The sequence below is a fragment of the Camellia sinensis genome, chromosome 12 (assembly GCF_055761805.1).
Source record: "Camellia sinensis isolate YWXY chromosome 12, ASM5576180v1, whole genome shotgun sequence".
Classification (NCBI taxonomy): domain Eukaryota; kingdom Viridiplantae; phylum Streptophyta; class Magnoliopsida; order Ericales; family Theaceae; genus Camellia; species Camellia sinensis.
In genome coordinates this window covers 119,237,126-119,309,214 of record NC_138972.1, presented here as the reverse complement: position 1 = coordinate 119,309,214, position 72,089 = coordinate 119,237,126, and the positions used below count along the sequence as shown (strand labels likewise).

The 72,089-nt window shown below is 33.0% G+C and overlaps 3 protein-coding genes across 3 annotated transcripts; 2 read left to right on the top strand and 1 right to left on the bottom strand.

The window, feature by feature from the left end:
* Positions 1–6,872: 6,872 nt before the first annotated feature.
* Positions 6,873–9,785, top strand: LOC114285927 (uncharacterized). Its single transcript, XM_028229018.2, has 3 exons — positions 6,873–7,306; positions 7,414–7,805; positions 8,365–9,785. Exons 1-3 carry the CDS (start codon positions 7,214–7,216, stop codon positions 9,572–9,574), a joined length of 1,695 nt encoding a protein of 564 aa, XP_028084819.2. The 5' UTR covers positions 6,873–7,213; the 3' UTR covers positions 9,575–9,785.
* Positions 9,786–37,642: 27,857 nt separating this feature from the next.
* Positions 37,643–46,282, bottom strand: LOC114285926 (transcription coactivator). Its single transcript, XM_028229017.2, has 10 exons — positions 45,822–46,282; positions 45,607–45,696; positions 45,392–45,496; positions 43,742–43,843; positions 43,489–43,573; positions 42,086–42,155; positions 41,890–41,934; positions 39,082–41,493; positions 38,728–38,944; positions 37,643–38,482 (listed from the first exon to the last, which is right to left on the bottom strand). Exons 1-10 carry the CDS (start codon positions 45,930–45,932, stop codon positions 37,913–37,915), a joined length of 3,807 nt encoding a protein of 1,268 aa, XP_028084818.2. The 5' UTR covers positions 45,933–46,282; the 3' UTR covers positions 37,643–37,912.
* A 15,222-nt stretch (positions 46,283–61,504) lies between these two features.
* Positions 61,505–63,319, top strand: LOC114285925 (Late embryogenesis abundant protein (LEA) family protein). Its single transcript, XM_028229016.2, has 3 exons — positions 61,505–61,851; positions 61,934–62,153; positions 62,971–63,319. The coding sequence occupies exons 1-3, from the start codon at positions 61,661–61,663 to the stop codon at positions 63,184–63,186; spliced, it is 627 nt and encodes a 208-aa protein (XP_028084817.1). The 5' UTR covers positions 61,505–61,660; the 3' UTR covers positions 63,187–63,319.
* The last annotated feature ends 8,770 nt before the right edge of the window (positions 63,320–72,089 follow it).

Below are 72,089 nucleotides of genomic sequence, written 5' to 3'. Positions count from 1 at the left end.
TTAAAAAGTTATCACTATTCACCAAAAGTCAAAAATTACGGTTGCACAACTCCCAATCTTAATTTTTCTCTACACACTAATTTATACAATTTTTTAATACGCATTTTTTCATAAAAAGTCAAAAAGTTAACCCAAACAACCATATTTTTTTCCTCAACTTTTTAGTCCAAAAAGACAAAAAATGTACTTATTTAGGACACCCCAAACAACCCTTTAAAAAGTTCAAACGTTATCACTATTCACCAAAAGTAAAAAATTATGGCTGCACAACTCTCAATCCTAATTTTCTCTTACACACTAATTTATATAATTTTTTAATACACATTTTTTCATAAAAAGTCAAAAAGTTAACCCAAACAGCTATATTTTTTCCTCAACTTTTTAATTAAAAAAGTCAAAAAGTACATTTATTTAAGACATTCTAAACAACCTTTTTTTTTTTTTTCCCCCAATAATACCTGATAGCATGACAAAATAAAAATGATTTAGATTCTAAACAACTAATCTTATTAACGAATGCTCTAAAAGCATTACTTAATAAAATTTTGAATGATTATATATTCTTTGTAATACATATGTTTATAGATATATGCATATATATATAATTATTAAAAATTAGTTAAGCATTCAACAATTAAGAAAAATGTTATACAAACTCATTATTGTGTTTGGTTTCAATTTTTTGAATTTAATTTTTTAGAAATTGAGTTTTTTTTTCCATTTTTTTTTTGTTTTTAATGAATATTTTTAGAATTTTAAGCATTTTTTTTTTTACTTTTTTAGATGACCTTACTTAGCTGTATCTGAAAAATAAAATATTTATAATAAAATATTGTTAAAAATCATTAAATACAGAAGAATACAAAAATGTATTGAATTTTCATTATTTTTTTTATATTTTTTGTGTTTAGTGAATTTTTTATTTATAGTATATCTAAAAATTAAAAAAAAAACTTAAAATATTAAAAAAATTAAGTTAAAACAAAAAACATGAAAAATAAAAATATTTATTTTTTTGAAAAAATGAATCCTGAAAAATGAAACCAACAAGTTTAATATGAATGCTAAAATTTTAAAAAAATTGAAACAAAATTCATTTTAATAACATGCTAGATGTTACATCAATAAATAAAATAATTTATTAAAATTTATTAATTTCATTACTCGTCTTAATGGCATCCACCTTCTTACAAAAAGTAGAGCAGCAAAGGAAATCCAGATTATGATAATGCCAATGAATGTCATTAATGGCTGTTAATTTATTTGATCATGTCATCTGGAGAGAATCTTTTTCGGATTTTATTTGGACTAGTTTTCATTTAGGTCACGTTTATTTTACGGATTAAGTTGAATGAGATTATTAGTGAGAAGATTATTAGTAAAGAGATTGTTAATATGTGGCTTGTTAGTGAGAGAATTAAGTAAAAATATGTTTGTTTTGATGATAGTGTGAGAGATGATTAATAATGAGATTGTTAAATTATTTTTATATAAAATAAATTAATTAATTATTTCTATATTAAAAAAACTAAAACAAATAGGTACACTTGGTAAAAAAAATAAATTTTTTATATAAAATAAACTCAATCTTCTCACTATTTTTCTAATCCCACCTAAAATTCACTCCAACTAATTCCTTTACGGAGGGTAATTACTAAACGCCATCCACTACTAATCTTATAATATTTTGTTACATCCACATAAGGATTTGGTGAATTCCCAACCCACCCACAACCCCCCCCCCCCCTCCAAATGCATGAGGAGGGCACCTGGAAAGTGAAAAATTATTTAATATTTCTGGAACAATATTTGATTTATTTATAGATTAATACTTAATATGTTTTTAAAAATTTCAACACAAAAGTGATGAATCTCATGATTTAAATCAATAATTAATAATTTTGAGTACCACTTAAACTTACTCCCCGAGTATTGAATTTTTTAATGATAAACACGCTTAGAAATATTGCAAATTTTTTATTATACCTTTTTTTTATACAAAATGTATAATATTTTTAACTTTTCTAAACATGTGCCTCAAAAACACATATTAACAAATTTTTATTTTTTTTGAAAGTTAACAGGTAAAACCAGTAATAGTATTAGGATTGAGATAAAATTATTTTAAAATAGGATTTATGAAAACGTATTTTAAAATTGATAAACAATATCATCCAATGTTTTTATTATTATTTTTAATATTTTTTCTTATGCCTCAACAGCACCTGTGAGCAAGACAAAAATATTAATTCAATATGCAAATGATTAATACATATAAATCTCTCACATGTTAGACTTGAGGACCATCACTTTCTCATAATTGTGTCTCATTCAATAAAATTATTTTGTGTTTATAGCCTCAATAAAATAAAATAAAATAAAAATGTAGCTTCAATTTGCATTGGATACCCTTAGCCATTTTCAAATACGTAAAAAAAAATAATAATAAAAAAAATCCATTCAAATTCGGTGTTAGTTAGGATTGAACATAGGGTTATCTAATCTGTAAAAATTATCCAACACGAATCACTTGCACTTGTTTGGGCGGTTTCTCAAAATTGTTAGGGTCAAATGCAGTTTAAGATTTTCCTATTTGTGGATCGCAAGCGGTTCGTGGGTTTTACCACACCTGCACTCACCCCGTCCGCATTTGTATATATTTTTTTAAAATTTGGACCATTAGATTTTCTTGTAAGTTTTGTAAATATGCAACTCTAATATTCTCTTCTCTCACTCAATTTAATCTGATTATCAAACGTGTAGGCTATAACATTATAACATTATAATAATATTACAAACTGCATTGTTTAAAATACTTATTATCCAATTGAATTTTTTTTTTTTTTTTTTACAAATCTAATTATGTGATTTTTTGTTCTATATCAGTTTTTATTTAATTTTCATTCTAATTTTTTGTAATCTAATTTTAATGGAGGATAGTGTTGAATCTTTCACAATCAAAATAAAAAAATTTAAATGAGAAAAAACAAGTCAAAAAATAAAATTTTAAAGAAAAAAGTTCAATACACAAATCATCCGCACATTCGTGGATCATATTCGCACAAATAGTAATTTGCATTGCGGGCGATCACGGATTTAATTTTTTTCAAATCATAAATATGCGAATAAATCTAAATCACAAATCAAATCATCAAAAACTGATCCGCAAGCTTCCATAATGTTAGTTATTTTTGGTCAAAACGAAATCCGGGGTTTGTTATTAGTCAATTTGTAATGTAATTAACCATCTTTTTCATTTGTGTTAAAAATATTTTAATTTTATAAGTTGGAGGGTAAATTGACTTTTAAGACAAGAAGGGCATATTTGTAAAACTGTACAGAGTAGTAGTAAGTTGTAATTACTTTCTTTTTGGGCAATTTGCTGGCGTCTTCTTTTTTTTAGGTAATAATAATAATCTTTTCCCTCCGGTAGTTGAACCAGAGCAACCCGTGACAGTTTCACCGGCTATAGCCGTTTCAAATGGGCCTATTGACTGCTAAAACCCGGTCATCTATAAAACTATTTTACCAAAGATAATTTACACAATTGGTCCCTGAATTATAACATTTATTTTATTTTAATCTATAATTTTTAGGTTTTTTTAGAGTGCATCTCTAAACTTCATACGTTCGCTTAATTAATTTTGAATAAATTACATTTACACTTGCTGAGAAGGTTTAATACATATTATCTCTTGACATTTAAAAAATTACACTAATCCTCCTGTCATTGTAATTATTTAAACAGAATAAAAATATTGAATTCATTCATTTTCTTTTTTCTTGTTTTGCTTTGTTTTAGTTTCTCTATTTTTTTTCTCCTTTTCTTTGCTTTACTTTTTTTTTTCAATATAACTTTCTCTATTTTTCTATTAAGAGTTATTGCTTTTTATATAATTAGGCGGATTTATGAAATGAGACTAATAACCACAACGATAAAAATGTAATTTCAAAAATGTCAAGAAATGAGATGTAATTAGATCAAATCAATGTAATTTACTCATTGTTTTTTTAAAAAACATATGAAAAGTATTATGTGATCAAATAATAAAAAGCATTACATTAAAAATATTTTAACAACATTATTTATACAAAATATTATCAGTCAAACCCGCTCTGTACACAAATGTTAATAATAAAGTGAAATATTTGAATATGCATTTTATTTGGCTCAGATTAATTTCTTTTAAAACTTTTAAATTTTAATATGACGTAGAAGTGAATATTTTTTTTGTATATTCTAAAGAATATGGACTACATTAATACGTTGTTCGGCAAGACAAATAATTTTTTTCTGAATTTTTAGAAGTTAAAAAAATTAATTTGTTCAAGCAGTTAAAAGAGTTTTTTTTTTTTTTTTTTTGGTACTAGTGAAAAAGTTGAATTTTTCAATTTTTTTAATTGATTACAAACATTTATTTTTAAATTGTTGACATTCCAAAAGAGTTTTAAGTTTGGCATGAGATGTTTTTGGTTAAATTTGTCAATAAAGACATAATAGACAAATTATTTAATAAAACAAAAAAATATCACATTAAAATTATAATTATTTTATTTTTTCTCTTATATCTATCAAATCAATTGTAAAAAAAAAAATCAAAACTTATTTTAAATATAATTTTTTTTAGCGAGGCTAAATTATTTCATCCCAAACAAAAATTGTGTGAAATTCAAATATGTAATTAAAATAAATTAAAATATTATAAGTTATTTTAGGAAGATGATTATAATTAATTTTTTTAGTGAAAAACTACTTATAAATAATTTATAAATAATTTTTTTAGGGGTATTTTTTTTAAGGTCCCTGATATTATGATTTTATAGTAGAAAGGACATCAAATATTTTCATGATGTCTAAGGTCCCTCAACATCAATCCAGAGAAAATTCAAGTCAGAGAAAATTGGTCCAGAGAAATTCTGGGAAGAATTTCTCTGGACTTTCCAGAGAAATTTTCTGAACTTTCCTAAACTTCCCACTGTAAATTTCTCTGCCCTTTTTTTTTTTTTTGAACATAAGGATTCCCCTACCTCAACTCACTTCCTTGCTTCTCAAAGGTGAAGAAGAAAGGCAACAGTACAATATTATATACATACTTTCCATTATCAGAAGAATTCCCATTGAAGATGGAACTTCATTACTGTGAACAGCTGAATCCAGACCAGGTATCTCACTCCCTAGATTCCCAACATCGGAGACTTCAGGTGGAAGAGCTGAAAAACCATCCTTCATTGAAGATGGAACTTCATCAGGAGAAGAAACTGGTAGAGATACCAATTCTTGCTCAAGCTGGTCCATGCATATGTATATATTTTTCAAATCCGACACTGCAGAGAGAGAGAGAATTGATCAGAAGCTTGCTGCCATGCTTGCGCGTGGTGTTGAGGTTGGTGTTGAACTGAATTTTCTCTGGGTTGAAACCAGAGAAATTCTCTGGATCAACCCAGAGAAATTCCTGGGAGGACTCTTTTCTTGAATCACTGACCAACAACATAACTAGACCAGTACCATGGAAATCCTTTAAAACTAATCCTTTAGAAGTTGAGAGCAAAGCCCTTGTTGCAGTGAAGGAAAATTCTAGAACTTAAATCTAGAGAAAATTCCCCCCAAAACCAGAGAAATTCACTCAAACTCAGAGAAAATCTCACTCTAACGCAGAGAAAATTGCCAAATCCAGAGAAAATTATCAAATTTATAGAAAATTCGATTCAGAGCAAATTGTCAAATCCAGAGAAAATTGCCAAATCCAGAGAAATTCAACACTGTTAGCACACAATTAATCTGGTTTGTAGGAAATATTATATTCAACACTGTTAGCACATTTATCTGGATTCAGAGAAATTTTGAACTTGAAAGTAATAAAAAAAGGTGCAAGTAATAAAAAAAATGTGCTAAATTCCACTTGAAAGCATTATACTGACAATGTTAGCAAGTTCCAGAAACAATGTGCCTTTGGACTTTCCTACATACTTTACCTGGGAACAATCAGATTTGGTTAATTTTATCCTTTCATTGATGTTAGCCGAAGACCAAATTGCAACCAATTCACCACGACTTCACAATGTGAAAATCCAGACTTACATATTGACAGTACAAGCTTCCTTAGAGTACAAACTTGATTAAACAAATGTATGATCCTGTTAAGTCACCTACTTCTCTCAAAACAAACATATGTTTTAAGGAATTCATTGGACAAAATCTGTTTTCAAGTGGAGTTTGTGTCAGTTTCCTCTATTGCTATTAGAGTTCGCATCTTCTCTATTCTTCACAACAAAATTCAAACACACCATCATCAGAAACAAAGACCGCCAAGCTCGAATGCCTCGCCGGAGTCTCAACGAATGTTTCTAGGGTTCCGGTGTACCTCCTGTTGGCAGCAGCGGCAGAGTTGATAATCAACTCCTTTGCTCGAAGCAAGCAATTGCATGGCTTCGAAAGAACGAGAATTGCGAACGAAACATATGGCTCGTAAGCCCTAGACGAAAGACAACAATGCAGGTGGATGGGTTTATAGATCCATGAAATCAGGTTGAGAGATCTAGAAAGTACAGAGAAAAAACAAAAAAAAAAAAAAAGGAAGAGAAAGAGATTGCAAGGTTCTGCTAGAGAGAGAAGAATCGGGGAATGAGGTTTTGAGGAAGAGGATCAAACCCAGTCAAATTTCTCTGATATATGTTTAGGGACCTTAGACATCAAAAAATCATTTTGTGGATCTCTTCCATTACGAAAAGTAGGAGAGGGACCTTAGACCAATTTTTTCATTTTTTTATGAGAAAAAATAAATAAATTATAATATAAGAAGTAGATTATAACTCACTTCTCAAAATAGGCCTATATATCAAAATAAAATATGAACTATATTTTAGGACCATTTGTGCAATCTACTATAATTTATCAGCTTCTCTTAAATGTGGCAGTGTGGAAAGTTTGGTTCATTGAAGGGTACAGCCGTAGACCATAGCCTCTCGACTCTAGAGAGAGAAAGTCTGTAGTGCCAGCGATGAAGCTGAAGGATCAATAGCGTTTCTCTCAGTTGAAAGCTGGCATTTGCTTTTGCGGTGGTTTGTTCTCTCCCACCACCACCGCACCACCACCACACTCCTCCTCTTCCCTTAAAACCATTCCCCTCTTCTCTCTCTCTCTCTCTCTCTCTTTCTCTCTCTATACTTACAAATACATATATAGAGAGAGAGAGAGAGTGTGTGTGTAAGGTTGATGTTAGATCCCTGTGCAACAACAATGGCAGCAACATCTCCATCTTTGGCGGGTGGAGAAAAGAAGCATTATTGGTGGCTTAGCAACAGAAAGGTATTTCAAACACCTTGATGATGATGATGATGAGGATGATGATCAAATCGTTACATTTCGTTTCGTGATTTGCATTCAATCCCTAACATTTATGTATTTTTGCACAGATCGTAGATAAATATATCAAAGATGCGAGAATCCTGATTGCGACTCAAGAACAGAGCGAGATCGCATCGGCTCTGAGCCTTCTCGACGCGGCTTTAGCGCTCTCCCCTCGCTTCGAGCTCGCTCTCGAACTCAAAGCTCGTTCGCTTCTTCATCTCCGGCGATTCAAGGACGTGGCTGATTTGCTACAGGACTACATTCCGAGCAGCAAAATCGCCTCCGATGACTCCTCGTCTTCTATCTCCTCCGATAACTCTTCTCAGCAGCTTTCGAAAGAGCAACTTCTCTCGCCGCAGAGTGATCGTCCTTCTTTCAAGTGCTTCTCTGTCTCCGATTTGAAGAAGAAAGTCATGGCCGGCCTCTGTAAAAAAGTCGACCAGGAAGGGCAATGGAGGTAATTCTCTTCTCTATTCTGTTATCTTTCAGTTTTTTTTTTTTTTTTTAAATAACAATAAATTAGAAATACATATATAGTAGCTTTTTAATTTTAAAAATTAGATTCTGCATTTTTAAGTTTGTAATAGCATAATAAATAATTTTTTCATTGTTAAATTGCTAATTTAATTAATAATTTTTAATAATATAAAAAATATTATATTTTAATTAATAATTTATAAATTTTGTTATTATAAAAAAGAGCACAACAGTTAAGAATTTTATTTTTTTTTAAATATAAAATTTTGATAAAAAAATATTTATAATTTTTAAAATATCATTTATATTTTAAATGATGGATTTGTAATTTATTTTAAATTTTATTTAGTCAATGGAATTAGCTTAGAGATTACGCAAAATAAACGCCTAGAATTTCCTAAAATTTTCGTAATTTCGAGAAGAACAGAAAAGTCAACAATTTCGTGGGTGGTGGTTGTTGTTAAATAGTCAACGATTTGATTGGGTTTTTGAAACAATCAATTTGAGTCGACTCGCTGAGTTTCTCACTCTGCGTATAGGTACTCGGTTCTGGGTCAAGCATGCTGCCACCTGGGTCTAATGGAGGATGCCATGCTCCTACTCCAGACCGGAAAACGCCTCGCCACTGCCGCATTCCGCCGCGAAAGCATCTGCTGGTCGGAGGACAGCTTCTCCGGCGAAATCATCACTCTCCCCAACCAACCCCAAACCCCTCCAAAGACCGAGTCCGAGAGCATAATCCAGTTGCTCGGCCACATCAAGCTCCTCCTCCGCCGCAAGACGGCCGCTATCGCCGCCCTCGACGCTGGACTCTACTCCGAAGCCATCAGACATTTCTCGAAGATCGTCGATGGCCGGCGAGGAGCCCCTCAGGGGTTCCTCGCCGAATGCTACATCCATAGGGCATCGGCATATAAATCCGCGGGTCGAATCGCTGAGTCAATTGCGGATTGTAATCGGACATTAGCTTTAGACCCAGCCTCCATTGAAGCCCTCAGTACCAGAGCTTCACTCTTTGAAACAATCCGGTGCTTACCAGACTCTCTTCACGATCTCGAACACTTGAAACTTCTGTACAACACGATCCTACGCGATCGAAAACTCCCCGGTCCGGCCTGGAAGCGACACAACGTGAGGTACCGAGAAATTCCTGGAAACCTCTGTACTTTAGCCACCAAGATTCAGCAACTGAAACAGAGAGTTGCGTCGGGCGAAACTGGGAATGTAGATTACTATCAATTGATTGGGCTGAGAAGAGGGTGTTCGCGATCGGAGTTGGAGAGAGCTCATTTGTTGCTCACATTGCGGCATAAGCCTGATAAAGCTACCAATTTCATTGATAGATGTGAATTTGCAAATGATCGTGATGCTGATTCGGTGAGAGACAGAGCGAAAATGTCAGCATTGTTGCTATATAGATTGATTCAGAAGGGATATACGAGTGTAATGACGACGATCATGGACGAAGAAGCTGCGGAGAAACAGAGAAAGAAGGCTGCAATTGCTTTGCAAGCAGCTGCTACTGCAATGCAAGTTCAACAAAGTCGCAATGAACAACAACAACAACAGATTAAATTGGAAGCTGAATTGAGTACAGTTTCTTCGAATAATCAGATCGAAAACAAAGCGACGACGACGACAGTGTTTCAAGGAGTGTTTTGTAGGGACATTGCAGCAGTTGGGGATTTGCTATCTCAAGTTGGGTTTAACCGTCCGATTCCAGTGAAGTTTGAGGCATTAAGCTGCTGATGTTTCAATGATCTTGATCAGTCTTTACCGGCGGGAGAATCTGATTTGTTAGTGTTTGTTTGTACAAAAAGAAAATTTTGTAATCCTTGCTCGGAAAATTTTGTAACCCATTTTCTCTCTCAATCCCCATCCAATGTACAGAGTTAATTCAGAACTGCCAATCTTTTTTTGCTTTATTGTTTTGGATTTTAAATTTGGAGTCATTTTCTCATTGGAGCTTCTTGCTTTACGGTTAATTACATTTTTAGTCTTTAAAATTTGTTTTTTGTGTCATTTTAATCCTCAATGTTTAAATTGAATCAATTTTATCTTTAATGTATATAAATATTTTAATTTAATTATCTCTCTAACTAGGTACGGTTAAAGTCAGAAATAAATACGAAAATTTACTTTAAATATCTAATTGTAAGCACGTTAAAATTGAAAATAAATGTGAAAACTCACTTAAAACAAGGCATTTTTAGTTGTGAAAATATGTAATCAATATTATTTTAGTTTTTAAAATTACACATTTATTCCTAATTTTATAATGTCTATTGATGGAATTTGATTAAGTGGTCAAATTGAAACACTATTTATAATTTTAAGCAAAATTAATACAATTTAAACATTAGAAATTAAAAGTATAGAGGATTCCTATTCAATATTTTTGTGTGGAGAAAGATAATGGAAGAGGGGGGACCCGGAGGGTGAATTCATTGTCACTTTTATGCAGAAAGATAATGGCGTGTATGTACATTTTGGTCAAGTTTAGCATATATAAAATAATTTATCTTTTTATTTTTTTTTTATCACAACTTCTCTCTAATTTTTTATATATTTTTTTATAAAAAGATAAATAATCTAATCATTTCAAATAATCCTTTTATTATGCAAAAAGATAGTAGTGTGTATATACATTTTGTGAGATGGTGTGTATTATTATGTAGAAAGAAAGACAAGCTGGTCTTTTTGGATTCTCTTTCTTGTCGTCTTATCATCACTGTGTTTTCTTTTGACAGGGGGCTTATCCCATCGAACACTGCCAAAGCCTGAAGTTCCACAAGATTTCATTATGAAGCTTTTCCCATTATTCACCCCAATTTCTTTTTCTTTTTTTTTAATTTTATAATTTGTTTTTTTGGCTTTCATCCAACTCTGGAGAAGGACAATGGGATATTTGACACATGCTCTCTCTTCTCCCCAGAAAGCAGGATAGGATAGGAACAGAGCTGTATGAGTTTTTTCTTTAACCAATGGACATCATTTTCAAATCTATTTCTCAAATGTAATTTGTTTTACTTGAATTTGATTTCTATGACTGTTCAAATGTGCTAAAAAATAGACTGTCATTTTTGTTTATTAAGGGAAGACGTGTAAAAAATAGAAAAATGATATAAGGAGAAGGAGAAGCTTAGTCAAGAGGTTTTTGTTATTGTCTGTTCTTCCCACAGACGGCGCCAATTGTACGGGGAGGAAATAATTCTCCTCGTATAATCCTGTTGACCAAGTCTACGCTCCTCCGTACGACGTCGCTTTATCACCTGAAAACACAAACGTGAGCTAGCCGGCGGGTGTGTGCCGGAAACCTCTCCGATGCCTAAGTCAGTAAGCTTGACAAATAGACAAAGTTTTATGCTCTCAGAAAGAATTGTGTTCAAAATTACCTCCTCCAAGGTGATGTTCATGGGCTTTTATAAGTTTCCCGTGGCACAATCCTGGTAGGACTTGTATTTCTCCATGCAGAGTCCTCCTAGGATTCATACTCCAAAGGATAATGCTTATCCTTTAACACCCTCCCCCACTGCTTAAACCAAGTGGGATGGTTTTCTCCATGGCCGAACCTCCATGTGACCGAAGTAAAATTGGCTATGCCGAGCCACAAAAGGCCGAACTGTCCTTAGCTCGGTCTTCTCCTTTAACTTCTTACCTCGGCTGCCCCTGTTCAACCTTGGTGTGTTTAGATCAAACTTCCAAGTAGCAAGTTCTGACCGACCTAACCATAGTATGTCACGACCGGACTAAATGCAAGGTCGGACTTACTTCAAACTGCCACCGGACTAATTCGGCCTACCTAGAACATACTGCGACCGGACTAACCCTGAGACCGGCCCAACTCTAAGTCGCCTCCGGACCGGAGTAGCTTTACTCTTCCTTGGGCCAAAGCAACTATCCCTTCTTAAGCCGGAGTAACTACACTTCTCAATTTTGGGCCTCAAAGCCCAACTCGCAGCTCGGCCCAATTTTTCCCAAAAATTACCCTCTCAGATTTTATTTTATTTTTATTTTTTTTTCCAGAAGAAGAAAATCAAAAAAGAAGAAGGAAGAAGAAAAATAAGAAGAAAAAGAAGAAGAGAAGGAAAAAGAAGAACTGGAGGGGCCAACATCAACCGAGAAGAAGAGAAGGAAGAAGAAGAACTGGAGGGGCCAACATCAACTGGGCTGGGCTATGACGACCTCGACCCTCGATCGGTGGAGGCGCGGCGATCGGCAATCGGCGACGGCCTCTTCGCCTCTCTTCTCTTTCTCTTTCTCTCCCTCTCCCTCTCCCTCTCCCTCTCTGCGTTTCCTCTCTGCGTTTTAGACTGGAGGGAAGAAAAAAAAGAATAAAAAGAAAAGAAAAAGGAAACTGTCCAAAACGATCATTTTGGGCAGTCAGGGGATTCGGAGGAAAAATCATTTTTGAATTTAAAAAAACTAAATTTATTAAATTGAAGCAACATATTATTATCTAACTCGGTAAGTTTTTGTACAATATATATATATATATATATATGTATAATTATTTGAGCTAGGTTTGTTTTTAAAACAATAAAAAACTTGTTTAAAATCAATTCAGAAGGTAAACAAATGAAAGCTAAACATACTTAAGATTTCGTTTAGTAATATCATTTTTTAATCTAAAAATCAAAAAATTACTTTAAAAAATTAAAAAACTAACAACCCATTTAGAAGTTAAAAAATTATTAAAATAATTTATTCTCAAACAAAACCTTAATGTTAGTTAAATATTTATCAAAAAGCCCTAGCATAGCATATAGTAATGGGCCGTGCTACATCTCCCTAATTTGGGGAGCTCTAATCCTCCGAAAATTGAGACCAAGGTAAAAATAAAAAAATAAAAAAAAATTTAAAACGACGTCGTTTTAAGAATTAAAAGAATTAAGGAGGATTTTTTTGAAGCTCCAAATCGTTTCCCTATAGTAATATATTTTTGGAGGGGATTATATTTGGCATGTACGAGTGTTGAGTATGATTCATGATTTGGGGTCAGATAACTAGTGCCTTGGTTTGGGAGCTCTGTTTTGACAATTCCAACTTTTTGGCCCTCTTCTTACACTTCTTTTTCAGGGCAAGTATTTCTCGTGCTGCAGCGGAAAAAGTTGCACAGGAGAATCCGTAATAATGGGCATGTAGTTTAATTTTTTAAATTTTATTTTAGATTTTTTTTAGGCAAATTACGAACATCCTCGAAATTTGATAAAAATATAATTTTTTTTTTGAAATTTGAGAAATTATAAATTATTCTTTGAGGGTCAAATTTTCATAACAAATTAGGAGAAATTAGGAGAGAATCTGTATGAAAATAAAAACCTCAAGGGATAATTTGTTATGAAAATATAAACCTCAGGAGGCGGGATGTAATTTCTCAAACCTCAGAGAGAAATATGTATTTTCACCAAACCTCGAGAGGGTGTTTGTAATTTGCCCATTTTTTTAAAAAAAAAATCAGAAGTATTTATTGTTTTTATATAATTTTATATTTTTTAGAGGCAGAAACAATTTTTCAAAATTATATTTTTAATATTTATTTTTATCGAATTAATTTTTATTTTTTTAAAATTTAAAAAGATTATTTTAAAAATGCAAACCAAACATAACCAATGTTTTTGTTTTTGAGTATATGAATGATGCAAACTACAAGACAAGTACGGTAATTTGTAATTTGTATCTGCTGCCCATCTTGAGTTTATGTACTTATTTATTTATTTTTTAGGTCGAAATCCTTCGGATTATATTTATCAAATATATGTTATTTTTGAACCAATTTTCTAAACACATGTTGTTTTGTAAAAACAGGACTTTAACTAATTGTTTATAAAACAAATTGTATTTTGAAATTTTTTGTTTAAAACAACTAGACCTTGATTACAAAAAGAAAAAGGAAATGAAAATCTCACTACGATATAATTAGTGAAAACTGAAAATGTAGTGAGCAACATCTCCAATTGAAAAAACATTTATGCTGTGTTTGGTTGGAGTTTTTGAGGTGGAATTTGGAAAAGGAATGAGAAATGTAATCCTATTTATGTTTGGTTATAATAAAAAATATATGGAAAAAGAAAGGGGGTGAGAAATAAATAAAGAAATAGGATACCTTTTAAGACATCAATTCTATTTTATAACCAACACAACCAAACATAGTTGGGATTTGGAATTCTATTAATTCTTTCTCCTTTTCCTTTCATTTCCATTTCCCTTCCCAAAACCCCCAACCAAACACAGTGTTAGAGTATTAAGGTATTTTTGCCTAATTTCATCATATAATGAAACTCTAACATGATAGGGTTAAAGTACACATTAGACAAAGTGATTAATTGAATGTACCTTTTTTTTATGTATTTTTGTTAGATAAAATGTCAATTAGTGTTTGGAGTTACTCGGATTATGGTGTTACCATTGGGCTAACCCGTGAAGCTCATATTATCAAGCTGTTGTCGTGTGAAATTTTATATTTGCAAAATTAATGACCATTTAAACACAAATTAATTAGATTCACGTTTTTAATTGACTTCTTGTGATGACCAAAGAGATTGCAAATCACTCATAGTGCAATACTTGAAAGACATTAGAAACTATAAACATTAGTTATTTAACTACGCATATTTTACCTAATACTTAATCAAGATTGATGAGATATGATAAACAATAAAAATAATAACAAGCACGAATTATAAATTACATGTAAATAGAAGAACATAAAATGTGCGTGATTCATTACTTCTAGAGGAATTACAATTTCACTATTATCAAAAAATATTACAAAAGAATCAAAATATTATTAGGAAAAATTACTCATAAATCCTATATAGAAGAAAGTTATACCAGTTAGTCGTAGAAGTTTTTTTGTAAACCATTTAGTCTTACTTTTTTGGCGAGAGTTTTGTGGGTGATTTCATCCTATTTCAATTTACATTTGTACCCTTGTTTGGTTTGATTCCCTAAATGGGACATTCTGTTTGGTAGTGGATAAGGAATGGTAACGTGTTGCCTGGGATTTTGATTAACATTCACCGTATTTTTTCCCGGCAAAGATTGTGGTAATTTTGACTGTTTTGTTGGCCATGTCCGGTGGTATCCATTTATGCATCATTACATAAATTTGTTGGTGCCATTTTGCTTCGGTTATTTGCTGTGGATTACCCAATCAGAACAACGATTTTTGGTGTCATTTTGCTAGGTTCGTTCTGGTGTGGATTGCTCAATCGCAGCAAGTGAATGGGTTTTATTCGTTTTGGTGTATTTTTTGCACCGTGGTTTCCATTCTGGTGTGTTTTTAATTGTCCGCTGTAATTTTTTTGTTTTTTGTTTTTTGTTATGGTTTGTGCATGATGGTCTGTCAATGTGTCACCGTAAATATGACACACACAATAAACGAAGGATTACAGTTACAGATTCACTGTGAATAACAAAAAAAACAGAGCTCCAATGTTCCAACACCCCACAAAAAAAAAAAAAACAAAACAAAACAAAGCTCCAATCTTCAAACACACCAAACCCACTACATACTTCAACAACCATCAGAGTTCAGCCCCACAAATTTCAAACACACATCACACGACCACATGGAACAAACATGCCCTTACCAAAACCCAACCTCCCATTCACTTGGGCTAATACCGCGACACAAATTTAACAATAACTTGATCGTAATAATATTTCATACAATTTACACTATTCGAATACATCAATGTAAAACAACACACACGACAGCAGTGTTAATACATCATAATGAAATACGCATCTGACGCCATTTGTAGTTTACACAATCACCGTTGACGAATAGATAATGTTCTGTCGGCCGATGTAGAATACACAACGGTGACACGGCCTCTTCAAACAACCGACGTAAACGTATCAACAGGGAATGGGATGTGTAATGTTTAGGGTTTAAAATTACGCCATTAACATTAGAAAATAGAGCCATTTCCATATATGACTCTTTCATTCCGATCTCTTTGGAGGGAAAACAAAAAAACCCTTCTTCTACAGCTGTGGGCATAGACGTAAATTCGCAATTGGGGAAATCCACATTTACCCTTACCATAAGTTCCCAAACGCAGCGTAACACAGATAATTTGGTCATTAACATTAGATTGGGACCTATTGGACTATAAGATATAAGATAGGACCAACTGGTTCAAAAGATACAAATTTAGGATTTATTGGTGCATTGCCCATATTATTACTCTTGAATTCTAATAATTAGTGTCTACGACAATCCCTACTATTCAACAGCTTTTACCTCATGGTTAAAGGATTTTGGTATAAATCATCCAACTTTCGGAAAAAGATATTGATTATCGAGTTCTAACGAACAGAGTTAGAGCATCTTCACTGGTAATTATCAAAATAGTATTGTCAAAGTCATAATTTGGCATGTTACAGTAGTAAATTGTCAAATTATAACAATGCTACAAAGCTATTTTGACAAATTGTAATAAACTTTTTCTCTAATTTTATAGGTGATGTTTACATATAAGTTTTTGAGTGAATTTTTTATTTATTTTTTCCTTTATGACCTTTTTAAAACTTGTTCTAAAAAAAATTTATATTTGCATTCTACCTCGACTGGATGAATATGAAAAATTAAAAAAATCAAAAATTTTGAAAAAATATACATAAATATAATTTACCTCACCAATTTCACGTATCACTACAAAATTTTTTGAAAAGGGAGCCGCTGGATAAATGTCCACATTCCAAGACTTTTTCTACTATTGTATGTTTTCATAATCCAACAGTTGAGGTTGATGCACTGGAATCTTCTGGTTATTTTTTGGAAAATGCCTGGTAGCTCGAAGCTACCAGGCTCGAAAATGGCTCGAGAGGAAGAGAGGGAGAGGGAGAGGGAGAGAAAGAGAGGGAGAGGAGAAAGAGAAGGGAGGGAGAGGAAGAAGGTCGGCGTCGCAGCTCCCCGCCCCGCCGTCGTCGCAGCTCCCGCCGTCGTCGTAGCTCCCGCCGCCGCCTCTGCTTCCTCCTCCGTCGCAGCCCCGCCGATGTCGTCTGCCCAGCCTCCCCTCCTCCTCAAACCGGTTTTTATGGCCCCCTTCCCTCCCTCCTCCTCCTCCTCCTCCTCCTCCTCCCTTCTCTTCTTCTCTCTTCTTCTTCTTCTTCTTCTTCTTCTTCTTCGTTCTGCAAAACCAGGGAAAAAAAACAAAAAAAACAAAAAAACAAAATCGACACCAAAACGACGTCGTTTTGGTGTCGAGCCGCGACATTCGAGCTACATAGCATGATCGTTATTTTTTATCACTTATACTCTCTCTCCATTTTCATTTTGATAACCTTTAGAGCCAAAAACCAGTCGTCCCTCTCTGTCTCTCTCCATCTTCATCCGTCTCTCAAACTCATCGATTCCACAACCAGGAGAACCACCACCACAACCACTGTCAATCTCCAACCCTCAAACCCAAAATTCCTTCTCTAACCCTCTGTTCCAACCCTTTTCTCCAACCCTCTGTTCTAACCATCTTCTCTCTCTCTCTCTCTCTTTCTCTCTCTCTCTCCGTTCTAAACCGTCTTCTCCAATGAACCAAACCCTAACGAAAACAATCCAAACACGAAGACGCAGAAGATCAAGCCGAAGCCCTAATAAAGACGATCCAAACACGAAGATGAAGAAGATGAAACCAAAGAATCTTCAAATTCTTAGTATAAATTTGCTATAAAAAAAAATAGGGGAGGGGAGGGAAGGAGGGGCTTGAGATTGCTTGAAATTTTGATTGATTCATATTGCTGAAATTTTCTAAATTTTTTTGCCTGATTATGAAATTTTTAGCTTAATAATTTATTTTTTACGAATAGTTATTTTTGGGTGAATTTAATTTCTATTTTGAAAGTTTTTGCTGGGAAGAATGATGAGAAATGGAGAGCATAAGGGAGGAAACAGTTGGTTTTGGTGACTTGGCACTTTTGGTAGCTGCTGAAGTTTATGTCAAATTTGACACAATATTTGGCATTTGCCAAAGGTAGCAGCTGTTAAAATTTACCGTTGAGGAACACTTTTGACCTACACCTGTTATAAAATGGCTTTGGCAGCCCAATGGCAAACCATTGAAGATACTTTTAGAAAGCTATGGGGGGATTGCAAGGAGATTTTGAAGCAGTCGACAGTAGCCTGGGTTATTTCCTGTTTAAGTTTGAAATGAACGAGGACTATGTAAAAGTTTTGATAGGTGGACCATGTATCTTAATGGATTATTATCTCAAGGTAAGAAAATGAAAAACTGATTTCAAACCTTTTAAGCAGAGGATATCACAACAGAATGACAATCTAGTGGTTACTGAGGTATCAGGATCCTCTAGAGTGGGATTCCCTGAAGTGAGTGATCCAACGATTCAAAATAAAACTAATCAAAACGATGCCGTTTTGGTTAGTAATTTCAAAAAAACAAACAAACAAATAGAAATCAACTTTCTGAGTTCTCTTTCACTAGTTCATGGGAGAGTTAAAGAGAGAGAGAAGGAACCAGAGCAAGAGAAGGGACAGAGCTTTGATTTTAAGTTGAAACTCTACTTCATTTTAGAAATCTTTTGATTCAAGTGAATAGTAAGTGGTTCTTGTTCTTGATCTATACACTAGTGCTTCACAAATCAGCCCTTGATGATGATGATGATGATGATAATGAACAGCCCTTGTTCAAGTCAGCCATGGAAGACCTTCTGTCACCGATCTCCTCCGCCGATCTCCATGTCCGTTGATCGGATCTACTGATTTTGTTGCTCATTTTGATTTTGATGATAATGACGATGATGATGATGATGATGATACAGATCTAAATCAATCTTTGGTGCTCGCATTATGGGGTCTATAAATATACATATATGCATATAAAAATACATATCTAAATCAATCTTTTGATGATGATAATGATAAAGATCTGAATCAATTTTATTATCGAATCGATTTAATCTTCTTTGCAGGGTCTGTAAATATATATATATATATTTTCATGCCCTCAAAATAAACTCATAAATCAACTAACAATAGCGTACTTAAACATAAGTGAATAAAGCATAAATATATTCCATCAGAGTAGTCTGTACAAAATGTATTACATGTTGACATCAAAAATAAATGCCCTATGGGCTTACAACTTTCCAAGTCAACACTTGGTTATAAAAAGAGAGTACTAACTCTATACACAGAAAGCCCTTGGCTTGATATACATGTAATACAATCAAAAACACAAAACAGCCCAACAGTCTCAGGCCTCCCAAGCTATGTCCTTGGAGGTGGCATGCTACCTGTACCTGAAAATTGTGTCCCATATAGGGTGAGCCACAGCCCAGTAGAAATATACTAAACCAACTATAAACAATGACTAAAATAACAGCATTCAATAGATGGTCCACACTTATATTTCCATTTATAAGACGTTACAGTTTCATGACATTTAAGTCTATGTTACATTTCATTTCTCATTTCTTTCTCAACTTTAAGTTTGAAAACAAGGTTTAGAACCTAGCCAAATAACTTAATGAGATTAAGACTCATCTTTAAAACACTTTCGAAATTCATGATGGATACACATTTTGGTGCTGTATCAATAACACATAGAAACACTTCTATACTTCACAATTGATAACGATATACGTTTTAGTGCTATATCAAATCAATTCAAACACTTCCATAATCCACACTTGATACACATTGTAGTGTTGTATCAATGTCACAAGAAATCCGGTTTAGAGGTCCATCCCCTATCTTCTCTTAAACCGTGGAGTACATCTCCTATCTCCTCTCACACACAATGTATATAAACATAGATCATATACATAATCAATCAATACATAAAGTTAATGTATTATTCCAACCACTATACTCGATAGCATACTCAATCGATTAGTTTTAGTTTGCTTAATCATCATGCATTGTCTACAACAATCAAGATTATTCTCCACCGATAGCCCAAAGCAGTTATTTCTAAACAGAAAATAAATATACCAAATGGATAAAATATCAACATTTCAACTAGGTGAGTGATAAATGATCCAACTACACCCTTTAATCCCATACGTTCCCAATTTCAACATTTTCAATTCAACTTCTCATTTCTCAAAATTAATTTCACAAACTAATTCATCAATGTAATTAGGGCATTTCCCATAATTAACAAAACAACCCTAAGGTTCCATTTCTATCAATAACCCAACATTTATCTCATTTCTCCATACTAAACATGCATATAGGCTTATATAAATAAAATCCCATTTTTTGTAAAATTACACAAAGACCCAAACTTTCTCAAAATTATCCAACAATTCCCAACATATCAAAATGTTAAAATTTAAAGACAAAGCTCATAAGGAAGAGTAGGATATCCCTACCTCGGAGTTAGAGCTCAAACGGAGAAGATGAAGAAATTCAAAGTGCTCCAAACTTCAATCTTTTCAGATCAAAATGTAGCCCTTGACGATCAACACACTTTTTGCAAAGACAACAACGTAGTGGGACACTCTAGCTAGATCAAACCCTAGAGAGAAGGGAGATTCTAGAGAGTGGAGCTCTCAAAATCAATTTTGGGAAAGTAAAAGAGAGAGAGAAAGTGTAAAAAGTGATTTCAAAATGCCCAGCTGCCCTCTGTTATACGCATGACCCACTCGAGCGGAGAATAGAACGCTCGAGTGTCAAGCACAAAAATCTGGACACGCTTGAGCGCAAGAAGGCCCGCTCGAGCTCCAAGACACAAGAATAAAAATACATCCGCTCGAGCGCGAAAACCAGTCCGCTCGAGCGTGGATTTCCTCCTCCCAAAACTTTCACAAACAAAGCACTACCCACTAGCGCCAAGATACCCGCTCGGGCGTAAGAAAACCCGCTCGAGCATGAAAAACACACCTGCAGAAGTTTTGCAGGGACACGAAATACTGGGAGTGTGTAAACCCCGCTTGAGCGCAAGAATCCCCACTCGAGCGTAACACCAAAAACCTAGACAACTACAATAGAGACCAAAACTCAACCTACCTGTTCGAAACATGCGCAACACATCCAAAAACTCAAACATACGGAATTAAAGGATGACAACAAGGTACACAACCACTAACTCCACGGGACCAAAGTCCGGAATACAACAAATACAGAAAGAAAAAACCGAAATCGCTATAACCTTCCCCCCTTAAAGAATTTCGTCCCCGAAATTAAATACAAGTTTTTCAAAAAAACAAGATTTTCTCAATTCCCAACATTATTACAATGTGAAATTTAACAACTCGACCCATTATCGGTCATCTTATCTCTTTTCAAGAGGCAATTTACAACATTTTCCACAACATGCATTATAGATATGCATTCCCTGAAATTTCACAAATTTCGATACCACACTCCACAATTCTATATCATATTCAATATTCATGATATATTCCGATTTCTACAATACATTCAACATATGCAATGTTTACATTAAACTTCCATTTTAAGGTAAGTTCCAAAACATAATTCCATAAACCAAAACATATACCATGTTTTACAACTTAAGCCATATATAATGCTCTTAAAGTTCAACAATATTAAAAAATCTCAATACATGATTATACATCAACAAACAAGTCCGGATAATTTTCACGGACATTCGCTCACGTTCCTAAGTGGCTTCCTCCACTCCGTGATGCTTCCACAAAACCTTTACCAAGGGAATGATCTTTCCTCGCAAGACTTGATCCCGCTTATCCAAGACCCGAACTGGTCTCTCCTCATACGAGGCATCTTCCTTTACCTCTAAGTCGGTCCAATCCAATACATGCGATGGATCGTGCTCATACTTCCGAAGCATACTCACATGAAACACATCATGCACTCCGGACAACTGCGGCGGCAAGGCCAAACGATAAGCAACCTCCCCAATCCCCTCAAAGATCTCAAAGGGACCGATAAACCGAGGGGATAACTTCTCACTCTTCCCAAACCTCATCAAACCTCGCCTAGGTGATATTTTCAGAAAGACATGATCACCCGTCTCAAAAACTAAACGCCTCCTCCTACGGTCGGCATAACTCTTTTGACGACTCTGGGTTGTAACAAGCCTCCTACGGATAAGCTCGACTTTCTCCGTCGTTTCTCTCACCAACTCCGGACCCAACAAAGGTGCATCACCCACCTCGGCCCAACAAACTGGAGACCTACACGGCCGGCTATACAAGGCCTCAAACGGTGCCATACCGATACTAGACTGGAAACTGTTGTTGTAGGCAAACTCCACCAAGGGCAAGTGCCTCTCTCAAGACCCACTAAAGTTAAGAACACAACCCCGAAGCATATCCTCAAGGATCTGAATAGTACGCTCGAACTGCCCGTTAGTCTGAGGATGATAAGCCGCGCTAAAGGTCAATCTAGTGCCCAAGGCACTCTGCAAGCTTTGCCACAACCTAGCAATAAAACGCGGGTCTCTATCTGAGACGGTCGTCACTGGGACCCCGTGCAACCTCACTATGTCCCGAATATACAAGTCGGCAAGATGATCTACCGAATCTCTCACGCACATAGGAATGAAGTGCGCCGACTTAGTCAACCGGTCTACAACCACCCAAATAGCATCACTACCCCCCTGAGTCCTCAGAAGACCTACAACGAAGTCCATAGTGACATGCTCCCACTTCCACTCGGCAATAGGCAAGGGTTGTAACAAACCCGCTGGCCTCTGATGTTCGGCCTTCACTTGCTGACAAGTAAGGCACTTAGACACGAAAACTGCTACATCTCTCTTCATACCCCACCACCAAAACTGGCGACCCAAATCCCGATACATCTTAGTGCCTCCTGGATGCACCGCAAGGCATGAATAGTGAAACTCTCGGAGTACCTCCTCTCGGAAAGACTCCGGCACAAACAAACGGTCTCGGTATCTCACACTCAGGTTGGGATACACCGTCAAACCCTTCTCAACTTTTCCACTGGAGATCTTCTCTCGGAAAGACTACCTCAAGGTCACCTCTCTGTGCCTCTAACACTCGAGTCACAAGTGTAGGCTGCGCAACAACAGAAAACAAGGCCGCAGCCTCAACGGATTCGCCCAAAAGCAAATCAAACTTGCCAAGTGCACCCAACATCCCCCACTCCCGGATGGCTATACAAGCTACATCACTAATGGATTTCCTGCTAAGGGCATCGGCCACTACATTGGCCTTTCTCGGATGATAGTGCAACTCGAAGTTGTAATCCTCAATAAATTCCATCCATCTCCTCTGCCTCAAGTTCAAGTCTCTCTGTATAAACAGATACTTCAAACTCTTATGATCCGAGAACACCTCGAACCTCTCCCCATAAAGGTAGTGCCTCCAGATTTTTAAGGCAAAGATCACAGCTGCTAGTTCTAAGTCATGTGTAGGGTAATTCTTCTCGTGTATTTTCAACTGACGTGAGCCATAGGCCACCACTTTCCCCTCCTGCATTAACACACAACCCAAACCCTCTTATGAGGTATCACAATAACCAGCATAACCCAACCCTCTCTCCGGAATAATCAAGACCGGAGCGATGGTCAATCTAACTTTCAGCTCTTGGAATGACTTTTCACAAGTCTCACTCCACACAAATTTGACTCCCTTCCGAGTCAATCTAGTCAATGGCGAAGCTAGCCTAGATAAATCCTTCACAAACCGGCGATAATACCCAGCTAACCCCAGAAAACTGCGGATCTCAAACACACTCTTAGGCTGTGCCCAATCTTGCACTGCCTCAATCTTGGATGTATCAACAGACACCCCTTTCTCAGAAACCACATGGCCTAAGAACTTGACTTTCCCCAGCCAGAACTCACACTTCTCAAACTTGGCATACAACCTATGGGCTCTAAGTAACTCAAGCACCACTCTCAAGTGTTCCTCGTGCTCCTCCTCAGAAGGTGAATATATCAGAATGTCATCCACAAAGACGACTACAAAACGATCTAAGAATTCCCGGAATATCCGATTCATCAAATCCATAAACACTGCCGGTGCATTGGTGAGCCCAAAGGGTATCACTAGAAACTCATAATGGCCATACCGCGTACGGAATGCCGTCTTGGGAATATCCTCCTCCCTGACCCTCAACTGGTGGTAACCCAATCTCAAGTCTATCTTAGAGAAACAACGGGAACCCTTCAACTGGTCAAACAGGTCATCTATACGGTGTATAGGGTACTTATTCTTGACCGTAGCCCGATTCAACCTCTGGTAGTCGATACAAAGTCTCAAGGCACCATCTTTCATTTTAGCGAAGAGGGCCGGTGCTCCCCACGGCGAAACACTAGGGCGGATGAAGCCCTTATCTAGTAATTCCTGGAGCTGAATCTTCAACTCACTCAACTCGGCTAGGGCAAAACGATAAAGTGCCATAGAAATCGGCGCCGTGCCGGGCACTAAATCAATAGAGAACTCGATCTCTCGGTGAGGTGGCAAACTAACGAGATCCTCGGGAAAAACATCTGAATACTCACAAACCACTCTCGGCAATACAATCTGGGTCTTATCACACTCACTACTCATAAAGTTAGCAAGAAGACCACTAAGTTCACTCCGCCCTCGCGGATCATACACCGGTGGCAACACACTACCAACCCGATCCCCCAAGAAATGGAAACACTCCCGGCTCAAGGTACATACTGTAACCCTCTGACGGTAGCAATCGATAACAGCCCGGTATGACGATAGCCAGTCCATACCCAAAATAACATCAAAACCCATCATGGGCATAACTAAAAAAGGAAACGAAAGCCGGCGATCGGCGACTTCTATATCACAACCCCTACATCCTTGTTTCAAAATCAACTCACCCCCAATAGGTGACACTACACAAATAGGAGATGCTAACTGTGCCAACTCCAATCCCAAAACAGATGCAAATGCAGCAGATACAAAAGAATGAGATGCACCCGTATCAATCAATACACTAGCAACCGAGTTGCAAAACAAGAAGGTACCTCTCACAACTGATGGAGCAGGTACAAGATCCTGCGCGGTGACAGCATACACGCGTCCAACAGGCCCCTAATCCACCTGCTCACCCCTCGGAGCATACGACTGCTGCACAAACTGGGACGACGAGGCTCCCGAATTGGCCCTCGAGGCCTGCACAGACTGAGCTGGCTGAAAACCCTGCGTCTGCCTAAAACTAGACGCGCCCGAAGTAGCACTCAACTGTGGGCAAAACCTCTTCAGGTACCCAGGCTGACCACACTGATAACAAGACAAGGGCTGGCCCCTGCCCTGACTCTGGCTCTGCGGTCTAGCTAAAGATAAAGCAGCTCTCTAGACTCCTCCCCTCTGTGGGCAAACCAAAGCCTTGTGGCCCAGCTGACCACACTTGTAACAGGTGAAATCTCCCTGATTGCCTCTCCCCGAGCCTTCACTCGGCACTGGAAAGGTCGATCTAGCAACACCACCCTGAGACTGCTGAGGGTTAGCACCCCTCTGTCTTCTGCCATCACCCTGACCATCCTGGCTCCTCTTGGAGCCTCTCTGTCCCTCATCCTCCTGCATCATGATCTCCATATGGGCTGCAGCATCAACCAAGCGCCCATAGTCTCGGATCATAGAACCCCCAACTCTCATCTTGAGGCCGCGCCTCAACCTCTTCTCAAGCTCGATACAGTGGCGTTCCTCGGACGCCACAAGTTCAGGTGCGAACCTGGACATGCTAGTGAAAGCAGCCTCATACTCGGCCACTGAAGAACTCAACTACAAAAGCTGGCAGAACTGGTCTCTCAGCTTCTCCTTGACTGTTGGAGATAAGTACTTCTCCTGAAAAGCCTCCACAAAAGCCTCCCACATGCCAGCAATACGGCCCCTCATGTATTTCCACCACTGACCCGTACCCCCTTTAAGCTGGAAGGATGCCAAGGTCAATTTCAATGCCCCGTCCTCGATGTCGAGCATCTCGAACGTCTTACTCAACTGCTCCAACCACTCGTCAGCCTTAAGTGGCTCCTTTGGATCTCCAATAAACTCGTCCAGATTAGACCGGAAGAACTCTCTTTTCAAGAAAGAAGGCCCTGCCTCAACAACCGGGGCCTGCACTTGAGCTTGGACTGGATTCTCAGCTCTGAGAATACCCATAGACTCCCTCAAAGCGTCGGCTATCTCACGAGCCAAGTAGCCCGTAGCCTGCTGACCTACTGGCTCGGCCACATTGGCCTGGCCAACCCCCTCCTACTGTGCCGGAATATCATCCGATAAAGGCATCTCCTGCCTACCGCGCCTGCCACGTCTACCACCTCTTCCTCGTCCTAACATCCTAATAAAGGTAACGAAGAACATTAGCACATTCATAAATGTGCCAAAACTAAACACTCGCGTCCTAATACATGGGCAACTGTAATTCACTCCACGTAAGCACATAAACACATAAGCACTTACGAATTTCATTTCCGGATAATGATAGTCCCGAGGCGTTACTAGAGTTCTGGTTAGAAACAGCATTGATCAAGTACTTTTCCAACAAGACTCACAGAAACCCAAGGATCCAATCAACATCCTAGAAACTAAATCTAATACCCACATAGTCACATAAACATATTATCAAATAAACACATAATGTCACACATAGGTCTCTAACAAGCGAGACAAACCTATTGTGATACTAATCACTTCCCACGTACCCAAAGTATTCGAACCCGGTACGCTCTGATACCAAGTTGTCATGCCCTCAAAATAAACTCATAAATCAACTAACAATAGCAAGCTTAAACATAAGTGAATAAAGCATAAATATATTCCATCAGAGTAGTCTTTACAAAATGTATTACATGTTGACATCAAAAGTAAATGCCCTATGGGCTTACAACTTTCCAAGTCGACACTTGGTTACAAAAAGAGATACTAACTCTATACACAGAAAGCCCTTAGCTTGATATACATGTAATACAATCAAAAACACAAAACAGTCCAACAGTTTCAAGCCTCCCAAGCTATGTCCTTGGAGGTGGCATGCTACCCTGTACCTAAAATGGTGTCCCATATAGGGTGAGCCACAGCCCAGTAGAAATATACTAAACCAACTATAAGCAATGACTAAAATAACAGTATTCAATAGATGGTCCACACTTATATTTCCACTTATAACACGTTACAGTTTCATGACATTTAAGGCTATGTTACATTTCATTTCCCATTTCTTTCTCAACTTTGAGTTTGAAAACAAGGCTTAAAACCTAGCCAAATAACCTAATGAGATTAAGACTCATCTTTAAAACACTTTCGAAATTCATGATGAATACACATTTTGGTGCTATATCAATAACACATAGAAACACTTCTATACTTCACAATTGATAACGATATACATTTTAGTACTATATCAAATCAATTCAAACACTTCCATAATCCACACTTGATACACATTGTAGTGTTGTATCAATGTCACACGAAATCCGGTTTAGAGGTCCATCCCCTATTTTCTCCTAAACCGTGGAGTACATCCCCTATCTCCTCCCACATACAATGTATATAAACATAGATCATATACATAATCAATCAATACATAAAGTTAATGTATTATTCCAACTGCTATACTCGATAGCATACTCAATCCATTAGTTTTAGTTTTCCTAATCATCATGCATTGTCTACAACAATCAAGACTATCCTCCACCGATAGCACAAAGCAATTATTTCTAAACAGAAAATAAATGCACCAAATGAATAAAATATTAACATTTCAACTAGGTGAGTGATAAATGATCCAACTACACCCTTTAATCCCATACGTTCCCAATTTCAACATTCTCAATTCAACTTCTCATTTCTCAAAATTAATTTCATAAATTAATTCATCAATGTAATTAGGGCATTTCCCATAATTAACAAAACAACCCTAAAGTTCCATTTCTATCAATAACCCAACATTTATCTCATTTCTCCATGCTAAACATGCATATAGGCTTATATAAATAAAACCCCATTTTTTGTAAAATTACACAAAGACCCAAACTTTCTCAAAATTATCCAACTACACCCTTTAATCCCATACGTTCCCAATTTCAACATTCTCAATTCAACTTCTCATTTCTCAAAATTAATTTCATAAATTAATTCATCAATGTAATTAGGGCATTTCCCATAATTAACAAAACAACCCTAAGGTTCCATTTCTATCAATAACCCAACATTTATCTCATTTCTCCATGCTAAACATGCATATAGGCTTATATAAATAAAACCCCATTTTTTGTAAAATTACACAAAGACCCAAACTTTCTCAAAATTATCCAACTACACCCTTTAATCCCATACGTTCCCAATTTCAACATTCTCAATTCAACTTCTCATTTCTCAAAATTAATTTTATAAATTAATTCATCAATGTAATTAGGGCATTTCCCATAATTAACAAAACAACCCTAAGGTTCCATTTCTATCAATAACCCAACATTTATCTCATTTCTCCATGCTAAACATGCATATAGGCTTATATAAATAAAATCCCATTTTTTGTAAAATTACACAAAGACCCAAACTTTCTCAAAATTATCCAACAATCCCCAACATATCAAAATGCTAAAATTTAAAGACAAAGCTCATAAGGAGGAGTAGGATATCCCTACCTCGGAGTTGGAGCTCAAACGGAGAATATGAAGGACTTCAAAGCGCTCCAAACTTCAATCTTTTTGGATCAAAATGTAGCCCTCGATGATCAACACACTTTTTGCAAAGACAACAACGTAGTGGGACACTCTAGCTAGATCAAACCCTAGAGAGAAGGGAGATTCTAGAGAGTGGAGCTCTCAAAATCGATTTTGGGAAAGTAAGAGAGAGAGAGAGGAAGTGTAAAAAGTGATTCAAAAATGCCCAGCTGCCCTCTGTTATACGCATGAGCCACTCGAGCGGAGAATAGAATGCTCGAGCGTCAAGAACAAAAATCTGGACACGCTCGAGCGCAAGAAGGCCCGCTCGAGCTCCAAGACACAAGAATAAAAATACATCCGCTCGAGTGCGAAAACCAGTCCGCTTGAGTGTGGATTTCCCCCTCCTAGAACTTTCACAGACAAAGCACTACCCGCTCGAGCGCCAAGATACCCGCTCGGGCGTAAGGAAACCCGCTCGAGCGTGAAAAACACACCTACAGAAGTTTTGTAGGGACACAAAGTACTGGGAGTGTGTAAACCCCACTCGAGCGCAAAAAAGCCCGCTCGAGCGTAACACCAAAAATCTGGGCAACTACAATAGAGACCAAAACTCAACCTACCTGTTCGAAACACGCCCAACACATCCAAAAACTCAAACATACGGAATTAAAGGATGACAACAAGGTACACAACCACCAACTCCACGGGACCAAAGTCCGGAATACAACAAATACAGAAAGGAAAAATCGGAATCGCTATATATATGCATATAGAAATACATATCTGGATCAATCTTTTGATGATGATGATGATAATGATACAAATCTGAATCGATCTTATTATCGACGAATCAATTTAATCTTTTGAAGCCTCTTTCTCATTTTTTTCACGGGCTTTCTTCAATCTTTTGATGATGATGATTAAGGGTGTGCGCAGTGCAGTTCGGGCGGTTTGAGAGTAAATTTACAAATCAAATGGCAGGTTGGCGGATTAGCAGATTGAAAAATTGCGGTTTGAGCGGTTTTTGGCGGATTGGCGGATTGAAGAATATTCTAACTAATTATCATACATTTGTATAATATATAACACTAATTTGTATAATATTTTTAGATATATAACACAAAGTAATTTTACATAATATGTTTCATATATATAGCCACTAATTTGTAATAAATTTTATATCTTAAATCTCTTTCACACTCATTTTTACATTTATATTTCATTGGTGGTTAAAAAATATATATGTATTAACCATAGCGGAGCAGAGCGATTCGGTTGGCAGATAATAAATTTTAAAGTTTAAACCGCGGTTAGCAGTTAGAGCGGTGCGGATAGATGCGGATCGGTTGCGATTTTAGCGGATTGGGCGGTATTTTGCACAGCCCTAATGATGATGATACATATCTGAATCAATTTTATTATTGAATTGATTTAATCTTCCTTTTTATTTATTTAGATTTCACATATCAAAATCCATGATAATGATACAGTTTGAACCATCTTTCTCATTCTGTTCATATTTTTTTTTCAATCTTTTGATGATGATGATGATGATACAGATCTGAATCAATCTTATTATTGAATCGATTTAATCTCTTTTTTATTTATTTAGATCTCACAGATCAAAATCCATGATGATGATACAATTTGAAACTTCTTTCTCATTCTGTTCACGTTTTTTCTTTTCTTTTTTTTGTTTTTTTTTTTTATAATTTTCTCCACCAAAACGGCGTCGTTTTGGTACGGATTAATCTCAACCTTTCATTCCATTAGTGGGACACGTGTCGGATCCATCTCATTCACTCTAAGAGATCACTCTAGGGGGATCACTCTAGAGAATCCTAACGCGTTACTGAGAGCCGTCCCGTCTAGATAAGACATTTGATCATAGCTGATATGCAAAGTGTTGTGTATGAGATGATTTAACCCTAACTAACTTTGTTTTTGTAACTTTCCGACGCCAAAAAAAAAAAGGGGGCTTTTGGTAGAAAATTGGGGCACTAGATAGTAGGGTTGGGTTTGATGAACAAAAAAAAGAAAAAAAAGAAAGGTTTGGAAATAGCATTTTTAAGTGAGACAAATACCTTTTTTTTTTAAAAGAAATAAAACAAAATATTCTTCTCCACTGTTTCTTTTTTGGACTTCCATATCACTCAAGCAATCAAAGAGATGTATATTTATTATTATCTTCTTGAAGCTTTCCTTGAAAGTGAATTAATATTTTATTTTTATATATTCAATTTTGCTTCTTTTAAAAACTTCCACACTGATCAACAAATAGATGATTCAAACATCAAATTGACAACTTTTTTTTTTGTTTTAGCATATTTTCTTCACTTTTAACAAGTGAATTAGGGAATAAAGTGGCTTGGATGCAATCCTAACATGTATAGCCTTTTTATCTTTTTATTTTTTCTTTCTTTTCTTTTGTGTTAGTACAAAACACAAATATTAGCAATCAATGAAGAAAGTGTCAAGCAAAAATGATAATTTAATTTTATGATTGCCAATAGTACCACTCCAAAAATTTTCAATGGCACAACAAGAACACAAAAAAGAGAAGAATAATTTCAACCTTTCATTAAGTCTTGCTAACAAATGTTTGCAGAAAAACTTTTCTATAGAGACCAGTATTGCTTGGGATTAAAAATTGAGATATAAAAATATTTAGAAAAACAATATGTAAGTCAAATTTATTTTAAACTTTATCCCTATTATATATAAGAATTAAATTTAAACCACAGCATTTTAAACATGATCCCATTATATAATCATTAAATTTAAACAGCACAATGTTTTTCAAAATATTTTTCTGTGTATATGTTTTTAATCCTAGCATTACTGTTATACATCCATGTGAATGCCGATGGCATAATGCAATTGTCCATCTAGAAATACAGAGTAAAATACCATTGTGAAAGTCCAGTTGGAAGTGATGAGGACAGTTAGTGGGGGGAGAAAAGTGGAAAACACGCCTTCACATCTCAGACTCTCTTAATTAATTAACTTTTTTTATTTTATTAGGATAAATTATAAATACATCCTCTAAGATTTAATTAAAATACAAATCATCTTCTGTAATTTTAATTTAAAAATTACATTCTACCTCTAAAATTTTCACTTTTATTAATAAATCATCAAGCTAATTAATAATTTTTAGTGATATTAAAAATATGTTTTAATTAATAATTTAAGTAAATTTATTATTGTATACGAAAATAATTATGAATTTTATTTTTTTAATTAATTTTGTTAAATTATAAAAAATAATGCCAAAGAGCATGAACGATCAAATACAAATGTCAATTAATATAATTTCTTTTATGCTGTGTTTGGTTAAGGGATTTGATGAGGGATTTGGAAAGGGAAATGGAAAAGGTAGGTGAAATGTGAAAAAAATATACCTACATTTCACATAGTTTCACACACCTTTTCTCTTTCCCTTTCCAAATCCCTCCTCAAATCCCCTAACCAAACACAACATTAGTAACTCTCAAATGTCATTCTGACAATGTTCCCGTTTGACAGAGGGGGTTGGGTTTGGATTTAGATTGAAATTAAAAAATATATAAAAAGATTAAATAAATTAATAAGATCAAATATTATATTTAAATTATAATCAGTTTTTTTTTTATTTCAGAAAAAAATAAAAAATAAAAAAATTCTTAAATAAAATTAATCTAGTAAGATTAAATTATCTAAAATAAACTAAAAAATAAACTAAAAATGTACTTCACAAACGAAACCAATGATAAGTTTCAATTGGCTGTTAATACTCATTTATTTTCCATTTGAAAGCATATTTTATTTTCTTGTGGCGAAAGAAAAGGGGTATTGCACAGTTTCTCAGGAGCCAAACATGCATTATCTATATTTTAATAGCAAGACTTTTAAGTGCATCTCTCTCTCTCTCTCTCTCTCTATATATATATATATATATATCTAAACATAAAACATTGCTCTCTTTTTGAGATTTAAGCATATATCCATCGAACCAACGAATTGGAAGTCGAGTCTCTGTTTTCACACTCTACGAGTATTCTTGTGGCACGTGGGAGGAACACTAAAACCCTTTGATATTTGGGGCAAGTTTGGGAAGATTCAAAAAAGTCAAAAAGTCAAAAAATTACTCAAAAAGTTAAAAAGTTAACACTATTCATCAAAAGTCAATAATTACGGCTGCACAACTCCCAATTCAAATTTTTCCCTACAAATCAATTTTTACAATTTTTTATTACACATTTTTCAATAAAAAGTCAAAAAGTTAACCCAAACATCCATATTTTCAACCTCAATTTTTTAGTCCAAAAAGACAAAAAGTGACTTTTTTAGTCTTCCCAAACTTGGCCTTGGTATTAAGGTCAAGTTTGGCATGATTGAAAAAAGATAAAAAGTCAAAAAATCACTATCCTATTTAAGTCATATCATCTTATTTAAGTCACATCACCTCTCTAACACATCACTTCAAACTCAACCCAAACTCAACCCATATTTCATAAAAAATCAAAAAATATACTTATTTAGGCCAAGTTTGGGAAGACTAAATAAGTGCACTTTTTGTCTTTTGGGACTAAAAAATTGAGGTTGAAAATATGGATGTTTGGGTTAACTTTTTGACTTTTTATTAGAAAATGTGTAATAAAAAATTGTAAAAATTGATTTGTAGGGAAAAATTTGAATTGGGAGTTGTGCAGCCGTAATTTTTGACTTTTGGTGAATAGTGTTAACTTTTTAACTTTTTGAGTAACTTTTTGACTTTTTGACTTTTTTTGAACATCCCAAACTTGGCCTTAGTCTTCTCAAACTAGGCCTAAGCTTTTGTTTGTATAAACGGTTTGGTTCCCGTCAATGAAATTGAGAGAAATTAATTATCGAATTGAATAGGTTTTTTTTTTTTTTCTTTTGTTATTTTTGAGAAAATGGGAAAACAACAACAATAATTTTGTGCAAAAAAATTATTTTCATTAAGAATCATAGATTGACATTGGAAATAATGAGTAGATAGGGTTGGAGTTGCTTTATAAATATCTCCCTCTTCACCAAAAATATGTAATATTATTCACTTATTTTTTATTAATATTTAAAACAATATAACACAAAATTATTATCAATTGGTATTGGTGCAAATTATTTTTTAAATCAAGATAGATTAGTCTGGATTATCTACTTTCTTATCAAAGAAGAGAATTGAATAAAGTAAACTCTTTTTTAAACGAGTATTGATTTAGATAAACAAAATTAAATACGACATGAATTGTTAAAATATTGACCCCTATTTCTTTGGTATGGTAGGAGTGGGATTAAATTTTCTACCACATATTCAATTGTATCCGTACGCTATGAAAATCAACCAAAGTTTAGTTTGATTCTATTGATTTTTCTTAATCCAAGTGAATGAACTACGAGGGTAAGAAAGCAATTTTGAAAAGTAGTTTATAGGAGTGAGTGGTAATTAGAGAAAGAATAAGGGGAGTGATGAGAAATAACACGTGATGTTTGGGATGTTGGGAACATTGGAAAGAGGAGAAGTCGTGGCCAGATATGATGATGTCAGTGACACCATGTGATGGAATCATCAATCATGTGCTCTCTCTCTCTCGAAATTATTGGTTGATTTTGAAGTAAGATTTATTAATTTGTATTGAATAATTAAAAATATATAATAAATTATGGTAGTGTTTGGTAAGTTGGATATTTTAGTCACAATAAATAAAATATCACATTCAATCCATAATCATTACATTCTTCTTTCACAACAAAAATCAAAATTAAAATGTCAAAAAAGTCCTTATTAAACCAAACTTTTTAATCCAATTTAAAATAATTTAAAAAAATCAAAAAGTAAACTCACTTCCATATAATTGGTAATTGATATATAGTCAAATAACCAATTAATAATTTTTTCGCTTTCATCTGACACCCTAATGTACAGTGTAATTTTTCATTTGATAGACAGATCATATGTATGACTATTGATTAGTCAAACTCTCCCTCAAAAAACCTATGCGAAAAATTAGAAGGATGTCTGACATAAGCAATTTATTTGACAAATGGTGTTCACATTTTGAGAATGTGGAAGAACAAACCAAAACAAAGTACAAATGGATATGAGTTGTTGAGATCTACAATTTGTTTATTACTTGTATATTTTTATAAAATAAATATTAAAAAAAAAAATGTGGAAGCTGTTTTGAGATCCGACTTTCTCATGAGTTATGACAACATTTGCAAATTACAATAATCTCCTTTTAAAATTTGAAAAAAAAATGCATATTGATTTCTGCAAATTTAGCATCATTTCATTAAACTCGTCAATTTTAATTAATTGAACACATAATTCTCTTTTTATTAATAATTTATTAGTCATATGAGTAAAAATAATAATTATTATATTTACAGTGAAATATATTTTACCTTATTAATCCATGTGTTTACAAACATTTTTCACGCACCGTTTGGGAAGCAAAATTTGAGGTTTTTTTGGCTATTTTAGTCACAAAAGACAAAAATAGGTTATTTTAGCCATAACAAACAAAACATCACATTTAACCCATAATCATTACACTCTTCTCTTACAAAAAAAGTCAAAAAAAGCTAAAAAGTCAAAAAATCCTTCCCAAACCAAGCTTTTTAGCCCAGGCAAAAATAGTCAAAAAAATCAAAAAGCCAAAAAACCAACTCACTTCCTAAACCAAACGTCAATTATTTTAACTTTATTAGAAGTTGTATTTATACCAAACTTGTGAGTTGTGCTATATTTTTTTTAAGCCTAAGAGGTGATAAGTGTGATTTATTTATTTATTTAAGCATTCTTGTTTTTAATGTTGGCCAAATGCCTACTTAAGTTAAGATTGTAAGTAAAATTATTTTTAAAATAAATGAAAATATTAAAAACGTGTTATAAAATAGTAAAAAAAATATTTTAACATTGATAAATATAAATAAAAAAGCCTTTTTAAATTTTGCTTCTTTTTATGGTCGTTTGGAATTTAATATTTTAGTCAAAAAGTCAAAAAAATTAAACATTTCTTTTTCATTCTCCCTACTTTTTGTACATTTTTTTATAAAAAGTTTAAAAAAAATTATTTTCAAAGACTTCATATTTTAATCAAATAACCACACACAAGAATATATATATATATATATATATATATATTCATTTCCCAAACCAAGCCTTAAAAATACATGTTAGCAACTCTCATAGTATTGCTTGAAAAGCATTGCAAAAATTACCAAGTTCATGTGCCATGGGAATAGTATATTTTCTTTTTCTAGTTGTAAGTTTGGTGGTGGAGGAAGAAAGTTGGCCTAGTAAATAGAGAGGGCCTGATGTTCTAGTCCCGTGCGACTACATTCTATCCTTAGCATCCTTAATTTCCCTTTTTCTTACATTAGGTTAGAGTATTAATTTTTTATTTTTCCCTTTTATAAGTATTATTGGAGATATTTTAAGGCACAGGTCTACAAAAATTATATATTATGCATAAAAGTACGTTTAAATGAAATGTATAAGTTTTTAAATATTGTTAACATTGTTTGAAAATAAACGTTTATAAGACTGTTATTTATTTGTAAAATGAATATATTATCAATTCTCAAATATAAAAAGGTAAACGAATGTTTAGGAGCTCTAATTGAACACCTCCACACATCAAAATAAGAAGAATGTTAAAAATAACTTTTAAGACTCTTACTAGCGTTTTTCGAATGCATTAATAAGTGGTCTAAAAATATTGTTAATTTTTTTTTTTTTTTGACAAATAGATAAATAAATAAAGACAAATTAATTTGGGAGGTAATCATTTTGTGCCTGAATATGCACCAATAATGACACCAAAATTACCTTTTCCCCTTTTTTACATTTTTACTAGCAGTCTAGCATGATGGGAACAACATGATGATCAACCCACACAAATCATAATTGTCTGTTAAATAAAAGTTCAAACCGAAAAATTATTAGAACTACGTTGTTTGTTCTCAATCAATAAAAAAATCGTACCATAATATTTGAGATTGACGTTTTTTTTAGTGATTTTTTTTATTTATATTTTTCTTGATTTATAGTGAATTTTTAATTTTAAACTTTTTACTTTTTAAATTCTTCTATACTACACAGTTCAAAATATATATATATATATATACAAATCTATAAATAAAAAAAATACTAAAATCAAAAGAAAAATTTGAAAAAAATATGACTTTTTAACTGGATGCCAAACTCGCATCATCCTTTATATCTTAACTACTTAACAAAAGTGAGTTAAATATTTTACTCATACAATTTTCTGTTATGTAATTAATGTGGATAATCCTGTAAACAATATCATATGATCCTCTAAAACTATTGCATAATTACCCGTTAAAACCATGAAAAAAACACACAAACAAAAAATAATAATAATAATAATTTATGGATAAAAAAGAGATTTTATTACAGGCTCTGTTTCTGAAAATTAAACCGATCGCTCTTGATAAACTTCAATAGTTGGGCCCTGGCCTGATTTGGATGGGCTTTACAGATACTATCTATGGACCATTCTCACATGCGACCATCAACCAAATCAAACCACATAAAATAAAATAAAATAAAATAGAATGGAAAAAATAAATAAGAGGTGGATTTTAAACCATAGCCCAAACTTTTTTTTTTTTTTTTATTTATAATTGGTCAGACACAAAATATGTATGAATGAAGATATATTTTTTTCTTTATATATATGTATAATATTATGTGTTTGTAAGAAAAATTGTTAAAATGTTAAAATGATAAAGAAAAATGCCTTGTAATTCTGGGGCCCATTTAGAAATATTGTATGGGTTTGGGCTTGTTTTGCCTATCTGCAATTGCGTATATTTTCTTAAATATATATAATATTTAAAGTAAATTAGAATACTCCCTCCCTTGCCTTTGTAGTTTATTACGACTCCAATGGACATGGGTGGTTATTGCCAGGAGAAAGTAATTCTTCTATTATTTGATGTGCAAATTTAAAAACAATAATTTACAATGATCCTATTTAATGTCATTGCTATATAAGTAACAGACATAAAATGAATATTAATTCTATCAATGCAATTACAACAAATAAAATGATAAACTAAATATGATATATAAATGTGATCATTGTAATATTCTCGATACAAATATGAAATATCAAGTAAATTGCAAATATATTTATTGAATGTCAGCTTTGAAACAGTAATTGCTCAATTCAAGGTCATAATTATTTTTTTGGGGACCATTGAAGGTGCTTCAGGCAAAAAATTGTCCAATATTAAGCAATTTTTACCCATTTAATAAAAGATAAGGGGAAAAAAAACATCTGGTCCAGCAAACAACATACGGCGCAACTTCAAATTCCTCCTAGTTTGAATAGGAACCAAACCATATTGACAAGAAACAGAAGCAGAATAAACTTTACTGGTACTAGATCTAACTAAAGGTACATATTTTAGAGGAAGACAATTGAGACAAAAGACAAAAGGTTACCCTAAAAAAATATATATATATGTTACAAAAAAAGCATGAGAAATATCATTTGCCTTTTAATGAAGAGGTCTGTTTCTTGGTACTCTTCTTGGGACGATTCTTACTATTTTTGCTCTTACTACACTTTGGACAAAACCAGTCTTCATCTGGAACATGTTCAAGTGGAGGATTGCAACAATCAATATGGGTACCAACACCACAACCGGTTGAACCACTTTCATCACCACAGATCAGCATTACCTCTCCTCTGTCACAAGACCCGCAAACTTGACACTTTAGATCATTGTTAACATGATCTTCAAGCGGTGTCTGCGCCTCAACAACCTCTTCTGACTGTTTGAACAAGTTAGCAAATGACTTCTCTGCCCAAGTGTGAGTATTGTATTGCACATGCCTCTCGAGGGGATAACCAGGCTTGCATACATACTCCACCAGGTAATCAGCTATAACACATGGTATCTCATGTCTTAAGAATTCTTGTACCCATATATCAACACGTGGCATGCCAGGACTGACAATAGCAAAATCAACTCCAGATTCAAGGAAGCGGGTGTAAGGGGGAGAGGTCGCTAAAATGGTCCCATCTCCAGCTTTGATGACACGCTTTAGTGTGTCCTGACATATAACAATGGAATAGTCTAAGTTCACAGAAAGTTTACCAGGAAAATTACCCAGAATAAAAAAGGATGGTTGAGACTCAAATGGTTTATTGAGGGGTGCATGTAGATGTTTCTGGATAAAATCATGGGTATGTAGTATTACTGAATAACAATTAGCAGGAGACAACTTATCCCACCCACTACTAGGAAAATCAGAGCATAAGAATTAAAATGTGTTACAGGGAAAATTGTAGATTATACCAGTGGTGGCGCAATGCATTCCCCATAGATGACGACACGCATTCCATAGAAGGCCCCATGACCAGTTCTCTCCCTCAAAAGGCGCCACTTCCTCGGAGCCTCCAAGTTGATCGCACCATCTTCACTTAGACCGTTCTTGTGCCACTCATAAGGCTCCTCTGCTAATAATCTTCCTGCCTGATTGCTGGCAGTTAAATAATCAGTCTTCAGAATCCACCTGCATTTGAGGCATAAAAAAGAGCAAAATACTTTTTACACAAGGGCAGGTGGATAATCAGTTCACCAACAGCGTTTTGAGTTTTTAATTAGTCATTCATATGCAAAGTTAAAATAAGTTTTGTTGTAAGGTCATACCTTCCGGATGCTGCAGCAGCAAAAAACTTTTCTGTTCTGCGTATTGGATCTGGAACAATGAAGTGTGTAGCTTGATATGACCACTGATGAGAATCTCTGCATACCCTTCCTTTCAAACGCCTAATAAACTGCTGAAACTCCTTCCTTTGTAGCTTATGCCCACTTAGTATAAACCACACAGGTTCAACTTTCACTTTCGGAGTCCTTTCCACTAATACCGAATCCTGATCAGTCACACCAGCCTTCGGATCGATCTTCACGGGTGTTCTATTAGATTTTGAAGCTATTTTTCCAACCCTTTGTTTTCCATGACTCACATTTTGATCTCCAATATCAACAGGCTTATTTTCCTTCTCCACTTCCACAGAGTTCTGTGACTTATTTGAACGTACAGTCCTGTTGGTTTTGCCTGCGGGAGATGGAATACTTTTTTCCTTTTCCTTTCCTGTCTTCTCATTGTTCTTTTTACTTTTGATCTCTTCCCTACTTACACCATCCTTCAATTTTCTTCTCTCCATTACAGAAGGAACAGACTTTCTCAATGTTTTACCCATTCGACATTTTTTCCGTTTAGTTGATTTTTCTTTCCCACAGTCCTCGTTAGCAGTTGATTCATCATGCTCATTTTTCCTGCCACAAACTGCCTTTTTATGTTCAGCTCCATTTTCATCTTCATCTGATGTTTTTGTAGGGTTGTGTGTACTCAAACTGCTAGCATCGGTTTTGGGTGTTATTGGCTGCACATCCAATTTGTCTTTCATCACTACATTCATCTTGTGTGTTGCATCTTCAGGCTTCTCTTCACAATCTCCCACCTCAAATTCATGTTCCTCTCTGTCCTCTGGAGCCTCAGTCTCCTCTGGAGTCTCAGTCTCATCGTCCATGGATCCAATCTTATTCTCAACTTCGTTCCCTAATTTTTCAACATCATGTGTCTCCATCACCATGGCCTTGTCAACATTAACAGTGGGAGGAGTCGTTTCAACCTTCTCCGAATTAACAAACAATTCCCTATCTTCTGTCTCTTTCCCACCAATCGAACTTGTCACAGCAGCAGGTTGCAAGGCAGTTTCATGTAGATGAATAGAACCTTTATGATTTTTGGTATTAGCAAGACCTAATTTTGGTCTAGAGCCCAAAGTCTTCTTGGCAGTTACCTTCCTCCTAAGTGGTTTTGAGAGTGAGTGAGTATTTTTTCCTTTGAACAAGTCCGAGCTAGGACTACTGGATTTCTTAATCTCTAAGCTTGTAGTTTTTGGAGATGGGACCCGGACATCTTGCCATTCTTTCTGTGGCGTCCCAACTTCACTAGCAGCATTTTCTGCTCTGTTCATAACATCTTTGATGCCAGAATCAGTGTCCAAGCTTGTGTTTTTTAATCTGTTAGATCTTTGAGGTGTCTCCAAGTTGTCCTCTTGCCTATTCTCTGAGGTGACAGCACTGATGACAGGCTTTGGCAATGATTTTCTGTCGAAGCTTGAGAAATTTGTGGTTGCAATGTTGACAGGAGAGTTACGTGCAGGACTTGGAGTAGCATTCTCATCCAACGCACCATCTATCAAAACTGCAGATTCTGAAGGTCCAGTTCTATTAATCACCAACGGACTTTCTAAGATGCATGGTTTCGAATCATGACTCGTCTTTTTTGATTTTGAGCTACCATAAGAAACATTCATCTTCCTCTTTTCAGGCAACATACCATTTTTTCCCCCTTCATGATGTAACCCAGTTTCCTTCGAAGGAGTTTTAACACATCCAGAGTCAGTTCCATCATTAGCTTGTTCTGCTCTGGTTGAAGAGATGTTAAAACCGACACTGACATTGAATTCATCAATATCGACTGTAGGAAAGCTGCTTACATTGTTTGCCATTTCTCCCGAGAACATTGAGAATGAGTTTCTCCTAGGGGTCTTCCTCGAGTAACTTATAGTATTCGAATTTGCTGCATCATCAGGAGGAGACCTCTTTGCACTACCAGAAGAAGGCAAGTCATTTCCAACCTTGGCACAAGTTGGCAATCTGTCATATAATTTTAATGGCTGATCAGATGGATCGCCACAAGTAACATCCCCAAGAGTTTTGGTGTCCTGAGAACAAAGCACCTCAGATTGCTTCTTTTGGATATCTTGCAAATTCAAAGCCCGAGCAGATGGAGTCTTTTCTGCAGAGGCAAATACTGTGTCATTCTTATTGCCAGCGCTTGATAAAGCTTTAGATGCACTTGTAGCCAGCAGGTTTCTCGAGACGTCCTCTTTTGTTTGGGGGGATGGATGGGCCCTTACTATTATCCCAATATGCAAGTTACTAGGACTAACATCGATTTTTCTGTCCCCATATTGTTGTTTGGCAAGCTCTTGTGCTTCTTCCTCAGAATCTTTAGCTTCAGCTTCCATCATCTCCAACTCATAGCCACTGGCGGGAAGGAGAATATATTGATTAAAAGAATGAGCAAAACTTTTATGCCATTCATTAAAAGTTAAATATTTGAGAATAAAACTTCCCCTACTATCCACGGATCACAAGGAATTAACCAAACAGGAATAGCATTGACATTAACAAAATGCACAAGTAAATCAGTATACTCATGCCATGACAATGACACAACCCCAATGATGACCCTCTCTCTCTCTATAAGATGATTAAAGCTGCACATCTATAGGGAGTCAGTCACCAATCACCATATATGTCTTAACCCTCTTAATTTAACATGAACACCTGCATCAATTTGCATCCCAATGCAAACTTGTTTATACAAACATGTAAATGCACACCATAGTAACATTACAACAAAGAATATTCAAGTCTCACCTCTTATCGTAATTAGCTTCTGGAAGAATTTCCCAAGACACCAAACTGCAATGGAAAATAAAAGTAGTTCCTATTTTAAATATAACTCGAATAGAAAATAAGTATCCAATTGTATGATATCCAACTAGTCCTAAAATAGATGTCAAGTAAAGAGGCTGTAATTCTTCAAAAGTAAGAGAACAAAATGATAACATACCAGTCTTCCAACCATCGATGGTTAACAATCTTTATCTTTTTCATTTTCCTGGCAAGCTCATACTTCTCTCCTAAAAAAGGCCAAGAAGAAAAGTTTGATACTATCCAAGTATAGAAAAAAATAACACATCATATAAAGATTGATCTTATCCAAGAATTGACAAAATAACACAATATAAACTTATATAGTTCTTCAATTTTAAATAATAAATGCCAACAGAACCATTTACTGAATCATGATACAACCTCCAAAGTCAAAATCATGGGATGCTATGCTCCTGGTAATTCCTCGAAATACCCTATGGGAATGAGGCATGAAGGGTTATGATCGAGCAATAGCTCATTTGGGCAAGCCAAGGGGTGCCAAGCTACACCACTATCGAGTGGACTATGGTCGAGCAAGCGAGTTTGGTTCAGCCAACTAATGGTGTGGGCCATGCCTCATGCTCTTCATATTTTGACTCATTCATTTGGTGTTTTGGCTCACAATTAGGGCGCCAAGCACACTAATGGGCCGAACAGCCATGTTGGGTGGTTCATAATCTCTCATTGAGGTTAGGCATATGGCCCCAATTAGTCCCCTCAAGGACATCATGGTGCATTAGGAGGACTGATACGTAGAGAGGACATTGCTGAGATGGCAATGACCTATTTTAGATGGACTTTCATTTCCCCCATAGTACCCATGTCCACCAGATATGACAAGGATAAGGGTGTAGAATGTGTCTAACAATACCAAATTTAGACACTTGGATCTTCCAATGGTACCTATTACATCCAAAACATCAATCCATAAAATAACAAACTACTGGTTCAGAGTGTATTCTGACACAGAAAGCCATCAATAGTTTGTCTTGCAAGCTAAGTGAATATGTGAGAAACTAATAATACAATGCAATAGATATCTAACTTGCCACAAACCAAAAAAGAATAATCCTAAACTTGGTGCTTTGCAGAATATTAATCTTCACATTTTGAAGCAAATTATAATGGCATACTCATGAAACAACATACATACAGTAAACTAATTTGTGCAGCTAAGTAAGCAAAAATCATTCAGCCAATATAGTTCTTATTACATGACCAGGTGATCCATTAGTAAAATTTTGCTTCTCAACAGAACAGGCAATCTGGAGCTGCTTAACTTAATAGAAACTTTAGTCAGATTAAATATTTTATTTGATAGGGAAAGATTATAGTACTTTTCTTTCCCATAGAACTGATAGGATGAAATTTAAATTTCATGTGTAGAAAAAAAAAAATAATTGCACTTCAATGTCAAAATTATAGATGAAATCACTAAATAATAAAGAACATCACAACTGTGGGAAAATGTCATGCGTCAAGATATACCATGATAGTCCAAACGTATGTAAATCCATTAGAATCAAGATAACAACCTACCTTCAAATTTGTAGCATATAAGATGAGTAACTTTATTTGCAACCAAAGGCTTTGAAAATTTTGCCCCCATTAGGCCAACCATTGTCTGAGAGAAAATGGGAGATAATAAGACAAAATATTCATATAAACAACTTTCTTATTACTTTTTCTTGTTTTTTTTTTTTTTTAATGGCCTCAGTAATCATAAAAGAAGATATGATGAAGTGTACGTAATGAACAGGAAGAAAGATATACAAGAAAGCCTGCTACGAACCATAATATCATCTCGATCTTGCCTTTGGTATCCAGTCAAGCAAGCAATTATAGATTTAGCACCTCGAATTCCATCCAAATCTCTTAAAGGTCTGTACATAACCTGTGAGAAGACGAATAAACATCCTATGAGCATGCGGACAACAACAGAGGTTACAAAAATAAATAAACATGACAAATACGAGTCACATGATCACAATCACTTTATATAATTAAAAATATGCATTGATGTGTACAGTAAAAATTCAAGATTGACGTGCCCCAAAGAGAGGAAAAAAGTTCAATTAGATAGAATGGGGACCAAACAAGTGGCTCAGAGCCATGGATTATTACTTCACAAGAAGTAAAATATTAGAAAGCAGCATCAAATGCAAATTAAAATTTTAAACTCATTATTATTCATAAAGGTTATGGAAATGTAAATATGATTTGTGTTAAAATGAAAGAGTGAAGTCAACATGCAAGTCTTCTGAATTCTAATATTTATTTACTACATTAGTGCTAAAACAATTGAAATATGCAAAAGATTTAGTGTGACATAGCAAAGTTGAAATTAATCAAGACATAGCAAACTTGCAAACTTTACACGTACCACAATAAGAAAAACATTGAATAAAAACAAAATCTACGCTATATAATTTGAAATATTTCAAACTAAAACACAACTGGGATGAAGATGCTGAGGTGGATGTGTGACAATACTAGACAAGACAAAATTAAAAATGAGTGAATTTAGGAATGGGTAAGATTAGTACCGATAGAAGATAAGTTGAGAGAGAATCAATTGAGATGGTTTGGTCACATTCAATGGAAACCAACAGAGGCAGTAGTGAAGAGAAGCGATGTTGTAACGGCAGATGAGAGTGTTAGGGGATGGGGTAGGCTTAGATTAATGTTGACTAGCGTTGTAAATAGAGATATGGATCTACTTAATTTGACTAACGAAATGGTTTTTGATAGGGCCGCGTAGAGAAGAAATATTCATGTAGTCGATCCCATTTAATGGGACTTAAGATTTGATTTGATTTGGTTTGGTTTGGTTTGGTTTGGTTTGAAACACAACTGGGAAAGAAATCCTGAAAGAAAATACAACATGAGAAAAAGCCAAAGGACATTCCGAGGATAAGCTCTACCATTGAATTTGGGAGTACATAGTACAAACTTGGTTTGGGTAGTTTTTTGTTTTTTTTTTTTAATCTCTCAATATCTAGTCCACTATACCGACTAATCATGGAGACCAACCCCACCATCCACTAACGGGGGGGCCCAATTAAGGCAAGGCAAGGCAAACCCTTGTATGGAATGGCCCCAAGAAATTGTTTGCACCTAGTTGGTTTCAAACTTGAGACCTCAACATATGATCTAAAAATATTTTATTTTTGGTACATTGACATTATGGGCAGGTATGAAGAATGATTTTTCTGGACTTGTATTTGAGTTGCCACATTGTTGGTTGGTGTTGTGATCTTGATAACTGCCAATCTACTTCAAATTATGTGTTCTTGCAAACGGGAGGTGTCAATTCCTGTTAATTGTTGTGCATCCTACTACTAATGTTAGGAGCCTAAAGTTTGTTCTATCTTCAAACATACGACACAAATGAATACTTCAAGATACAGAATCAAGTAAATAATTGGATAGAGAAGCTCACGGAAATGGGATCAACGGGCATGCCAATATCAAAACTATGATCAACCCATAACCCCGTGACCAAAATCTTTCCATCCGTTCGAGCAGCGACACATACAGGATCATCCTGCACCAGACAATTGCTCAATTCAGTGCTAATATTTAAAAATAATAATAATTTTCAAAAATACGACATTAATCAAAATTAAATAAATAAATAAAACGAAAGATACTTACATGAATAAGATTGTCAACAATGACGTGAGTGCAATTCGGACCATATTGACAAGCATCAATCCCTCCTCCATTCACAAGCTTCAATCGGACCTATATAACAATTTATTTGGAAAAAATAAATAAATAAATAACAATAATAAAATAAAATAGAAAGAGTGAGACAAAGCGAAATCAAATTGAAGTGTAGAGAGAGAGAGAGAGAGAGAGAGAGAGACCTTTTGGGAGGAGATGGGATCGAATCCAAAGAGGACGAAACGAACGCCGAAGAAGGTTTTGGAAGGGTGGTCGCACACTAGTGATGAGTCTTGCTTGGTTGTTCCCGACATTTGAAACAAACTCTCTCTCTCTCTCTCTCTCTCAGACCCCCTAGATTGAAAATCTGAGCATGTTATCGACACACTGTGAGTGTGAGAGATATTTGATAAAACTTCTCGAGGAAGGAGGAAGGAGAGGGTTAAAATAATAAATAAATAAAATAAGAACTGTTTGAAACTTATTATTTTAATAATTTTTTAATTTTTTTATGAAAAATGTGTAAAAAGTATTTAATATGGATGATTGATTTTTAAAACTTTTTAATAATTTTTAAATTTTTTTAAAAAAAACATAAATTGCCAAACGAGGCTATATCTATAATTTCCAGAGGGGAGGGAAATTACAGATTCATTTGTTGTTTGATTTGATTTCGCTTCACTGGCGGGAGATAAAAATATCTGCACGCGTGGCATTTTCGACACGTGTGTGTTCCCAGTTGTCTACGCAAGTCGCACGTATTTGTATTTGTTCAATTCGTGTTTGTTCCTGGGAGCATTTTCAATGGTTGTTGTTATATTGGGGTTGTTATTACTTTTAATTTGATAATAAATAATATTATTTTGTCAAATTATAATAATGGTGTTCTAATGGTTATTTGCTATTTTTGACAAATCTTAACTAACTTTTCCTCTAACTTTGTAGGTGTTGTTTGGATATAGGTTTTTGTGATTTTATTTCTGTTTATTTTTTGTCTTTTGTGACTTTTTTTAAACAGTTTGTAAAAAAATTTATATATTTGTATTATTCCCGACTAGACAAATATAAAAAATGAAAAAAAAAATGAAAATTTGGAAAAATAAATAAATTTTATCTTTTTATTGCCTTCATTGGAAAAAATATATTTATTTTCTCATTATACTTTATTGAAAAAATTAAATTATACTAAACTATTTTGCTACATTATACATTGCAAAAATAATATTACGTTCTTTTGTAGAAAATACTCAAAAATAAAAACAAATATGAAATTTCATTACAAAATAAAAATATGAGGACTACTTGGCGAAAATTTCATTACATTATCCCGTAATTATTCATCAGAAGGCAGGGGGAAATAGTAATTTGGGCTGCTAACATTTGAAGACCACTTGGCGAAAATCTCATTTTTTCGCATTATGTCATACGCTTTCGTCTGAGGGTCCAAATGAGAAATGTTCGTAGTCATTATCATATGTTCTTCCTTTTTCATCTCATGTTCTTGTCTTCTGATCTTAAAGTCATGTTTTTTCATCTCAAGTTATTTTATCTCATGCATTGCTTGAATCCTTTTTTCTTCTCTTTCATCTTTTTTATTTTCCTTCTCAGTAAGGTATTGGTTAAATGTGTCCAATTGTGTGCTCATTTTTTGAACTTCAGCTTGAACGACTTGATTTTTCCGAAATAATTCTTTTGCAAATTTCCTACCCATCGGCCTTTTACCCCTTGCAGAGACACTGCCCTCACCAACAGTTGGATTGTTACCAACACTTGGACTGTTGTCGTCTTCAAGAGAAATGCAGTTTTCCATAGGGAAATCGGGGGCTGAATTAGGAGTAAGCACTGTATGCATCCTTGCCTTTACCGTATCCGTGGGAGCTACATCTTGCCACCTGATATTGTCTTGCAATATTGGCCAACAATGTTCAAAAGCGAAATGTTTGTTTTCATCTTGATGGTATAATAGTTTTGCTTAAAGCATCTGTTTTAAAAAAAATTTAAACATTATTTAATTACGTAATTTTTATACGATACCAGAATAAGAAACTAAACATAATAACTGAAAGTAAAAACTTACCATATCAACTTGAGAAATCCCATTTGGGTGAAGATTTTCGACTTGAGCTAAACATCCCTGAAATTTGTTAGAACATTTCATGATTATACCCCATCGAGATTGAATAGACACTTGTGTTCTAGACTGGCAATAATTTTCGTAAATTCTCCCCTAAAAGTGAGCATGCGATTGCGAATTGCCAACAATTGGGTCTTCCGAAATGTGACACCAAGATTTACAAATTGCCATATCTTCTTCAATGGTGAATGATTTTCCTATATTTGTTTTTGATGAACCTTCCATAATGATTGGATGAAAAAACTAAAAAGAAAATAATTTAAGAGGTTTGTTGTGAAATCAGATTCAAATAAGAGAGGAGAAAAAAAAAATTAAATGTAAATGTTTGTGTGAAATAAAAGTGGCATGGAGGGTTTCAATTTATGGAAATTAAAAGAGCTGTTGTAAAAAATAGTCATTTGTCAAACAGCCGTTTAAAAGAGCTGTTGTAAAAAAAAAAAAATTAATTAATTATTTTTTTTTGTTAAACAAACCAAACAAAGCCCAAGGCATCACCTTTTATTTTGCCATACAAACCAAACAGAGCCCAACGACTCTTTATTTTGCCATACATCTAGAATGATCTACTCTCTTTTCACTATCATTCTCCTCCACGCCTCTTCATCTCCCTCTCATTCTCACCCTGTCTTCTCCTCTATGGCCGAAATCAAACAGAGCACAAGCCACTCTCCCTTCTCCTCCATGGTTGAAACCCCTCTCTCACTCTCTCTCCATTTCAGTCTCTCACTCAGTCTCCCTCTTCTTAAACCACTCCCTGTTTTCCTCCGTGCTCAAAACCCCTTCTCCTCCACGATCTCCTCCATGATTGGAACCCGATCTCCCTCTTCTCCTCCAAGATCGGAACCCCGTCTCTCTGGTTTCACTCTGTCTCCCTCTCAATCCTCACCTTCGATCTGTGTACTCTCCGTCTCTGGTAAGATCTCCATTTATATACATACTCATATATATATATATATATGAAAACTATATATATATGTATGTTTTGATTTGTCTTGATCTCCATCTATACGATCTGTCTTCATCAATTTTTTTTGATATATATGTGTTTGAAATTTTTTGATATATATGTCTTCATCAATTTTTTTATTTTATATATATATATATATATATATCTGTCTTCAATTTTTTATATCTGTCATGAACAATTTTTTGATTATCCGGTATACAGAAATTTGCATTGATATATATGTTTTGATATCTGAAACAGAAATTTGCTTGATTATGAAAATTGGGTCTCCAACGGTCTGACTTTTGCTGATCTGGCAAGCTTGGCACCTGCCATTTCACTCGCCAAATTTGAGAACACATATGGCATCTACCATATTTGGCAAGTGAAATAGCAGACTATTGGAGACTCATTTTTGCCATTCCTGTCATTTTTTAGCTTTGGCAACTGATATAGCAGAACCATTGGAGATGCTCTAATTGGCTACCTGACAGTGTCGATTTAAACTACTAGTTTTAATTAATTTTTTTTATTTTTTTTTTGTGCTTTTTATTTTTAATATTTTTTTCTTTTAAATTTTATTTTATTTAAAAACACTTAAAAAGTATAAAATTTTAGTTCTTTTTTTTATTGATTTTTTTTTTTACTTAATCACAAATATTTTACTTCAAAAATGATCCATTTGAATTTTTCATTAATTAAAAAAATAATAATTTAAACATCTACCAACATAACTTTTTTATCAATGAATTTGTCATAAAAAAAATACAAAGAAAAAATAAATAAGCAAATTGCTAAAAGAGTCATTGCCAACCAATACAACTTTTTAGTTTAATTATAGAGAAAATTGGATTAAGATCCTTATCTAACTTTTAATAGGAGGAGAGGTCCATAATAATATTTTTTTTATGTCTAAGGTCCTTCAATGTTATTTTAGATTGTAATGAGATTTTTTGCAGAACGTGATGATGTGTAAATCAATTGTGCATTTTACTCCTCTCTCTCTCTCTTTTCTATACTGTGTGTCACTACTGAACTTCAACAATGACGGATGAAGAAGAAGAACAGCAAACTCTATGTACAAATCCCCTCTCCCATCATCGTTTCCTAGACCGCCTTCATCTCTACCCTCTCCAACTTCTTATTTTCTCTTCACTACTTCGTCTCTATACTCCACCACCCCACCCTCCCTAACCACCACACCCTTGCCATCCTCTTTAAGTCATGCTCTTCCCTGTATTCTCTCTCATTCGGCCTCTAACTTCACACACACTCTCTCTCAAGCTCTTTTTATATTCCTGACCCTTCGTCGCCTCTATGCTTATCAATTTCTATTCCAAAACCTAACTTTTAGATGATGCTAGTAAAGTGTTCGACGAAATTCCTCACAAAGACCAAGTTTGTCACAGGTCTATAATTGTTGGGTTGGCGCAAAATTCTCGGTCGTTTGAGGCTTTTGTCTTGCTTTGCTAACATGAAAAGTTATGGGATTGGGTCTACTATGCATAGTGTATCGAGAGCACTACGTGCAGCAGCAAAGCTTGCTGCTTTGGAGCAATGCAGGATAATTCACGGTCATGTGGTTGTTACTGGGCTCAATTTGGGTATGGTTGTGGGAACTGCATTGGTTGATGGGTATGGGAAGTGTGGTTTAGTATCGGGCGCTCATGGGGTGTTTGATGAACTTATGTCAAAGATGAGTATTATCGGGTGGAATGCAATGATGGCGAGTTATACGTAGCAAGGGGATTGGAATTAAGTGATGGAGTTTTTTGTTTTGATGGAGGCTAAAGGGCTTGTCCCGGATGAATATAGCTTTCTTGTAATTCTTTTAGCTTTTTACAATGCGAGTTTGGTTGGGGAGATTGAACAATGGTTGAGCATGATGAGATTTGATTATGGGTTAGAGTCATTGCTCAGGCATTATACATGTTTAGTGGGAGCAATGAGTCGAGTAGTATAATTGAAGGAAGCTGAAAAGATTTCAATGACAATGTCATTTGCTCCGAATGCAGCAGCCTAGCGTGCATTGTTATCAAGTTGTGCACAATATGGTAATGTGAAGAATTTTCCACAATCACTCTTCAATTTCCTCTGGATTTGGCCACTGTGTGAATTTTCTCTGGATTTGGCCATTGTGTGTATTTTCTCTAGATTTGGCCATTGTGTGAATTTTCTTTGGATTTTGGCCAGTGGGTAGATTTTGTCACTGTGTGAAATTTCTCTGGATTTTGGCCAGTGTGTGTGTTTTCTCTATATTTGGCCACTTTGTTCTCTAAATTTGGCCACTGTGTGAATTTTCTTTAGATTTGGCCACTGTGTGAATTTTATATGGATTTTGGCCATTGTGTAGATTTTTGTTACACTACGATATTCAGTGATGATTGGATATGAAGGTTTTGTTGTTCCATATTTTGTAGATCAATTGCATTTAATTTATATTGTCTAGATTTTTTGGTTGATAATTATTCATCTTTTAGACAAATGCAAATCACAATGACGCCAGATGGTTTGGTCTTTAAACTCTTCATTATTGTTTCTTGAAGCCAGAGAAATTCTCTAAAAATCTAGAGAAATTCCCCTTTCAGTGAGTCTCTCTCTCTCTCTATACATATATACATGTGTATATTGGTTGTTGTTGTTGTTGCTTATATAGTGATTGATTTGTGTATTGCACATCGAGATTGGGAAAACAAAGAAATTTTTTAGAAATCCAGAGAAAATCTTTAGACTGGAATCCAGATAATTTCTTTGGAGAGAAATTCTCTAGGAACAAATTCTCTAGGAAGTCCAAAGAACTCCATGCCCATGGATTTTCTCTATCACTTTCTCTCTTTTTTTCTTGGTAAAGTGAAGAGAAAGAGCATTTTTGTCTTTTGATGTTAATGTGCTTTTGTTTTTGCGATCTTAAGAGTGAATTTCTCTATACTTTTATTTAAGTCAAGAGAAAATTAAAAGCTTGTAATTACAATAAAAAATATATAATTATTACAAATTTATCTGAACTTTTATGTTGTGCTTTTTATGTGTTTTTATATCGAATAAGTTATTTTTCACTTATTTTTCTTGGCAACCAAACAAACTTTATGCTTTATGGTTCACTTGAAATCCATAAAAAAATTCAGAGAAAATCCAGAGAAATTCCCTGAAAATCCAAAGAAAATCTCTAAACTGAAATCAAAAGAATTTCTTTAGTCTTCCCATAATTTATTTGGAGATAAATTATCTGGGGAGTCTAGAGAGTTCTCTGAATATATGCATATTGGTTGTTGTTGTTGCTTATTTGAGTAATCGATTTGTGTATTGCACATCGTGATTGGAAAGACAAAGAAATTTTATGATTTGAACCCAGAGAAATTCTTGCTAAATTAGAGAAATTATTTGAAAATCCAGAGAAAATCTATAGGCTAGAATCCAAAGAATTTCTCTTGATCGAATTTTCTCTGAATTGATGTTGAGGGACCTTAGACATTATAAAAATATTTGATATCTTTTATGCTATAAAATTTTAATATCAGAGACCTTAAAAAAAAAAATCTCCTTAATTCTATATGAAAATTAAAGTTTATTCATTCATTTATTTTCACACTCAATTGGTAAAAATATGTCTTCGATGCTTACACAAAATTTTAATTAATAATTTAAAAAATTCATAAATATGTTAGTTAATCTAAAATAAAATAATTAAAATTGCATAATCAAACAAACTACTTTTTTGTAGGGGTGGGTACGGGTCAGTTGTGGTCATGGAACCTTTCAATCTGTCATCCATCCGCAAGATTGACGAATTGGAGAAAATCAATTCACATTCGTCTGCCAATCCGACGGATGTGAATTGAGTGGATTGGCGGATTGACAGATGGATGCGAATCGGTTTGACGGTTTAAAGTTTTATAAATTTTCAACATAATTCAACTTGTGCACTTCCTCACTACATGTCTCATTCAAAGAAATAAAGTTTGAAATTATAAGACTGTATGCCTCATCCACATAAAGTATTACATAAAGTATTACAATATGTGATTTTTAAAATATAAAAACAATTTAAACAACCAAAACCATGAACATAGCAGTAGTAGAGATTATATGTCTTTGTATTGTTACATCTATATCTGTTTTTGAAAACAAAAATCAATCAGCATATATCATCTTTTTTATTTATTATTTTTAGAGTTAGATTTAAAAACCAAAAAATATAGATAAATAATACATTTATTTTTTTCAATTTAAAAACTATATTCAAGTTGAAAACTCCTTTTCAATTGAAAATACAAATAAAATATCTAAACAAATTAAAAATACAAAGTCTTAAAAATTACTAGGGGTGTTCGAGGTTTGGCGGTTCAATTGCGGCTGAATGAACCTCAAATCCGCCATCTGTTCAAAATTAGGCGGATTGAAAAAAATCAATTTGCAACCATCCGCTCGTCATCACGCATCCGTACAAAATGTGGCAGATCGATTCGATTCAGTCAATTTGGATGAATCGGTATATCCACTTCTCACCCCTACTTTTCGATATTTTTTGTGCTGAGCAAAATGAATAAGATAACAAGGTGCAGTGGCCATATTTGACCCTGGTATTAGCCAACAAAATTCAAAAAACACAAACTCAAACTCAAACTCAAATATTAACTTAGGCCAAGTTTGGTATGAGACAAAAAAGACAAAAAGTCAAAAAGTCACTATCCTATTTAAGTCACATCATTTTATTTAAGTCACATCACCTCTCTAACACATCACTTCAAACCTAACTCAAACCCAACCCATATTTCATAAAAAGTTAAAAAGTACACTTATTTAGTCTTTCCAAACTAGGTCTTATTGGAAGTTTAAAAAATGTAAAATTTAAGGTCAAGTTTGTTTTTGTCTAACTTCGCTTATCCTATTGTAATCATATTGTTTTTACTTTCTCAATATAATGGTCAAAAGTGCATTAGATTCAGAGTTGGCATGCTTGAGAAATTTCCCCCTTGGTAAATTATGATGCTAATATTGGTAATTAAAAAGAAAAAAAGAAAAAATTGCATTTAAGTTAAATAACCAAAAAACAATATAATTTTTATGGTGATACAAGTTTCTTGTGTGTATAATACAAATTTTTATATATTTGGTACATGTCTTTCGCATGTGTTGTGCTAAATTTATTTTTTTTCTCATTTAGTGCAATTATTTTAAGATGGTTTCATTCATTTATAATTTTTCTATTGAAAAAAAGGGGATAAAAATAAAATATATATATATATATATATATATAAAAACTCTTCTTTACTCTGTTCAGCTGTTAAGAAAGAAAGTCAAGTCAAAGAAAAGTTTTTTTTTTATAACTTTTTCATGTTCAGATATCAAGAAAGTTATGCGCCTCAAATTTTTTTATTTTTTATTTTTTATTTTTCCACTATGATGAGATTTTCCTCAAAATATTTATTGCACAACAAGATTTTGCAAGAAAATTACTTTCATTTTCCTGACAAATAAACAAACATAGAAAATAATTTTAATTATTATTTGCTTTATTTAGGTCTTATTTGGCAATATCATTTTTAATTTAAAAGTCAAAAAATCACAAAAAAAAAAGTCAGTAATTTATACCAAAAATTTAAAGATTCTTTTTTTCCACATATTTACGATAAAAACCAAAAAGTTATCCCAAAATACTAATTTTTTTTCATCATATTTTAGCTAAAAAGTCAAAAAATTATTAAAAAAACATGTTCTCAAACAAGGCATTAGGCTCCATTTGGGAAGCAAGTTTGGGCTAAAATAGCCACATAGGACAAAATTTGATATGTTAGCTAAATAGGACAAAATGTCACATCTAACGCATAATCATTTCATTTTTTCTCTCACAAAAAACTAAAAAAATAAAAAAATTTATCCTAAACGAGACTTTTTAACCTCAAACTAAAATAGTCAAAAAATCAAATAAAACAACCTACATCCCAAACGAATTCTTACTACACTCTTTGGTCATGTTTGTTTAGCCGCATGAGAGGGGACTAGATTAAGATGGTTGTTGGATCTATGATCCCGTGATTAGTTCACTTTTGGAGCTATTGGACTAGCACTCTAAGGCCCCGTTTGTTTTGGGATATGAGAGGGGGATTGTGATTAGGATAGTTGTGGACCCCATTTAATGTGCTGTTTGTTTACAGAGTTGATGAAGAAATTGCTAAGTCGAAGGGCTTAGAATAGGCCTTACAGATGGGCCTCCAGGACTTGCTATTAGAAAAATAGTCCGGCGGACTAGAAATTTTTTATTTTTATTTATTTTTTATTTTATTTTTTACATGTCGGGCATTTTTTTTTTAACATTCATGTTTAATTTTTTGTATTTTTTGTTAAGTAAAAATCATTATTTTATTTATTTTATTTTTTCCTGAAAATTTTTTATTTTATTTTATTTTCTTAAATTTTTTTTACATGCTGGGCATTTTTTTAAAAACATTAATGTTTAATGTTTTTGTATTTTTTTTATTTGTTTTATTATTTTATATTTATTTTATATAAAAATAATTTAACAATCCTTACACTAACAACTATCATCAAAACAAACATAATTTTACTTAATGCCCTCACTATCAATCCCTTCACTATCAATCCCCTCTATTCTACTATTCTACCTCTGAAAATAAACGGGGCCTAATGTTATTGACAATCTATCTTAGTGACAGGATTAGTATAGTTATGGAAGAGGTGGGATTGAAAAACTAATTCGGGGGTTAGAGTGTATTTGATCATCTGGCTAGTTGATCGGGACATTGTTTTTTTTTTTTTTTTGTAACACCCAAGTGCAACCTATTATTTGTTAAAAAAATAAAAAATATTTATTTAATATATAAATATATAAAAATTAACTATTTTCAACATTATTATTAAAACAAACACACTTTTATATAATTCTTTCACAAATAATTTCCACATTAACAATCTCTTCACTAATTATCCTCACTAACAATCTCATTCAATTTAATTCACCAAACAATCGTGGCCTTTCCGAGTAACTTTATCACACAAAATTTATGATAAATGAAGCCTATAATAGTGGATTTGTTTGGGAAATAGGTTGGTTTTTTGATTTTTTTAATTATTTTCGCCTGAGACTAAAAATCTCGTTTGGGAAGGATTTTTTAATTTTTTTGACTTTTTGTGAGAGAAATAATGTAATGAGTATGGGTTGGATGCGATATTTTGTCTTATTAGACTAAAAAACTTATTTTATTTTTTGTGACTGAAATAGCCACAAACCCAATCTAACACCTCTTCTCGAACGAAGCCTGGACAACATTTTTTAGGCTTATTTAACCTATCACAGGGTTCAATTTAATAATTTAATAAGTTTTGTGTAAATTATATATATTAAAATTTTGAATTGCTTCGATAATTATAATAGTACAATTTATCATAAATTTTCATAATATATATGTAAAATAATACAACCTGTCATTTTTAACTCTAAAATCAGATATGCTTGAAAGTTTTACCAAGTACCATACAATTACAAAAGTTTAATCACAAACATTTGAAAAATGTAGGTTAAACTTTAAAAAGGATTAAGTTTTCAGCCATGACTTAACCTCCGTTTGGCAAGGGCTTTTTCAGGCTTTTTTAACTATTTTAGCCACAAAAAACAAAATAGGTTATTTTAGCCATAACAAACAAAACATCACATCCAACCTATAATCATTACATTCTTCTCTCACAAAAAAAGTCAAAAAAGTCAAAAAGCCAAAAAGCCCTTCCCAAACCAAGCTTTTTAGCTCAGGCTAAAATAGCCAAAAAAGCCAAAAAACCAAAAAACCAACCCACTTCCCAAACGGAGGCTTAATTTGACCGACTCGATCTTATGTTATTATTTGTTTGCAATGATCTTGCAACGAAACACGTTAATGAAAAATATAATTTAATTATTTCAAAAAACTATAATTAAAATATTATTAAAATAATATATTATACATTTCAAAATTATGGTCTCATTTAGAAAATTTTGTTATTTGACTATTTTAGTAGATTATTTTAGTTTTTACATTTAAGAAAAATGTGTTTGAAATGATATTGAGATATAAAATGATAAAATCATCCCTTAGAATAAAATATCTTTTTTTTCCAACAAAGAAGCATTTGTTGACATAGCATGCACAATTCAAATGGCAAAATAGACATTTACTCACTTGTGTTGAAAGTACTGTGAATCACAAGATTTGTTAGGTCGCAATTGAGACTTTTGAGCTATTTTTTTATGTGAGGTTAAGATAATTTCTCACTTAGGATTGTAAAATTGGCTTACAGTCGGTGGGTAGTTCGAAGCTCGCTCGCAGTCCATATGGGCTCGGACTCGAACTGAGGCTGAAACTATAGGATTGGGTTTGAGTCATTATTTTAAAACTCAATTCGGCCCGTGAGCTCGATCTATTGGCCCGTTCAAAGCCCATTCGTAGCTCGGCCCGAAGCCTACCTCGCCCAAAGCCCAATGTAATTTTTAGTAAAAAATAAATAAAATTTTGATGAAAAAAATAGGAAAAAAAAAAAAGATTGTCCAAGCCCGGGCCCACCGGCCCGAATACCCTCCAAGTTTGGGCTTAATTTTCTAGCACGTGGCTTTACCTGACCCAAATTTTGACGTGAACCCAAGCGGCCTAACATGCCAGTCCAAGCTCGGGTTCGGGTAGGCCATACCAAGTTTACACTCCTGCCCTCACCCCATTTTCCAAACAGTACCTATATTATTTTGTTATAAATTATTTTAATACAATAAAATTATTACATTTATTTATAAAAATAAAATGACGCAAAATCTTTTTCCCCAACCGGACAAGTCAGCGATGAAATATAAAACAAGCATTGAATACGACCGTCAGTGCCGGCGAGTCCAAAAATGGCGTCGTTTTACCTCCTTCCGCCTTGCATATAGAAATCTCGCCTTGGCAATATCATTCCCATAGAACATTCTGGTGTGCGCGTAGACCGCGTGACCTTCACTCATTGCATCCTCCATCAAAAAATCCACCGCGGCAACTTGGGAAGCTAACTAAAAACGTAAATTTTAGTTTTTAATTTATTTTGAATTACATTCAGGACCATTTTGAGAAGATGATTATAATCAATTTTTTAGTTAAAAAATATTTATAAGTTATAAGTAATTTTTTTTGTAAGAGAATAAGTAAGTTATAATCTGAGAAGTAAATTATAACACACTTCCCAAAAGGAGTCTTAGTGTGTTTGGTTTGAATTTTTTGAATTAAGTTTTTTGAAAATTAAAATTTTTGGTTTTCATATTTTTTTTGTTTTTAGTAAATATTTTTAAAATTTTAAATATTTTTTTTACGGTTTTAGATATACCTTACTTAGATGTATTTAAAAAATAAAAAATTTGTGAAAAAATATATTTATAAATTAATAAATACATAAAAATATAAAAAATGTACTGAATTCTCGTTTTTTTTTTATATTTTTGGTATTTAGTGAATTTTTAAAATGTTTTATTTTTTATTTTTTTTATTTTTTAAGTATATTTATGTTATGTATGTCTAAAAATTAAAAAAATTGCTCAAAATATTAAAAAAAATCAATAAAAACAAAAAAACATGAAAAATAATGAAGTAGAATTTTTTGAAAAGTATTTTTGAAAAATGATAACCAAGCATTGCGATTGTTTCTTATATTTTTTTATTTATAAATTGATAAAAAAGTTAAAAATTAACTTTTAATCAACTTAAAAACTAGTGTTTTTTTATTTTAGTTTAAAAAAAAATATGTAAAAAATTATAGAAATGATGTGATTCGAAAAAATAAGTAATTAGGAAGTTAGATAATGTTTGATTTACTTTTTAAATGTTGACTTTGTTTTTAAATCATGATTTAAATGAAACATGTTAACCAAATATATATTTAAAATATAGCTTAAAATTACTTTCAAAATTCTTTTTTTTTTATATTATTATTATTAATCAATTAATCAATAATTTTTTTTTTTCCTTTTTCTTTCATATCTCATTTCTCCTTGCACATTCTCTACATCAGTGAACCAATAAAAAAAAAAATACAACTCATCAAAAAAAAATTATTTTCAAAACTCATAACTAAATATATTTTTTACTTTTTTAAACTCAACTAAAGACTCATAACTCAAATCATGATTATAAAATTAGACCAAATAGAACTTTTAACTTAATTGCCAAAATAAGCCATAATCAACTGTCACAATGGCCTTTTGGTACCTTCAAATATTAGGCCTCGTTTGGAGAGTAATTATTTTACAAAAAAAAAAAATCATTATAAATTATCACATCATCTTTTTATTTTCCTACATATCTTTTCATAAAAAGTAAAAAAATTATTAAAATAACTTATTCCCAAACGAGACCTTAGAGTAAATATTATAACTTATAAAAACATAAGCCAAAAATCCTTTATCATTTTTTTTTTCTTAAATTATGTTTATTTGTATTTTGGATGAAATATTAATAAATTTTAAAATGTACTTTTATGAACTGTTTAATCATTTTTAAAAAATAAAAAATAAAAATTTATGAACCTAAAGGTTTCATCATTTAAGCAATCCGCATTATAAAAGATTGAATTTCTCTCATTCTAGAAAATCTTACATCACGAATAAAAATGTGATATTCTAATGTAACATACTAAAAAAATTATTTGTATACTTTTCTCAAACATAATAATGTAACGCTAAAAAAAAACTCCTTAGTGTATTTTTTTCCAAATATAATACTTCAATGTAACACAAACATAGCACTCTAATGTAACATACTCCAATCAAGTAATACTCCAATTAATGTAATCCTAAATGTAATACTCTAATGTAATGTGCTCCAATGTAAAAAAAAAAAAACTCCATAGTGTCTTTTTTTTCAATCGTAACACTCGCAATTTGAAATTTTATATTTGCCCAAAATTTACTAAGAATTTTTTGTACTCATTTTTGAATGGTTTGAAGAATCTCACATCTTTTTATAAATGGTATGAAGAATCCCACATCATTTTTTTAGAATATTACGTTTGAGAAAAATGTACAATAAGAAATTTTTTTGTGTTACATTAAAGTATTACACTAAGAATTTTTTTGCGTTACATAAAAATGTTACATTAAGGAGTTTTTTTGTGTTATATATAAATATTACACTAAGAAGTTTTTTTTATGTGTTACATTAGAGTGTTACACTAAGAATTTTTTTTTAGTGTTATATTAGAGTGCTATGTTTGGGAAAAATACACTAACACGGTGTTTGGTTGGGAGATTTGGAAAGAGAAAGATAAAAGGTGTGTGAAACTATGTGACATATAAGTATATTTTATTCATATTTCACATACCATTTTCATTTTTATTTCCAAACCACTTCTCAAATCTCCAAACAAAATACAGCATAAAAAGTTTTTTGAGTATTATATTAGAGTGTCTGTTATATTAGAGTATTACATTAAGAAATTTTTTTAGAGTGTTATATTAGAGTGTTACGTTTTAATATTACATTAGAGTATTACAGTTCACAATTATATATTTGTCTAGAGCTTATTAAGAAGTTTTTGTACTCTTTTTTAAATGTTTGAAGAATTACACATTTTTTGAAATGTTTGAAGAATCTCATATTTCAAGTAATTTTTGTACTCATTTTGAAGTGTTTTCCAAATAAAAAAGATTCTCATATAAAAACGCATCTAAAATTTGTTTTTTATATATTATGTACTTTACTTTTTTAGTAAAAAAGAAAAAAAAGATAACAAAACACAATAGAAATAAGGGTATAACCGTAAATCTAATTTTCAAATAATATATTAAATCTATATTTTCAAAATCAGTGAGACTAATTGGTTTATAAAAAATTTTTGGACTAAATAGATTACCATTCTTCAAAATAAGATTTATAAATAAATTTTCCTTATTTTTTAATAATTGGGTGTACAAGTTTTTGAAAACTATATATATATATATATATATATATTGGGTCCATTTGGCAAGCAAGGTTGGGGCTAAAATAGTCACAAAAGACAAAATAGGCTATTTTAGCCACAACAAACAAAACATCACATCTAACCCATAATCATTACACTCTTCTCTCACAAAAAAAGTCAAAAAAGTCAAAAAGTCAAAAAGCTCTTCCCAAACCAAGTTTTTTAGCCCAGGCTAAAATAGTCAAAAAGCCAAAAAAGCTAACCCATTTCCCAAACGGAGGCTTTTAATAATTGCGTGTTTAGATTAGTTTCCACATACGAATAAAATTTTTGAACTTAAATTTAGGCCAAGTTTGACATCCTCCAAAAAATCTAAAAAGTCAAAAAGTCATTATCCTATTTAAGTCACATCATCTTATTTAAGTCACATCACCTCTCTAACACATCACTTCAAACCCAATCCAAATCCAACCCATATTTCATAAAAAGTCAAAAAGTGCACTTATTTAGTTTTTCCAAACTTGACCTTATTGTCAAGTTTTTATTGCACAGGCAGCCTTTGAAGTTTAAAATTATGTTTACATAATAAATTATAAAAGAAATTTGCACATAAAAATTAGGTCAAGTTTGGAAAGACTAAATAAGTGTATTTTTTGACTTTTTATGAAATATGGGTTAGATTTGGGTTGAGTTTGAACTGATGTGTTAGAGAGATGATGTGACTTAAATAAGATGATGTTACTTAAATAGGATAGTGACTTTTTGACTTTTTAAATTTTTTGAAAGATGCTAAACTTGGCCTTAATTTCTAAGTAAAAAATATAATTCAAAAATTACCTTTCAAAAATTTGAATTACAATAATGTTGATCAGAGTAAATAAAGTGTGTAAATAAAGATAAGATAATATGACGTGTGAAAATAGAAGTTGGGGCATAAAAACGACAGCGGCGACTCAACACAAAGTAGTAGGTGTGGTTCCTTCCTTCAAGTCTGCAACTCCCTTTCCAAACACAGAGAGAGAGAGAGAGAGAGAGAGAGTCGACGATCGGAAAAGATGGGTTGGATGAGTCGATTCATAGCAGCGGTGGCTTTCTTGGCAATCGGAGTCATATTCTCGCCGGAGACATTTGGATCATCTTCACCAAAGCTCCCCACCTACCTCAAACTCGCTCACCTCCTCTGCTTCTCCACCGCATGGGGCGCTGCTCTCTGGGTCACCTTCATTGGCGGCATCATCATGTTCAAGTATTCTCTTTTCTTTTCTTCTTTTCTTGCTCATTTTCCTCACAACCAAACATTGATTTGGTTATATTCTTGTAAATTATAGGAATCTTCCTAGGCATCAGTTTGGAAATCTGCAAAGCAAGATGTTTCCGGCGTATTTCACGATGGTTGGGGCTTGCTGTGCCATTTCAGCGGCGTCTTTTGGGTATTTACATCCCTGGAAATCGGCTTCTATTGCAGAGAAGTATCAGCTAGGGTTTCTTCTCTCTGCCTTCGCTTTCAATCTCTCCAATCTCTTTGTCTTTACACCCATGACCATTGAGGTAAATTCTTTTCCTGTCCCTAGATTGTTTACCAATTAATCTCCTCTTCTGTATGTTTGTGCAACAATTATGAGGCTTATGTATTTTTTACAATCAAATTAACAAATTTGAAACTATAAGCCTTCATATTTTCAAGGAAAAGTTATTGAGCAATGTTTAATTTTACTTCATCCCTAAACTATTGTCATTTTGCTTCTATCTATTCAGTCCTTAAGAGTTGTGATTTCATGTAGTCCAATTTTTAACACTTGTCCAAATCAGAAACTTTGAAGTCTAATTTGATGGCTAGAAAATCATTTCATAATTTGAACAACTTAAGTGAGGGCGAGAGGATGAGGGAGAGGGAGAGGGAGAGGGAGGGGGAGGGGTGGAGAAGAAGATGGGTGTTTGGTTATAGGGTGTAAGTTGTCTGAAGATGAGTGTTTGGTTTGGTTACAAGATATATAGGTTGTCTAATTACACTGTTACTAATTGGAACAAGTGTCTCCTATTGGTCTATATGAACCGAAATCAGAATCTCTATATCAACCGAAGTCGTTAATTTACGATTAATGATCAATTTAGCTTATGATAATTCTATCAGAAAGACTGCACCACTCTACTCGTCCTTATCAAGAATGATTTTCTGTTTGTTGTCTTGGCTTGATAAGATTAATATATTGGTATTGAGTCATGTGTTCTTTTGTTGTCAATGGTAGTTTCTGTACATATGTATTTTGAACTTCTTGTTCATTCCAAGTTCCGAGTCTACTTGTATCTTTTTATATCTTAATGGGGTTTTGCGTTATAAGTGAAATTGTTTCAATCTTTTGGATAGATGATGAAGCAAAGGCACAAAGTCGAGAGAGAAGAGAACATTGGAGAGGAAATTGGGTGGTCGAAGAACCAAGAAGCTGCAAAAGTCAACCCAAAGCTTAAAGCAATGAACAAGAAATTTGGGATGATTCATGGCTTATCATCTCTTGCTAATATCATGTCTTTTGGTAGCCTTGCCATGCACTCTTGGTACTTAGCAGGTAAAATGGATCTTTAGATCGTGTCCTATTTCCCCGCACTGGGAAAGTATGTATTCTCACCGTGGTTTCATGTTTTACTTGTTTACATTCCAAGTCATGTATCACCAAGCAACACATTTTGAATAAACAAGGTACTTGTTTCTTTATGAATTTTGATGGAATTACATGGCTAAACGAACTAGTGAAAGGTCTCTTCTATTGACTTTGTTGGGGAACAATATAATATGAGTGTGTTATTGTTATAGCTTTTGAATCCTTTTCATTAACTGAATTTGTTTAATATGTTCAGTTTATCTTTTGATTTTAGGAAGTAGCTTTTAAGCATTTGATTTTTTTTAATATCACATTACCTTAATCTCCCCCCCCTCCCTCTTCCTTCTTCCTGAAGACTTCTTGATGAAGTAAAACTAAGGGACAATTACTTAAAAGAACACCCATTTTCAAAGGTGCCTACCTTATCAGAGTTATTCAATGAAATTGGATATGCAAATCTTGTTTCTACTACAGAAAATGGTTGTGTTAATTCTTCCTTGTACTTGGTATGTTTAACCAATGTTGTTCATTGTAATATATATTTAAAGTTTCAAACACCCCCCATCCAGTATATTAAGATATTGATTTGAAGTGTTGTAAATATCTCTTAAAGCTAGAATCTTTTGATCTATGAATGCAACCAAAAGAGTAGTGCCAACATTGATGGTGCAGCTGATGAAAACCTTACAAGTTTAACATGGTTGAGATATGTTTTGGAAATTTACTGTGAAATATGTTTTATTTGCTGACCTTTCTAGAGATTTTGTGATGCTTGTTTTAGGGTTGGGTGGGACTGTGCGTGCATTCATATGGAACCGTCATGGTTATTGCTTGCTGTTGTTGATTGTTGATTGTTGAGTTTAAAATGTAGTGCCTCATCAAAGAAAGAGTATAGATTTCAAACTTGTGAATTTATAATGATTCCTAAAATAAATGAGTATGTGCATATCCATGTTATTGTCCGACCCCTATGGACATTATTGACAATTGTATTGAGGTTCGATTTTGTTGAGTGGGCAAAATGGTTCCCTTTGAACTTTTAAGAACATTATGGAGAATTTTGGTTCGTTTTCTGTTAAGAACTCTCTAGACTTTTAGTTCTTTCTGTTTCTCGTGTGACTTTTATACGTGCGTTTTACCTTGTTTGGTGCTTCTATTGGAGATGCTTAAATTCCAATCAACAGCTGCTAGAATCTTTATACATTCGACAGATTGCTGCTTGCAAGTTTAGAGGGCAGGCCCTCAATGCCTTGTGGACTTGTTTATAACTGGATCTCCAGTTATTCTAATCAATTTATTTCTCACCATATCTCACCGTTAATAAAATTGATAAAATAAATTGGCCTTGTTTTATTTATCTCTTGAGATACAATTTTTGAGAAAAAGTTTCAAAATTTTGATTTTTTTTTTAAAAAATTACTTCTCTCTCTTACACATTAATTAATTACTTTTTTTTTTAAAATCTTTTCTCATATTTTACAAATCAATCAATTAATTTTTCTCACACTAATCTATTCAACTACAAAAATAATAATAATAATAATAATAATAAAAATAAAACCATCCAAAATTATTTGAGGAAATACCGTTTTAACTCTTAAATTTTTACGCATTTTTCAATTTGATCTTTATACTTCGATTAATATTAATTTTACATCCAAATTTTCAAAATTTTGATCAAATTGGCCCCTATGGTTACAATTTGACCGAATGTACTGACGTGACACAAAAGTTCATTTGAATTTTCATTTTATCTCTCAAATTATACCTTAAAAATCAATTTGCCCCCCTTCCACACAGCAATACATTCCATCTAATTGTAGACAGAATGTGACGGTAGAGGCCAAATTGATCAAAATTTCGAAAGTTTGAGTGTAAAATTGATATCAATCGAAATCTAGAAGTCAAATTAAAAAATACGTGAAAATTTGGGGAGCGAAATGATATTTTCTCAAATTATTTTCAAAACATACAATTAATTTTTTTTCAAAATTTGTAAACTCTTTTTAAAAAAAAAGTTTCAAAATTGTTTCACAAATGCAAGCCAAACATAGCCATTATTTTTCTCATAGCTTGTTCGGTGCATCTTCTTGCAAGAAGTGGAAACTAAAAAAGCACCCAATCCCAATTTCTTTATAGTTTTAAAAAATAAATTAAAGAAATTGTTTAAGCTATTTTTTTTTTAATAAGTTGTAAGCAGAATAAATTTTTTTGGGAGAGTTTCTCATTGAGGTAGGTTTGGGTTGGGGTGAAAATAAAATTCCGATAGTGCTTAGGTCAGGTGTAGGAGAGGATAACTCGACATAATCATATGTACTAATAAAAAAAATTCACAATATAAAATTTTCAAAAAAATAAATTTAAATTTCATCTTATACTTATCAAATTACTCGCGTTAGTTTAAAAATTAAATTTGTATCAAATAATTTTTAAAATTACAAAATTTAGCATTTAATCTTAATTTTTAATTTTCTATTTTATCAAATACCACCTTAATGTGAAGTGCTTTTAAAAATAGTCTTAATTTGTGACAAATAGTATCGCTATTATTGTGTAGAACTTCTCAATTATTTGTGACAATTCAAGTCATCCTATCCTTGACAAAAACAAAAATAAAAATCATGAAAACAACAACAATAATCTCATGCTCCAACATTAAAAAAAGGGAACTTCAAATATTATATGGGGCCCTTGGGCATGATATATATATACTAGTGGATGTCCGTGCCTGAGGGCACGGTATAAATAATGTTGGTATCACATACTTTACAAAAATTAATTAAAATAAATCAATTCAAAATGATAACAATTTCACTGCTACAGAAATCAACTGTAATAAATTAATTCAAAATGACAATAATTTCATTGCAATATAAAACTTTACACATAAGTCAAAATAGCAAATTACAGTTTTGGCAAACTTCATAATTAAAGTTTTAATAGCAAATTTATAATATAAAAATGTTGTGTACAACATAAACAAAGATATTTACGCCAAAATAACACATGTACAGTGAATTAAAATGAGGCAACCTTCAATAAAAGAATATATCTAAATTAGTATTATAACTGAGTGAACATTTTGGTACAAAAGAGTAACCATCCTAGCTTTAAAAAAATAAAAAATAAAAAATAAAAAAGAAGAAAAATTAATCATCCAAATTAGAATGAAAGAGCCAACCATCAACACGCATAGAAAAACAACACAATCCCAACATTTGTAAGGTGGATTAGTCACCTACAACAAAAATTTACTTTAAAAAATCAATTAAAAAAAATCATAACAGGAACAATCATATCAAAATACCTTTGAAAAACAAATAAACCAATAACAATGAATTAACAGGAATTAAACATATGATCAAGCACCTTTCAATTTAGTTCCTAAGTCTCTTGATTAGTGTATATCATAACTTGTGAGTTCACCTGTTGCTGCTTAATGAATATGAATTGCTAAGTATAACTCTTCTTTCTTTTCCTTTTCCAATTGAACATGAAGAATTTAACAATTTAGATAATAGATGAAAACAAATGAAAATAAATAATTACATCTAATTTGGAATCCCATTACAGGCAGGCTCATGGCAAAAAGCTTTGTCCAATTAATTATTATATAACAATTTACTCAAAATTCTCATTATCACTGTTTTTCTTCAATATACTCATCACAGCAAAATAATGCATAATAAAAAACCCAATAAAAAAATTTAAATACAAAGATGTTATCTTCTGCAATATCATGGACAATTGCCACTTTTATACACCTGAAATTTGAAGGAAAAAATAAATTTAAAAGTCAAAGTCAAAATATATCACTCTAATTGAGTCCCAAGGATTCACAAAAAAAAAAAAAAAAAAAAAAAATTATGTTAGTGATGAGAAGAGATCGAACAATTTATGTGTAATAAAGTTTTATATTTAGGTAATGCCTAATGAAACGATTAGAAGGCTTTTTTAAATTCAACAATTCTTAACCATAAAGTGAAAATTACCACCACCTCAATAAGATAAAAAACTGGAATGATTGATGAGATCGTACTTGAGTGCTCAAAGTTGTGATCTAAAACATTCTCTAAAAAAAACTTGAATGTGGTTTTTTTTTTAATTTATTTATTTATAAACTTGGAGTGTCATAGGCACATGTGGTTCTTTTACGATGAAATGTTGTTCTTTTACAATGAAATCATGAAACTATCATATTTATACCCAAAAGACAATATAAGTTGATTTTCCTATTGCTCAACACTATCAATTTAATTGAATTGAATCAATCTGACAAAGACATGAGTTATTACACATTGGTCTCCTATGTATTTTGTTAGTTTCTTTAGACCAAGAATCCAACCATCTAATTCAAGCAATCAATCAAAACCACACTCAAAATAATATAAAATTTTAAACCTGTCAATATCAATAATATAAAATTTAAGCTAAAGATGCACTGTTTTATATCAATATCAATAACCTGCCAATCAATAATACCAAGAACAAAAAGAGATTAGATTCCACAATAAATATAGTTAAATAATTGCACTATGAAAAAAATAGAATTTTAAAGTAGACTAACAAATAGAAGGCTTCTCTGCTAAACCAACTGATAATGATGAAATTATAAACAACCAATTAGAGGATTCTATGTAAATAAGAAGACTTTTGTTAATGAGATTAATCAAAGATTGAAACACCACAGACCTGTAGTGAAGAAATAACTCATTTAATAGTGCTATAAATAGATTGGGTTTAAATAACAATGGGCTGTACAATGACTATTTGATTACTTAATTGTGCCATAAGTTAAGTACAATGGGCTATTTCTTTCTCACTATAATTCTAATTTTTAACAATCAAATAAAACATAAGATCACAGAACATTACTTTTCATGTTAAAAAAGGAAACCCAATTCACACATTTATCAAAATCACCCAAATCATTTATCAAAACAGTAATCAGGTGACTTCAATCTCATTTATGCTTTATTTGGTTCACTGGAATGAGATAAGATGAAATGAAATGGTTATTCCTTACATTTCAAGCTGATAAGTTAGTTTGGTCTGCCACAAAATCAGGTGACTTCCCAAGATTGCCACTATGGAATAAATATATTATACATACGTGTATATGTACATAACCTGATTAGAATAATAAATATTGTAAATTTAAGTAATAATAAAAAAGTCCCATCAAGAATAAATATTGTAAATTTAAACAAAAGTCCCATCAAGAATAAAAAATAGAGCTTCCTTGGCCAGGGAAAAAGAATAAAAGACATGAAAGAGAATGTGCTCAAACTTCACCATTCAAAAATCCATGCATAACACAATCCTAGTGAAACATAACACGTTAGAGAAAGATAACCTGTTTGTGGGTAAATGTTAGCACCAATTTCCATAACCTGTTTGTGGGTAAATGTCATAACACAATCCTAGTGCATAATTAACACCAATTCAAAAATCCTAAGGAAAGAGAACGTTAGCACCAATTCAAAAATCCATGCATAACACCTGTTTGTGGGTAAATTTTAGAAACAATTTACAAAACTCATATATGTCATAATGAGTATAATTAACCACTAATCAGGAAAAGATCCATGTAAGAATGATTTTGATAGTCAAATTAAACAAATTAGAATAGCAATTTATGTGTGTTACTGAGATAATAAACATGAAAACAATATTTCTAATTAGCCCCCAATAATGACACATCAATGCTAATTGCAGGTATTTCTACAGAGGCCTATTAAATGCTCAGATATGGAAAAATCTAAGCATTTAAAATCTTTAGGTTCTTTTTCTCCCAAGACACTAAATATTGGCCAGGGAAAAAGAATAAAAGACATGAAAGAGAATGTGCTCAGACTTCACCATTCAACAATCCACAAATGGTGATCTAATAAAAAATGTGATCTAATCAAAAACCCACAAATGAAACCAGGTCAATAGTAGAAAATGCTAGAAAATTTATGATGAAATTCAGTCAATGGTGGCAAGTATTCCAAAACCAAATTTCAATCATCACCACAACATCTCACACCTTCAATTCAACTTAAAAAAATAACAATTTTCTATTTTGAATTCCACACAAACTGAATCCAAAACCAAACCAGTATAAAAATTAAAAATTAAAAAGCAAATTGAGATTTAGTTAAGAGAATGAGGAAATGAATCAACAACTATTAACAATTCTATTGAAGCTCTATTCAAAATCACTTAATAACAAAGGTTACTCAACAAAACAGCCCCATCCACAAAAAATTTTAGTTCAAACTTCCCAATTTCATTTGATTATTCAAGTAAAAATGATAAAATTTACAATGAAATCATAAAACTGTCCTATTTATACCAAAAAGACAGTATACATTCATTTTACTATTACCCAATACTATTAATTTAACTGAATTGAATCAATCTGACAAAGATATGAGCTATTGCACTTTGTTTTCCTATGCATTTTGTTAGTTTCTTTAGACCAAGAATCAAACCATATAATTCAAGCAATCAATTAAAACCACACACATGCAGATGCCAAACTAATAATATAAAATTTAAGCTAAAGATGCACTGTTTTATGTCAATATCAATAACCTACCAATCAATAATACTAAGAACAAATAGAGATTAGATTCCACAATGAACATAGTTAAAATAGAATTTGCAAATCAAATTGAAAGCATGCTAACAAATAGAAGGCTTCTCTGTTAAACCAACTAATAATGATGAAATTTTAAACAATCAATTAGAGGATTCTATGTAAATAAGAAGACTTTTGTTAATGAGATTAATAAAAAATTGAACTGGATGGTATTACAAATCCAAATAATTAAGTTATGAAATTCAAAACCAATTAACTGGAAAAAAAAATTTCAAATATTAATCATTAACACAACTTCTATAAGTAAGTAAAAACTTGAAATTAAGTCATGAATTTGAATTTGAATAAAAACTTGAAATTAATCATGAATTTGAAATCTTAGTAAATAAAAACTCCAACTCAACTTCTATAAGTATAAAACAAATTAAGTCATGAATTTACTTTTTATATCTATAACTCATGCCTCAACTTGAAATTGCTTCCGTTGGTAAAGTTTCGAATTCTATGGAAATTGAATACATTTGTACCAATTAAAAAAATCAAAATTGTATTTAGATATAACTGAGATAGGGGGTGGGAGTGAGTGAGAATCATTCCATTATGAATCTTCAGCCTAAAACAAAATCCAAACACACGTGGGTTGAACTGGTGGTGTATGATGAGATTACAAATGTACATTAAATATTGGGGGGGAGGGAGAACAAAGGTGAGAAAGGTTCAAATGAAAACTTCTTTATATAATAATGCAATAACAACATACTAAAAACCCCCAAAATTCCGTACTAATATACCAATAAAAGCACGAAACAACAACCCATTCACATGAAAAATATATCTAAAAATCTAAGTTTGGGTGCTCACCACGAAAAAGTTATTGAACCCATTAATCTTGAGAGAGAGAGAGAGAGAGAGAGAGAGAGAGAGAGAGAGAATCACCACAAATCAACTATGTAGAGCATGTGTTGGTCTTCAAAATCAAAGAATCATAGAAGTCAAAAATTATTGAAATCAATTTCCAAACTGCCCACAAGGATGCAAGTTTCTCAGAATGTTATTATTACCTTTATCAGTCAAATCATTAGAATGTTATTATTATTATTATTATTTTTTTGCTAAATACATTAGAATGTTATTATTACCTTTATTATTACCTTGATCACCACTCTTAAAAGGATGCACATCACATTAATAAAGTTTGTTTATTTGTCAAAAAAAAAAAAGAAAAAAAAGAAAAGGATGCACATCATAAGATAGTTATGAATTTTTATGATGAAGATTGCCAATGTTTGTGGTGTGTGTTAAAGTCAATTTGTGTGTGTGTAAATTTCATTGAAACATTTTATCAAACACTTAATAAGCAAGGAAGATAAAATGGTTATCGAACATTTTAGTAACAACCAATCGATAGTTATGGCACAACAAACATTCAATAGAGTAAATCAATACAATAGTCCCACAAATTCCTTCTAAATCAAAGTAAATGGGTTTCGTGGAACCCAACCAACTCTTTATATATGTGTGTATATATATATATATAGATAATATATGTATAAGAAAAACACAAAACCAATAAAAGTATACCCAAAATCTTACATGCATATAGAAAATTATGGAAAAACAATACTCACAATTTGATTTTGAGAATCGTTCTTTCTCTATTCCACTAATGATCAATTGATGGTCTCTATGGTTTCAAAGAAAAAAAACAAAAAAAAATTGTAATTAATATATATACACACAATAATCTATTAAGAAAGAGATGAGAGTATTACTTTTACTTTGCAGAACAGAGCACGCAACAAACCCATAGTTTATTTGCACCATATATATTTTTTTAATGCATTCTCTTGGCTAAATATTGATTTATCATGTATTGATTTCTCATATATTAGGGAAAATTAATAATGTCCACTCTTAAAAGGATGCACATCATATTAATGAAGTTTGTTTATTTGTCCAAAAAAAAAAAAAGAGAATAATATATAATTTGAAAACCAACAATTCTAGAATTTTGCTAACAATTCTATGCCGTATAGAATCTGAAAGGTATAGAATTTAGAAAACCAACAATTCTATACCAACATCATTGTAGCTGCCTAAACTTTGAAAACCCACAAATTCCTAGTAAACCAAAGTAAGAAAAATAAAAATAAACAATACTCAAAAACCCAACCAACTCTTCATATATGTGTGTATATATTATCTGTATAGGTAAAAATCTTCATATATGTGTGTAAACAAAAACCCATAAAAGTGCACCCGAAATTAAAGAAAAACAATACTCACAGAAAAAAAAAA

Excerpts from the sequence above, each read along its gene's own strand:
- LOC114285927 (XM_028229018.2), top strand. The coding sequence starts at position 7,214 with ATGTTAGATCCCTGTGCAACAACAATGGCAGCAACATCTCCATCTTTG. Across the intron at positions 7,307-7,413 it reads GGTGGCTTAGCAACAGAAAG|ATCGTAGATAAATATATCAA; the intron begins GTATTTCAAACA and ends ATTTTTGCACAG. Across the intron at positions 7,806-8,364 it reads GACCAGGAAGGGCAATGGAG|GTACTCGGTTCTGGGTCAAG; the intron begins GTAATTCTCTTC and ends CTCTGCGTATAG.
- LOC114285925 (XM_028229016.2), top strand. The coding sequence starts at position 61,661 with ATGGGTTGGATGAGTCGATTCATAGCAGCGGTGGCTTTCTTGGCAATC. Across the intron at positions 61,852-61,933 it reads GGCGGCATCATCATGTTCAA|GAATCTTCCTAGGCATCAGT; the intron begins GTATTCTCTTTT and ends TGTAAATTATAG. Across the intron at positions 62,154-62,970 it reads TTACACCCATGACCATTGAG|ATGATGAAGCAAAGGCACAA; the intron begins GTAAATTCTTTT and ends TCTTTTGGATAG.
- LOC114285926 (XM_028229017.2), bottom strand. The coding sequence starts at position 45,932 with ATGTCGGGAACAACCAAGCAAGACTCATCACTAGTGTGCGACCACCCT. Across the intron at positions 43,574-43,741 it reads AAGATCGAGATGATATTATG|ACAATGGTTGGCCTAATGGG; the intron begins GTTCGTAGCAGG and ends ATTTTCTCTCAG. Across the intron at positions 38,483-38,727 it reads AATGCATTGCGCCACCACTG|GACACACTAAAGCGTGTCAT; the intron begins GTATAATCTACA and ends GTTATATGTCAG.